Here is a 72,089-nt window from a genome sequence, read left to right on the forward strand (position 1 = left end):
CTTCCAATTAAATCCCGTAAAACCGGAATCTGAAAAGAAACAAAAAATTATTTTCGATGTAATTCTTTCGTTAAATTTCAATAAGGTAAAAGCAACATTTTGAATCTACGCTATTTGCACATTTTAAGAAACGACTAAATACGCTTGCAAAGTAAGACAATTTAAGAGGTCCACCCTAGGCCTGCGAAAATTAAAAGGTCCACTATAGGCCCACCAAACGAGGCTCACTCAGTCTCGCCTCGTGACTCAAAGACCACAACCATCTACCCTTTAGCCCAAAATGATTGAAGTATTTATGTTGGGGAGAAATCCCAAGCAAAAAGAAAAAATAGAAAGAGAAAAGGGAGAGCGAAAAGAGCGAGCCATGAAATACTTAGCCCGTACCTCCCAAAGTACGAAATTTACCCAAGTAAACCAAAGAAGAGAATTGAGTCAACCAATCCAAATCATAAAATTCTACGATGTCTACCCTTTCCAATCCTTATGCTCTTAGACGCATTCGCTCTGGGGTCCCTGTTCAGCTCATCTAACCCATCCATGTTCTCATTGCCATAACCCAAGAAACCATTACCTCGACTCTTGTTCTTGAACTTGTTGTCAACCGCAAACCACGCACGGCCATTGACACGTGCGTCATGCCCATTATTTCCAAAGCCCAAAACCTGTTCTTACACCACCATTAGCATAATGACCATATAACTTGTGTGGATACATACTGTTGATATACCCTTAAGCCGTCCCCATACTACTCATTGACCTTGGTTAATTTAAACTCACGACACTAGTTCGAGGCTGCAAATTGTGAGCCCTAGCTAATATAATCCTCATGCTTGACCAATACCTATACAAATTATCATATCTCATTCAACCCGCCTTTCAAACCGTCTTGAGTCACGAATATAAAAAAAAAAGACAAATGAAAAGTACAAAAAATGTAAATAATACAAAAGCAAACTTTGCGAAACGCCTCTAAAGTTAGTCTAAAAAGGAAAAGAAGCATCTAGCGCACAAAAAAGATCCGCCCAGAAATAATTTTCAGCGCCCACAGCTGGGCGCCGAAATCTTTAGCGCCCCAGCCTGGGCGCTGAATCTCTCTGCTCGCCAAATTTTGTCCAGAAGTGCTCGTCATTTTATCCGCACATGCACGGAAAAATAACGAACACTTGGAGGGGTACAACACGTATTCAGACATACGTACCACCAAAAAATACATGTACTCAAAAAATATATAAAACAAATTTTTGGCTTACGGCAAGGCAGCAGATTTAAATAATAATAAACTTCACTTATTCTACCGTTTCAAATAATATGTTTCCACCTCAGAACATACTCGTTTAAAATCGGCATTCTATGAAACCATTTTCTAGGCTAAGAACTACGCAAGACCTGATTCCAAATTAAATCTATTTAAGGCGGATACGTAGGCAATCCATGATTCGGTCCAACCAATTTGACAAAAATATTAAAGCCTATAGAAAAACAAGAATAAAAAATAGAAGTCCCTTATTGAAATTTAATTACTTGCAATCCAAGTCGAAAGAAAAACTTAACTCAAAAGAAGAATCCGAGTCATCAAGATGCCAAAATTAATGAGCACACATCGAAAAATAATAAGGGCACGTACCCTTGCCAGAAGGAGCACTCACACTCCTAGGCACTTAGCCAAGACTCAAAAGGTCACTCTGCCTCAATTGAATGGGGGCTAACGCAAGCGTCCATGACCTCTAAAGTACTCGACTTGACCCTCTCTAAAACGAACTAACTCACCTAAAGACTTTCTTTCACCACTAGACATAGTCGTTCGCTTAAAGACCTTCTTTCACCACTAGACACAGCCATGATCGCCAACAAGTAGCAAATGCAGTAAGCTTGCAATAAAGAGGATTGTTCTACGGCATCGCCCCATCGTTCATTCGAACTCAGGGCACCCGTTCATGGTAATTCGAATGCTTGCAAATCCCCTTTGAAAAAAAACAAAATAGACATTGTCAATAGGACTTGGCACTTAACCAAGGCTCACCCTACTCAGACATATGACACGGGCATCTAAAATCGAAATCTAAAAACATCCTTAATGGGAAGACATAATAGCAATTGGGGGCTAAAAATTGAAATGAAAGAGCTAGGGAAAGAACTAAACATACCTTGACCTTTTGTACAGACATACACCAAGTAAATCTAAGTCAATTTGACAACGGTTTATATTCCCGCAATTCTGGAAAAGATGGCCCTAAAAGCCTAAAGCATATGCCAAACGAGCACAAGTATATCTTGACGCCTGCACCCTGGCTTCCAGCAAATCCTTAGACTAAATAACCTCCAAGCATAATAATGTAGACACCTACTTTTGTCCCCGTTCCCGCAAGGGAAAGGTTCGATGATGAAAGCATAAAAACTCCACTTGACAACGCATCTCCTATAAAATAAACGAATCTCGATTCCCCATTTCATTTCACCCGAAACCTGCTATTTATGGAAACCAGCTAAAAATAGTAACTGCCGTAAAAGGTAGCGTCTAAAAGTGGCAAATCATAAAAGATAGAAACCTGTCAGAATTAGGTGTTGCACTCCAACATAAATCCTAAATGAGATAGAAAACCGCGAGAATCCTATTCCTAATAGGATTCGGAAATAGGAGTTACGTATTAATTAAAATCCTAACGAACCTAGAGTTCGTAACGGGCCCAGACGCATTCCGTCATAAAATTGATACGTGCTAAAAGACTCGAATTAATCTCAAACTCTACGGATTTTAGGAATCCGAATCTGACTAAACAAAACTGCCCAGACCCTATTTTCAACGCCTGGCTCTGGGTGCCGAAATCTTCGGCGCCCAGGCCTGGGCGCTGAAAATACCTGGATACGTCTCTTTTCCTAATTCTTTATGGATTAGAACTCTGCAATTCTATCTTTCCACGAACTCTTCCCTATAAATAGGCCCCTAGTTTCGACGTGAAAACACAACAACACATAACTATATTCTGAGTATTGACTCTAAACCCCTTAGCCTAAGCCTCTCGCTGTGAAACTGTTCACGCGTTCTGTCGCAATCGATCCATAAATCGAACAGAACGTATCCTGTCCTATAATTGAGATTCGTTAAATAAAAAGGAGAAATAGAAAAGTCAAAGTGGTTAGTTTTCTGAGAACCGTGACGCACCTCTCAAGGGTGCGTCGTAATGTGTCCCTTTTCGATGATTTAACTGCTTTCCTCGCCCTTTTTATGAACTGTTAAACTAACCTAATTTGATTGTTCTATCACGCCTAACAAATATAATATTTTTGGGAAATCGGATTATCATGCTAGGTCCCTTAATGCTATTTAAATCAGATAATCACGATCGAATTAGTATTACATGTTGCATATTGCTAAAATCAACTCAGATTAGTTTAATAGTTAACGCATGTCCCTTCAATTATTTATGCTGAGCTAGTAAGGATATCCTGCCTCTGGAGTTATCGACGAGCGAATTACTCCTCTCGGTAGTTACAGTCCCCCGAACCCTCAATCTCTACCTTGCGGGTGTATATTGAGAGATCTCCACACCAGGGATCACAAGGGAACCTACGGCCGTCGTGGTCAAACATAATTGCACTCCCTTTATGTCACGATAACCGGGTTTTGTCAGTTTTTCTCATTGTCGTTAAAAACTGAATGGCGACTCCTATATTACTAGTCAATTGGGTGTATACTCACTGGAAATCCAATTACACTTGATTGAATAAAAAGAATCGTCACACCCACGAGGGACAAGGTCACGCATTAGCCTCGCGCTTTTTCGACCCCCTCACAAATAACTATTAAACTAATGATCCCAAAACGTTCTAAATTCCAATAAAACACCCCCTTTAAAATTTCCACCAATATAAAATAATTTCAAACGTCCACAAAACATAATCAACGTTCTTAAAATCATAAAAATAATCGCTTTAATCATATATAATCATTCTATTATGATTTTAGAATATTAAATCCTTAAAAATCCATGCTTTAATAATTAAATTCCTTATTTCAATTCAATTACATAATCTGAAAATTAAATTTATTATTTAAACATAGTATATAATCTGAAAATATAATATAATTATAATAACTTATAATTTATATTCAAGGAGCATGAATTAAATTAATAAAACTTCATTAAAACCCTAACTTAAACGCAATTAACAAATCTGAAAATGATTACATTAATTTCAACAACATATAATCTGAAATTTCTAAATACATCATCAAAACTTAATAATTTAAATCATGAAAATTAACATTAATTAATTTATTAAGAGATAAATAATAATTTAAATAAATTAAAGGAGGATAAATAACCAAAATTAAGGGTGAGAGAAGAGTTGGTCGGCGGCGCAGAGGCGGCTGGGCGACAGAACAGAGGCGGCTGGGCGGCAGGACACAGTCAGTGGTGGCTGTTGCAGCAAACAAAGCACGAGTAAGGAGGAGGAATAAACATCGAGGGGAAGAAGAATGAAAGAGAAAGAGAAAGAACGTAGGAGACTACCGTGCACGGCGGCTGTGCGGTGAAGCTTTCGCGGCGGCTGGGCGACGACGAAGGGGTTGGGCGGCGCAGCGAAGCGGTTGGGCGACGACGGTGGTAGTTGCTTGAGAAAACAGAAATTCGTGATTAATTAAGGGAAGAAGAAGAAGGGAAGAAGAAGAAGGGAAGAAGAAAGAAATTAGAGACGAGAGGGAGGAGTTACCAGCGGTGCAGGTCCGGCGACGGAAGAGGGGAGCGCCGTCGTTGGTGGTCCGACGGCTGGGTCGCAGCAAGGACAACGACGTGAAGAAGAGAGGCAAGGTTTTGAGACTTTGAAATTCACGTGAGTTTTGCAAGGGGAGGGTTTTGGTTTTGAGTTTTTACGTGAAATAGAAAAAGTGTTTTCGGGTTTTTTATTTTAGGCTTTTCCCATGTGGGCTAAGATTAGGATTTGGGTTTTAGTGTTTGAGTCAAAATCGAATAGGATTGTTTTTACGAATTCAACGAGTTTTCCTAATTCAAATTATTTTCAACATAAAATTCTAAAATTATTCTTGATTGCAAAAATCGTTAAAATATTTAGAATATATTTAAATAAAATTAAATATACATTAAATACATAAATATAATAAATTTCAAAAATCGTTAAATATTTAGAACGTACTTAAAATAAAATAAATATACGTTAATTATATATTTATTAGTAAAATTCATAAATTCTATTTTAATATAAATAATATACATTAAAATATATTAATAAAATTTATAAATTTACGGGGGATTACACCACTTACTTAAATCTCTCATTTTTCTTCTACAATCTTGACTCAAGGTCATTAATTTCTCTTACCTACTTTTTTTTACTTTTACATATACTACACTTTAAGTTCATTTACAAACAAAATTATTAATTTTAACAAACAAATAAATATGAAATTAAATTAATATTACATATAAATAAAAATGTAATGTATAACCTTAAACATACATATATAGCACAATGAAATAAAATTTATACATAACTGACTATTAATTTATGATTGTTATCATGAAAAATAAATAAATAAATAAATAAATAACATGAAATATTGATTCCATGCATGCATACAGTACATGGAGAAAAATACGAATGCATTAATATTTGCATGCATACAACAAATATAAGCCTAAAATTCCGTATGCAAACTGCTAATATTATGTAAGTGGCAGCTTCATGCGGTCCCACATTTAATTTTAAGGAACTTGACCTAGGGTCACATATGCGACCTGGGTCAAGTTAATAAAATTTTGACCCTTGTACACTGTCAACATTGTAGTCATTTTATCCTGTCAATAATCACTTAACCCAAGCTACATGTCAAGGTTGTGTGTGCTCTAACGTAAGAGCATGAGCTATGGTCAAATAATAACTCTTGTAAATAGTCTTACTTGCCACGTCAAATTATCAAACTATTACTTTTCTAATACTCCCTCCGTCTGGGAATACTTGAACCGGTTTGACCGGCACAAAGTTTAATACAAAGGAAAGCAGTGTAAGTATTTCGGGACGGAGAGAGTAACATTTTTCAATGAAAAACTACAACCTCTTGTAGCCTGGTCTGACTCATATGTGAATTATTTCAATCTTTACTCTAACAATGAGAATGATTTTTGACGGGACAATGAGAGTGTTGATCCCACTTGACTATTACCAAGCTTGAAGCTCCACAAAGCTATAAGGTTTTGCAAAGTTACAACCCTCCCACGTTGGTTGAACTTGTAACTCTAACTATATAGAAATTGCAAGCTGAGACTTATACCCAACCACTGTTGTTGCTCTAAGCAACTAAACATAATATAAAGAAGCCTCTCGTACAACTGATCGGATAGTTGGGGTGAAAATCTTTTATTTATGGTGTGTTTGCATAGAATAATGAGGATGTATGGAATATGGAATAATAAGGATGTAATACAGAGTATGAAACTTTTCTTTAAAGAAAGGTACTCCGTAATACGGAAAATAATAAAGTAGGAGCCCTCTGCTTGAGGGTCACTCATAAGAAATCACTATTGAGAATCATATCGAAAGTAAATGCGGACTATTACAAGCATTTATATAAATAGGGATGTCAAAAAGTGAATTGACCCAAAAAAGCGTCTGAAATCAACCGGCATTCGAATCGAATATATCCGAGAAATAGTGAGATCAAAATCGACCCGAACGGATCCGTTGTTGACCCAAAATCTGATTTAACCATGAATTCAAGACCCGAACATGGATGCTTTTGTTGCAGATTTGAGGGGATATATAATTGTTAAGAAATTTGTGTATCCTATATACGGAGTAGTTCCATTTTCTAGAAAATACTCCCTCGACCAATTCTTTTTTATGTCCACGTAACTAAAATTCACTTTATTAATAATTGGGGGTAAATATGAGTTAATAAAGTGGGTCCATAAAAAATGGGATAGAGAGAAATCAACTGAAAAAACTTTCTCTTTAAAGTATAGAACAATCTTAAAGGTACCCTCTAAAGTGGAATATAGGGCAAACAAAAAGGAAAGGAGGGAGTATACAATTGCTTACTTAATCAGGGAACTCAAATAAACAACTTCATTTTCTTCCGGCTCATAGGAACTTTCAATTTCCATGATGGTGGTGTTTGGTTGTTAGAGGTTTGGTAGAAAATTAGAGGATTGGAGCAATTTAGAGGTTTGGCCTTTCAAAACCTCTAATTGGGGTGTTTGGTTGTTAGAGGTTTGGAATAGCTGATTCTTCTCAAACCGCTAAATCCAAAAAGTAGCTGGGAGCAGCGTTTTTCATTAGAGGATTGTGATTTTAACGTGAATTTACCACATTGTCCTCAACAACCTAGTGTTTTACATTAATTCATTCTACTGCTTTCATTCTCTTTCATTCTCTTACCTACGGTTCAAAATGAAACCTTTCACCTCCATAATAGATCCAAGGTAAGAATCCTTGTAATTTTTTTCTTTCCCAATTTTTTTTCTTATTATTTACTGCCCTTTTCTATTTATTTTGGATTTTTTTCTTGAAATTTTTATTTATTTATTTATTTGCACAAACATGTACAAATTATTTTTGCTAAATATTGTTTAATTATTTTAATGATATATGTAGTGTATTTTATTCCACAAAAATATATTATACATGTATATCTATCATATTAACAATTTGTACTTTTAAGTTAAACAATTCAATATGACAATGTCCTTATTTGTCAAATTACATATTCAAACAGCAAACAGCTAATTACCAAACACTTTTATACAAACTGCTAATCCAATAAGCTAGTCAAAACTGCTAATTCAATCCGCTACAGCTAACCGCTAGCCGCTAATCACCAAACTTTCAATTTCCATGATGTCTCTTTTTATTTGTCCTATTTGCCGTATTATCCCGTCTCTAAAAAATTGTTCTATTACTTAAAATATATTATGTGACCACAATTTTGCTCTCACATAAAATACATTTGGTCCTTTATTTTTATCTTATTAATTCAACTCACTCAACTTTTAATAAAGCACATTTAAAATCCGGAGCAAACAATTAGGGATGGAGAGACTAGAGAGTTTTCAAATTACGCTATCAGTAATTCAGTATAATCACAATTAATGTTACTCCCTCCGTCCCTTAATACTCGCACCGTTTTGACTGAACACGCCTGCCAATACATAACTTTAACCACCAATATACTAGAAATAAAATAAGGTCAAAGTGAATTATATAAATAGTGCAAAAGGTCAAAATTGTGCGAGTATTAAGGGACAGAGGGAGTACTCTGTACGAAGTATACTACTATGGTCCAATCGACAGTTGTACCAGCTAATATTTGTTAGTTTGTCATTTTTTTAGGGAAAATTTGTTAGTTTGTCTTATTGTGAACAAAATGTAGCAAAAAATCTTTTTGTGAACAAAAGGTATTTTAATATGTAAAAGTCTACTCAGCACTTGATTAAGGAGTTATTTGTTGTTGAATTTGAATTTGAGATGAGATCAGAGTTATGCTCGGTTTATTTTGACTTATTTCAGACAAAATAAGTTCAGATAAATTCAATTAATATCAGATTTTTTTTCCATACATTTTCACACACAAATAAATTTATTTTAGAAAAAAAAGTTTTTTTCAGTTAAAATAAGTTAAGCAGATATTACTCCTTCCGTACTTTAATGATTGATGCATTTTCCTTAATCGACCGTATTTAAATGATTGGTACACTTTCTACTTTTGGAATTTTCTCTCCTTATTTTATTATATAATTTTTACACCAAATAACACACTATTGGAGTAATATTTAATCATTCAATCCATACTTACCCCACTTAATTACCCCACCTCCATTATCTTTTACTTCAATTATTTAATCCACACTTGCCGCACTTCTTTCATTTTTTAATAAAATCAATTCACCTTCATTAAACTCCGTGTCAGTCAAAGACACCAATCATTAAAGTACAAGGAAGTATAAGTTCAAACAAAATAAGTCGTATAGAACGGTACACATATATGGGTAAAATAATATACTTCGTAGCACGATTTAAAGTAATATAGGGCGATTTTAGCGTTCCACTTAAAAGAAACCAAAAGTAAAAATTTATGAGGTTTTTAATCAACGTTCACATTTGCTAAAAATGTCTGCGTATTATGGTAAAAGGACGATATTGCCCTTTAAAAGAAAATCAAACCCTCCTCTCCCCCTTCCCGTCTCACCTCCCCTTCACCCCACCCCTCCTCTGACGTGCAATTTTTGTCGACCACCACCCACTGGAGATGTACCCGACCACTGCCTGACCTATTTTTGCGTTGCGCTGCTATACACCCTCCCAAATTAAACGGCCGCCACGATTTTCTCCATTAGCTGCTTTGCGCCGACCATCCTCTGCTAAGGCCTTGCAGCGTCGCCGTTCATTGCAAAAGTAGGAGGATCAGGTTCATAACCCAAGAGGATCATAACGCGGATGTCAAATAGATCGCTGGTACGTGGCTGTTCGCAAAAGAAGCAGAGGAGAGTAGGAGTTTCGTCGCCCAAAAAAGGTAGAGCACCGAACATGCACACCGTACTCGTTGATGCAGAAGAGCAGCGATGCAGAGGAGATGGCACCGCCGAAGAGAGGAGAGACGATGTCACCTCCGTCTCACCCACCACCACCACCACCGCGTCGTTTAGTTAGTTATTATTTACTTTTTAAACAGTGCCTCCCGTGTTTAGCGGTTGCCACCGTGGCCAGGCTGCTCAAGCTTTGCGACATGGCGGTGGCCACTAAACACGGGTGACAACTCCATGGTATGCACCGCAAATCTTGAGCGACACCCCTTCCCATGTTTTCGTTCCCCTTCCCTTGTTATAGTTCCTTTTTTTCCTGATTTTATTATTTTTTATTTTGTGAATTTTGATTTTGTGTTATCTGAGATTTTGATTTGATTTGAATTTCGTTTTGAACTGATTGTTGGGTATATGTCACAAATTTTAATTATTACAAGTAATATTTAATTATTTACTTGGTCTCCAAGGCTTGAAGACCCTTGGCCTCCAAGGATGTAATACTTGGTCTTCAAGGCTTAAAGACCCTTGGCCTGCAAGACCAAGGCTATCTCTTGTAGTATAAATACCACTTATACTCCCCTTGTATCACTTACACACAATATCAAATAAATACACAACACATCACCATCCTCCATAATATAACTTCGAGAGTCATACCATATTCTTGTACCCTTCGGGGTTGTACTCTCATGAGAGTCATACCATAATCTTGTACCCTTCGGGGTTGTACTCTCATACCCTTTTTATATATTGGATAATTAGTGTTCGTCGTTTGTGGGTTGTTTACCTCTTTTGAGGGTTTTTCCCACATTTATTTGTGTGTACCTCTTTTTCTTTATCGTGTCCATATTTTTTCTATTTTCTCAATCTCTCTATTTGCTTCTGCTTGCGCTTCTAACCCCCAACAAGTGGTATCCGAGCTAAAGGTTGTGTTTAGAGCGTTTTCGATCTTTTTTTTAAAGATGTCTTCGGTGACAAAGTTTGATATTGAGAAATTTGATGGCAAGATTATTCACGATACGTCAGTGGAAAGTTTATGGTTGAAGCTTGAGTTATTGTGCACGGTTTCAGCTCAAGGTGGAGTTCTCAAATTCTCCAAAGGTACTCATGACATTATGAAGGCATTAAACATAAAAATCTCTAGGTACTTCAGGGTCCTTCAATCCCTGCTTCATCATACCGAGCTCCAATTTGGCGCTGGCGTCCACATCAAACGAGTTTATGCATGTCACCTTCTACTCCTAAACCCGAAGATCATTCGGGTTTAGCGCGTGACATATTTATTGCCTAATACCCTTCGGGTTCCTACGACGAGTACACACTTATGGAATTTGTGCCAAGATGGAGAATGTTGGGTATATGTCACAAATTTTAATTACTACAAGTAATATTTAATTATTTACTTGGTCTCCAAGGCTTGAAGACCCTTGGCCTCCAAGTATGTAATACTTGGTCTTCAAGGCTTAAAGACCCTTGGCCTCCAAGGTTGTAATACTTGGGCTCCAAGACCAAGGCTATCTCTTGTAGTATAAATACCCCTTATACTCCCCTTGTATCACTAACACACAATATCAAATAAATACACAACACATCACCATACTCCATAATATAACTTCGAGAGTCACACCATATTCTTGTACCCTTCGGGGTTGTACTCCCATGAGAGTCATACCATAATCTTGTACCCTTCGGGGTTGTACTCTCATACCCTTTTTATATATTGGATAATTAGTGTTCGTCGTTTGTGGGTTATTTACCTCTTTTGAGGATTTTTCCCACATTTATTTGTGTGTACCTCTTTTTCTTTATCGTGTCCATCTTTTGTCTATTTTCTCAATCTCTTTATTTTCTTCCGCTTGCGCTTCTAACCCCAACGCTGATATAATCATATTAAAATGAAATTATTATTATTATTATTATCTTTTTTTAGTTTATCGGTTGCAGCTCGAAAGTGGCGACCTCTCGCCATGGTGTGCCACTAGATAATGGCGGCAACGATCATGGCACAACCGCATATCTTGTGCGGCTGCGCCATGGTAGTTGCCGCCATTACCTAGCAACATACCATGGCTGGAGCCTGGAGGCCATCATTTTCGAGAGGCAACATGGTTTTCGAATAATAAAAAAATTAAGATTCACCATCTAAGAGGTTGGTAATGGTGAGGATGGAAGATGAAGGCTCCTGTGAGAAAAGAGAGAAATATTTGGTGTGTCTTTCTCATTCATCAGGAAGCTTGATATACTAATTACAAGCGTAATTCTAGGCTAGAGACTAGGGAAATATTAGAGAATTATTTTACAAGATTATTCTATTGCTAAATATATGCTAACCGTAATTTTCAAAATCTTTGACTAATATATTTACATATATTCTATCACACCCCCGCAGTCGAAGCGGTAGGTTTACGGACGGTTAGACTGTCTCGAAAATCATCGAAAAGTACGCGCGGAAGACCTTTGGTGAAAATGTCCGCTATTTGATAGCGGGATGGAACATGTAAAACACGAACTTCCCCTTTTCTAACCTTTTCCCGGACAAAGTGAATGTCCATTTCAATGTGCTTGGTACGTTGATGTTGCACTGGGTTTCTAGATAAGTAGATAGCACTGACGTTGTCACAGTAAACCAAGGTTGCTTTTTGAATGGGACATTTTAGCTCAAGTAAAAGATTTCGAACCCAACAAGATTCAGAGACAACGTTTGCCACACCTCGGTATTCAGCCTTGGCACTTGACTTGGTTGCCGTTTTGAGGACTAAGAGACCAAGTTGTCACCAAAAAATACACAATAACCGGAGGTGGACCGGCGAGTGTCTGGGCATCCGCCCCAATCTGCATCTGTGTATGCTAGGAGTGAATGCAAAGAGGTTTTATATAAATGTGTGCCAAAATCTAATGTACCTCTAATGTAGCGTATTTTACATGCATGAATAAGCAAACATGTTGAACCGCATACGAGATGTCCGGCCGAGTGAGTGTCAAGTATTGGAGGGCACCTGCCAGACGTCGGTATTTGGTGGGGTCTTCATATGGAATGCCGGAATTTGCACTTAATTTGCCTTTTGTATCAACTGGAGTAGGGCAAGGCTTGCAATGTGACATACCTGCTCGGTCAAGGATATCTTCAGCATAAGAGCTTTGATACATGAATAAACTGTTTTTGTTTCGGGTGACGGCAATACCCAAAAATTAGCTTAACGGACCCAAATCCTTCATTGCAAATTCATTCCCTAACTTAGACATGATGCTAAGTCGGAGTGAGTCTGAAGATGTAGTTAGAATAATATCATCGACATATAAGAGTATGTAGGCAATGTCCTTTCCACAATAATAAATGAATAAAGAATTATCAGAAGTGCTATGTGAAAAGCCAATGGTAGCCACGTATTCAGCAAAACGTTGGTACCACGCCCGTGGGGGTTGTTTTAAGCCATAGAGAGACTTACGTAGAAGGCATACATGGTCGGGCTTGGCCGGATCCCGGAAGCCCAAAGGTTGATGCATATACACTGTTTCATTCAAATTACCATGTAAGAAAGCGTTCTTGACATCAAGTTGATGAATTGGCCAAGATAGAGATAAAGCTAGAGTAAGTACCACCCTGATAGTTGCCGGTTTGACCACCGGACTGAAAGTCTCATCACAATCAATGCCTTCCCGCTGAGACCTGCCATTACCTACAAGTCGGGCTTTATGCCTCTCAAAAGAACCGTCAGATTTCTTTTTATGCCGAAAAATCCATAAAGAACGAATAATATTAGCATTGGATGGACGAGGGACCAACTCCCAAGTCTTACTATCAATTAGAGCATTATATTCATCTTGCATGACATTTTTCCAATTTTGGTCATTTAAAGCATGTACGGGATTCCGAGGGATGGGTGAGATGGAAGTGGTGGTGGCACTCAAGGCATGATCTGTGTATTTTAAGTTTGGTTTGAAAATACCCCGTTGACTTCGCGTAGTCATACGAGAAGGGGGCTGCTGTGGGGGTTGGGTATTGCTGGCGGGTGTTGGGCTCCTTTGATGTGGTGGGCAATACCGAACTAGACTCACGGACTGGTTGGTGGGCCTGGAAACTGGTCGGGTTATATCCATAGAGGATTGTTGGACCGTAGATGAGGGTGCAGGGATTAGGCCATGAGGACGCTGGGCCGACTACAGATTGGGGGGAGATGAGTTCTGTCGCTGCACCAAGGGGGATAGAGGAGGAGTAGTGGGCCGAGGTGAGGGCCCAATGGCCTACTAATGCAACAGGTGAAGTCTTAGTGGTGAGTCAGTTTCTAAAAAATCATAGGTGGATGGGCTTGGGGAATTGATTTTAGAAAATGGGAAATTGGATTCATCAAACTACACATGACGAGCCAAAATTATTTTTCGGCTTGATATATCGTAACACTTGTACCCCCGATGATTGGAGGGATATCCAAGGAAAACACACGGAGTGGACCGTGGTTGAAGTTTATGAATTTGTGTGGAAGGAAATAGGGGAAAACATAGACACCCAAAAACCCGTAGATGAGAATAAGTGGGATTGCGTTGATAAAGAAGATGGGTAGGGGTTTGGTAGTTTAGGATTTTGGTAGGAAGGATATTGTGAATATACGTAGCCATCGCCAAAGCGTGATGCCAATAAGAGGAAGGCATAGAGGCATGGGCAAGCGATGTACGTATAATATTATTGATGGTTTTTATTTTTCTTTCGGCTTTTCCATTTTGAGGAGATGTATGGGGACAAGAGAACCGAAAAACCATCCCATTTTGCTTACAATTTTTTTGAAAAGGGCCCTTATTAAATTCACGACCATTATCACACTGAAAAGATTTTATTTTTCTTTCAAACTGTGTGTGAATATATGTGCGAAAATTCAAAAATGTGTTGTATACCTGTGACTTTTTGGAGATGGGGAAAGTCCATAGGAAGTTTGTAAAATCGTCAAGGAAAAACACATAGTATTTATGGCCTGCGGAACTAGGGACAGGTGATGTCCATAGGTCACTGTGGATAATATCAAAAGGCATATTAGTAGTCGTAGTAGAATCATAAAAAGGCATTTTAACCAATTTCCCCAATGGACAAGAATGACAAACATTGTTCCGAGCCTTATTACATTCAATCAACTTACGACTACGTAAAAAATTAAAAATTACATCTCCCGGGTGGCCCAATCGAGAGTGCCAAAGATGAGGGGAAATGACAGTAAAAGCAGACGGTGCAGAAAGGGAAGTGGCTCGGGAATTTTTGGTGAAGGGATAAAGATCACCCGTACTTTCACATCTCATTAGCTTGTTCCCCGTCCGGAAATCCTTCACAGAAAACCCAAAAGGATCAAACTCCACAGAAACCATATTATCAGTAGTAAATTTACGGACTGAAATTAGGTTTTTAATTAGGTTTGGAGCATGGAGTACATTTTTCAGGTTTAATGATGGTTTTTCATTAATAGGAGTATTCCCGTAACCATGTACCGGAATCATATGACCATTTCCAACAACAATGCCATTAGTTTTTCTCAATTGAAAATAAGACGAGAGAGTACCTGGGGAGTTGGTCATGTGAGATGTAGCGCCCAGTATCCATGTACCAGTTGTTGTCGTCTGGCGGATGAAGAGATAGAGATTGCATTGCTTGTTCCATGTAAGTGGGAACATAAGAAGGTTGAGCAGCAGTGAAGAAAGATTGAGGTGGACGTGCACCCAAGATGTCTGGCTGGCTTGACGGACGTGGCTGCTGCCACCCACTGGTCGGATAAGGGCACGGGGGAGTGGCCCAAGGTTGAGGAGACTACCCCGCCCATGGAGGATAAAACCACGGTTGTGGTTGAGCTGCATTCTGGGAAGAAGGGGCTGACTGATTGCCGCGGTGTCCGCCATTGTTACCGCCACCGCGGTTGTGGTTGGGGTTTCCTCCTCCGCCGCGGTGGTGGTTGTTACGACCGCGGTTGTGATTATTTCGGCCTCGGTTGTTGTTATTGCCACGGTTGTTGTTATTATTTTCAGCATGATTAGGTTGGACATTAATAGCAGGAGAGTTAGCAATAATATTATGAGAGAGAAGTGCAGTATTGGAACCTGATTCACCGGCAAGCTCTTTGACATTATTCTCCTCCTCGAGATCAAGCAGAGAACGGACCGCCTCGAAGGTAGGCAGCGGCACCTTGTTCTGAATATTTATCCGAAAGCACTTCTACTCCTCGGGTAGCCCACGTAGTAGGCGAAGGACCAACCGTTCTTCCGGCACCTTGTGACCCACGTTGGCTAGGCTATCTGCCAAGACTTTGAGACGTGTACAATATGCCTTCACATTTGGAAAATCCACGAGTTTGGTGTTGGTGAATTTTGTATCGAGGGCAAGCGCTCTAGCAGACTTGTTGTCTTGAAAGAGACAGAGGAGGCGGCTCCATGCTTCGGCAGCAGTGTCGTCTTGATCAATGATCGTGTTGAGAAGATCATTCGAAATCGTGCCGTATATCCATTGACGGACAATATCATCGAGTCGATCCCAGAAGGCTTTTGCGGCAGCTTCGTCGGCAACGGATGCTGTAGATGAAACCGGAGTGGTAGGCGGGGGAAGGATGTGGTCAATGACCAAGTTAGCACGACAGTGAAGCTTGAAAAGGGTAGCCCAATTGTTGAACTGAGTTCCTTCATAGTCAAGAACAACAGGGATGCACGATTTTATATTGGTGACGGTGGTTGTAGGATGCAACTTTGTGATGTCAGCCATGGGAGGGGAGATAGAAGGAGATACGAGAGAAAGAAACAGGTAGGGTGTTGGGATAACTAGTCTGATACCATGTGAGAATAGAGAGAAATATTTTGTGTGTCTTTCTCATTCATCAGGAAGTTTGATATACTAATTACAAGCGTAATTCTAGGCTAGAGACTAGGGAAATATTAGGGAATTATTTTACAAGATTATTCTATGGCTAAATATATGCTAACCGTAATTTACAAAATCTTTGACTAATATATTTACATATATTCTATCAGCTCCCGATGATCAAGGTGGTCGGAGCTTCACCGGAGAAGGAAGGGAGAAGTTTGAGGTGAAAAATAAAGAAGTTGGGGCAGAGTTTTATAAGGACACAACCGTCATTTCGCATTCCACATACATTTTAGCAAACTTGGACGTCGAATGATACACAAAACTTACCACAAAAATACTCCAGTTTCAACTATGGGTAGTAGACTAGTAGTATCTGTAGTCTGGTACTCGAAAACACAACCAGAGTGAAAGGTGAATTACAATTAAGGAGCAAGTTGGATATATTTAGAATCTCATTATTATCTCAAAGTGGGCAACCACCCTCTCTCTTTGTTTCTCTCTCTTCTTCCCATTGGAGGCTTTGTCTATGGTGTTTGTGATTTCTCACACTGCACGACATTCGATAATCCTTCTCTTCCTTCCCTCCTCAAAAAAAAAAAAAAAAAAAAAACTGAGCTTTCTTCTTTCCTTTTATGGCGCCCACTTAGGATAGTGGGGGGATCAAAGTCTCCAATCGGTATTTTTCTCAATTTCCTCCTCCTTTTTCTTTCCTCTTTTAATTCATGTTTTCGTCATACATATATTTATTTATTCCTTCTTCCTTCTTCCTTCTTCTAGGGTTGCTCCATTATCTTCCGTCTCTTCTTTATTTGGTAATCAATTTCCTAATTTCATTGGGCTTATGCTTAAATTAGTAATTTGAAATATTTGCCAGAATTCAAACCCCATTAAAGAGTTGTTATTATTAATTTATTGGAGTATTTAGCATTACTATTACTACTCTATGGAGTCCTATAGTATTTATTGCGAACTTGACTTTATAATCCACATTTGAAAGATCTGGTTGATTTTGAATTGAGTTTCATGTAACAAGTTTCAAACTTTGGTTGATTGGGTTTTATGTGAATTTTGAGGTGAGTAAGCTAATTTATTTATTTATGGTTGAAGAAGTGGGTGGGAAAATGGTGAGACAAAGGATCCAGATCAAGAAGATTGATAATGTAACTGCAAGGCAAGTGACTTTCTCAAAGAGAAGAAGAGGATTAATCAAGAAAGCTCATGAACTTTCTACTCTTTGTGATGCTGAAATTGGCCTTATTGTCTTCTCTTCGACTGGCAAGCTCTTTGAGTTCTCCAATTCAAGGTATCTCTCTTTCCTCTCTCAGTCAACCATTGTTTGTTTTGGGGAATAGGATACTGTTCGAGTGTGTTCTTGTCAGTGTCCGTGTTAATTGTTATTAAATATTGACTAGAATGCCTTATTTGTGAATTAATCATGGAAAATGCTGGGGGACTATTTAAATGTTGAAAAGTACACCATACGAATATGATAGATAAGGATTTGAATTAGTTGAGGTATATAGTTATATACTGAAGCTGTGCAAATGCAAGTGCTGTGACTTCTTTTTATTTTCTTTTAGATTTTATTTACGGAGTAGGATTTAGTTAAAATTGCAAGATGCTACCTAGGGTTTTAGAACCCCCCATATCCTATCTTTCTTATTATTGCCTGTTTTTGTTGAATGCTCTCTGGCTTATGGCAAATGCCCACCTCTCGAAATCTACGAAAACCACCTCATTTCATAATACTATTTCGATCTAACAAACAATTTAAATATTTTTGAGGAATTGGGGGTATGATCCTATCATTACATATATTGCCTCAGCCAGTGGTTATAGTACGGATCATTGAAAAATGAAATGAAAATGCATCCTTTTCATTGCAAAGATATTCAAGTTGACAAAAAGGACAATAAATTATTTCTCAGCTTCTAGTTAACAGTCTTGAAAAATTATTTCCCTATGAATCAAATGTTTGCTGACATGACCGTATTGTTTTTACATACGATATAGTACATGAGAGAAGTTATCATAAAGGAAGTTGCTATATGTGCCCAGGGTACCAAATAGTAACATACCCTGGACTCCCATTAGTTGTTTTTATATAAGCAACCCCACATGAAATTTAAAATTTTAGACCAATCCCGTTTTACTTATATATTTTATCAATTTTCAAATTTCACCTCTATTTACATCATATATACCCACTAAAATTACAAATCCTCAATAAAATTAACACTTTAAAAGGCGGCTTAACAACCAATATATCATTCTCCGTTCATTGAACGGGCTGAAAAGATAGTTAACGATTTGAAAGGGAAACTATCTCAATCTCTCTTCTTTTCTTTTTCCGATGATTTGATGTATTTTGAAGAAGGCTATAAATATCTACTTGTGAGTTGTGTAACATGTACGGGTTATGTTAGGGAGCTTCGGTGAGGATGTACTATTATAAGTTAGCATTACAACTTTAAATGGAACATTTTAAGGGTGAAACTGATGGTTAGTCCCTTCTTGTTTGTCTAAAGAGAACCCTCTTTTGCATTGATAGCTAACTGTGGAATATTTTAAGGGTGAAACTGATGTTGTACTTGGAATACTGTTTGAAGGAAGACTAAGAAGTGGAATTCAATTGTGCATGCATCTTATGATTGAATTCGAGCTCAAAATATGCGTTTTGAGCTCTACCTTACAAGGAGATGCTTAAAAACAAAAAAGATATCAAATCCTTTTATTAGCTAATTATGTTCTTAATTTTCAAGAGGAAAATAATTTAAGAACAAGAACAAAATGGAGAGAAGAAACCTTACACTAGGAGAAAAATTGACTCCCTAACAATTGGATCCAAAATTGAAGACTGAATACATAGAACTGAGGGCTCTCTTCCTTGAAGTTCTAATGTGGATATTACTTCTAGAAAAATAGAGGAGCTTTTTGTTTTGGTAAAATGTTATTGTTATAATAAAATTATTAGTCTAAGGGATATAAAGAACTTTTCAGCAGTCTCATCCAAGATTCCAAATGAAGTAACCAAGAAATGCGAATATTTTGTGGTTAACTAGTCTTAGACTAGCTTTAAGTGCATATTTGATACTTCCGTTTTTATTACTCGTAATGTTTGGACTTTTTACATTATTCACATATTTTACTTTGATTATTGTTGATGATTTATATAATAAGATAAAATATCACCATGTGTTTTGGTGTCAATGAGTATTTTATTAGTTTCGTGTCAATGAGTATTTTCAAAATGTCAACTTGCATGTTATTATTTTTGCTTAAAGAGAATTAATAATAACAATGATCAAAGTTGTGCATTGACATGCGTGAAAGTGACTAATGTTGCGAGTCAAAACGAACGGAAGCCTAGCTTTAAGAAATGAAACGGAAAGGAAACAAATAAGATGGAATGTTAATTGTTACCATTATTAGTTTGGTATAGCTAACATTCTAAGAAATTGAATAACTTGTATACGATAATATAAGTGAAAATTCAAGTGAATAGAACGTTACCTTAGTCACATGTTTTCATTCTTCGAAACAATAAACCTCAACTAGTGTGTGATTTTTGTTCAGATTTTTTTTTAGTAAATATGTGTACATATAGATAGTTTCGTCATGAAATTACAGTGGTGACACAAGATTAACGGCCGATCAACAACCTTCCCAGTCTGAAACCCCACATCCGAAAATCAAAACAAAGTCGGATCCTTTTCTTCATCATTAGTTGATTTATTAATCAACCCCGTCAATGTTTTCCCGCTTACTCATTATTACACTGTATTATACCTGAATTATGCCGAGCTTTTTATTTTTGAGGCTTAAGCTAGGAAAGTAATAACTATATATTTATATATTAACTAATCATTTCCTTTTTTCCATTTACTTTTATTCAATTGATTATTTATTGTAAAAAGAATATATGTTTATATGAAAAGATTTAATAGTTGGGTTAAGCTAGTAGGAAGTATAACTATTAACAAATAAGTCAGGTGTTCGATCCTTGTTACATGTCTTTTGGTTGTCAATGACATGTCATGACACTAATTAGTGGTGACGTGACGTAATAAGGAGGGGTATACGTGACACGTATACGTTTTTAAGAACGTATTTTAATATATTAGCATAGATTACTTGGATCACTCATTGAAATCTCAATTCCTCGGAATAACAGCCCTAGGTTGTCTTATAGAGTTCTTGTTTGTCCCAAATTCTCTTGCATGGAAAATTCACACTCTAATAACCGTAAAATCGTTAATATGATCAATATAAGCCAAGTTTAATTGCTTATTGAGTTCTAGTATTACACAAACCTTTCAGTAGTGAGCATGCCAAAGCTCAAAAGAGGTCAATGGCAACAAGAGTTAAATATTTTAGTTACAGTACATAAAACTCTTTGTTCTCTTAAGGTCGAGAAGTATAATATGTAGTGAACTGGATCCTTCCTTTCTTTTGTAAGTTTACTTTGGAGATCATTTTTACTATTTGGTTTCGACTCATGTAACTACCTCTAGATTTATATCTTTTGTATTGAGTAGCATTAATATAATCCTGAAATCAGGTGCTCTATTCTCATTGCATTTTTAGGGACTCCAGATTGGTTGTTAATGAAAAACATTATGCATCTGCTAGCCAATTGCTATGTTGTTTGGTAAAGATCAATGATCTAATTCATTACATTGGTTGTAGGTAGATTGGCTATTATAAAAGGGGTGATAGAGTTATGCCAAAGCTTGAGTATATTGATGTTTGAGGGAGAATATTACAAACACAATAATTAACATAGATGAAAGATCACAGCTAACTATTTATGGTAGTAAATACATTAGAATAAAATCTATATATACTAAATTAAGTTATTCTGATTGCTTGTAAGCAATCAATCAAATATATTCTAAGTCTATAATCAAAGAGATGGTGTCTCCTTGATATTATCCTCAATAAGGGATAAAGGGGTAGTTGGATTTTTACCTTGAGAGTCAATTCTTCATATTGCCAGCCAAAGGGTTTGGTTTAGGTTTAAGAGAAAAGTGGGAAAGGAGGTGATGTGGATCTTAGATGCGTTTTTCACTCGTTTTAGAGAATGTTAACGGTTCTAAACCTAAACCAATGGTATAGGGAATAGTTTTGAGGAGAAACGAATTAGTTTAATAAACAAAAACAAAGCCAATATATATTTACCAAATGACATTCTTACAAATTGCAAATATTCATATACCTTTGAATAATGTAGAAGATAAGTTGTTTTGGAGCCTTGATCCGAGAGAGATTTTTACCAATAAGGGCATGCTTGGATTGAGGATAATATATTAAATGGGTAATAAAAGTCAAACTAAGGTAATTGAAGGTGATGATGAGGGGATGAAGTGGTGGCAATGGAACAAGCTAGTGTTGGCAAGAAGAAAATAAAAAGGAAGGGGGAACAAATACCCTAATCATGGGGGAAATAGTTACCCACCATCCCAGTAAGGTGATTATTTGGGGGAAATAGTCATTTGGGGGTAATTTAATTCCCCCCTTCATCCCTTCTTCTCACAACACCACCACTACCACAACTTCTCATCACAATACTTACCACCACACCACTCTCCTTGCAACCACCTCAATTCACCTTCATTATCTTTTTATTATGATGGTTTGACTTTTATTACCCCCATAATCCATTACACCCAATCCAAGAGTGTCCTAAGTCAGTTGCTTCCCTCATTCAATGTATATCTTCCAACTCAGATCATCGTATGCATTACCGTCGGGTTGGGACCTTAAAAGAGTAAATAACTTCCGTTGGAAATTTCTTTAGGATTTCCTACAAAGGAGAGATTATGGAGAAGTCGAGTCCATGTTCCACTTCCTGCAAAGGAGAGATTATCGAGAAGCGAAGTTCATGCTCCACTTCATTGCCCTTTTTGTGATCACCACCTAGAAGATTATCTCCATACATTTGTTTTTTTGTCACATCTTTCATCCTTTGATGGGTGGCCTAGCAAATATCCATCACCCATATCATCTTTTGCTTCCTACTCCCAAAATATTAAAGATAAGTTACGCATGTGTGCCACTTTTCGACCCTTTTAACCGCCATATCATTTGGTATTTGTCTTACATGTCTAAACAACCTTAGTCAACTCTCCCTCATATTGTTTAATTTGAGTCCGTGTAATTCTTATTTTCTTCCAATTATCTTTTTCCTCAACCGATCTTTTCTGTATGGACACACACCCAACGTAAGCCTCTTATGAATTTGACATTGTTTCACAAGTCACAAGTCTCACAACCCAACATTTTGTACCATTATGTACAACATAACATACGACAACACTATATCTATTAACAACACGCAAGTAATTAAGTAAATGCTACTTTTGATGAGATGTTGATCCATACCCCTCATAGAGGTTTATTTTAAATTAGCTTTAAACTTCCAATGAACGCTGGATTGATATAAACATAATAATTCTATCTAAAACGTAGAAATTTATTACAAAGATCCTATAAAGCAATAGATAAGCAAAATACAAGTAAAGAAAAATTGGATTCTAACACTGAACACCTTTAAATTCCGATAAGGATATAATTGGGATCAACAACTTTCCTTGATTTCCACATCTTGAATGCCTTATCTACTATTTTTTTAATCTCCGCGTACAACCCTGATTGACTTATCAATAGAGATGTCTCTTGTAGCACCCACTTGACTTCCATTGAACAACTCATGAAAATACTCCCTCCATTCTATAATAAAAACTACGAGTAGTTGGTATTATCCTTCACACACTTCCATAGATCTCTTTTTCACCATCCTTGAGTCTAATTTGTCGTAATCTTTATATACTGGCCTTAGCTCTAGTGTCACGCTCAGAGTGCTCTGACACCACATTATGCGGCATTTTCTTGCCTATTGGCGAGAACAACGAGGGTCGATCGAGGCGCTTGTGTGCATAATAGACACAAGTAAGGTCCACGATGGGAATATATTTGTTTTGCGGGACTTTGATGGATTTTGGCTGCTTTAGAGCGATTGGAGGTACATTATCTATAAAAGATTTACAACAAAACCTTAACAATAAAGCAAAGGTAAAATTTGATGAGAAGTAGGAATTTCATTTATTCATACACCTCATAAATGTTTATTTTGAGGGAAGTGAACACTAAATTCATAGTAACATAATGATTCTAACCAAAGCCAATAAACCTATTAGAAAAGTTCTAGAAAATATTAGATAAGCAAAATACAAGTTAATGAAGGTTGGATTCTTACACCTAGCCTCTCAAACAACTTCTCTTGCCTTACCTTTAGCTTCCTTATATTTTACGATAGTTTAAATAAGTTAATGAAACCAAGAACGATGATCTATGTCTACATGAACTACAACGAATAAGGGGGTGTCAACAACAAACTAAATATGATGAAATGAGATATAAACAATCTAACATGTTCTCTTTATTGACAATCTTAACACAAATGGAGAGTTTTATTCAATGAGTACTCTCACGGTATGAGTGTTTTGACACCGGATCGTGTGGCACGCTCTTCCCTATGGGGCGACAAGGGTGCAAGTATGTGCGGAAAGTGTATCTCAAGTCTTTTGGGGCACGAGCGGTGGTTGATTCAAAATGGGCACTTTTGCCTATTGGAGACAAGAGTGAGGGTTGAGGGTCGATCAGGGCGCTTGTGTGCGCACAACAAGCATAAGCAGCACACAAGCGGTGCTGACGACGAGAGTGTATCTGTTTTCGGGAGACTTAGTTAAGTTTAAAAAGTTTAAGAACGAGCGACAACACAATATCTATAAAGGTTTACAACAATTATAGTAATTAAACAAGTCAACAATGTTTGATTAGGGGTATTGGTACATACCCCATCAAACAGGTTTATTTTGAAGTAGCTTTAAACTTCAATTCTAGTGAACGTTGGATTGACAGAAACATAATAATTCTATCTAAAGCCTAGAAAATTACTAGAAAAGTTATAGAAAGCTTTAGATAAGCAAAATACATGTAAAAGAATGTTGGATTCTAACATTCTCCCCCACTTAAGCTATCGATAACCTCGTCGACTTACAAAATTTACAATAAATAAAAGAAAAAGCTCTTATCCTAAATTCTCCAGTCTCTTTGCCATCGTTGGTTGATGGCGGTTGTTGGAGTCTTCTAGAACCTTATTCCCTCTTGGTTGTTGGGTGAGCTTCTGTTGTAGTCTTGTGGAGTGTTTCTTCTTGGAGTTGATACTTCTTATGAATCCACATCTTCTTGCTTCTGGTTTCTTGCTCGGTGCGGCTGGACGCGAGCTTTCATCTTGTATCTTGTTTCTATTGCAAGTTTGTTTTGGGGATGTTGCCTTCTTCTCAGGCTCCATCACTAGCATTATTGTGTCTCTTGTGCGAGGGGGATTTTCGAGATGTTGCCTTCACCTATGGTTTTATCACTCGCATTGTCGAAAGGTATCGGCCCTTCTCTTTTGCATATGGGAGTACCTGTACTAGGGATGAGACAAGTTTTCAGCCAAAAAGTTGTGAGAGGCGTCAGTTTCTACCATTGCTCGAACTTGTTAGGTTATGATACATATGACATTTACATAGATCATGCGGAAACAACCATTAACCCAGGAAACATATTATTTACACATAATCATATAGCATAATTAGATGCATACTCTTTGTTGCGTGCCCTCCCTAGCTGCGCCCGAACCGAACAAGAACAAATCTTTTAGGACTCCAAATGTCGTCCCTCCGTAGATAGTCCACAGCACGTCCGGATCCGCCTTAAGATTGACCAACTAGAATCGCCCTTAAGGTACTCAGAAAATTCGGCACTTTTGAGCAAGATGTGTGTTTGATTTTCTCTCAAAACTCACTTTTGAATACTTAAAAACTTGTGTATAAATTATGACCCCTAGGCCTTTATTTATAGAGTTATGGAAAAGGAATCGTAATCCTAGTAGGATGCGAATTAATTGGAATTAGAATTCTACATGAATTCTACTTAATCAATTTATCCAATAGGAATAGACATTTAATCATACACTGACTCTTGCAGATTCAGGAATCTCGCATGAGCTCAAACTCACACACACACGGCAGCCACAAGGGCTGCCCATGCGCGTGCGAGCAGCAGCCCGCGCAGCACGGCCCACGCATGCGCGGCCTTGTGCGCGCTGGGCTGTGGCGTGCGTGCTTGCTGGGCGATGGCCTGGCTTCGTGCTGGGCCTTCGTCCGGCAGGCCTCGTCCGATGCTAATTCGTACGATACGCTTCCGATTAAATTTCCATTTCCGGAATCTATTTCCGATACGAACAATATTTAATATTTCCGATTCCGGAATTAATTCCCGTTTCGAACAAATATTTAATATTTCCGTTTCCGGAATTATTTTCCGATTCCGGTAATATTTCCGATTCTGACAATATTTCCGTTTCCGGCAATATTTCCGATTCTGGTAATATTTCCATTTCCAATAATATTTTCCGATACGTACCATGTTTCCGTTTCCGGCAACATCTACGACTTGGATAATATTCATATTTCCGATACGATCCATATTTCCGTTTCCGGCAATATCATCGTTTCCGGAGTATTCATTTCTTGCCTGTGACGATCTTAGCTCCCACTGAAACCAAGATCCGTCGGTTCCGAATATTCATAGATGGAGTATTTAATGCCATTAAATACTTGATCCGTTTACGTACTATTTGTGTGACCCTACGGGTTCAGTCAAGAGTAAGCTGTGGATTAATATCATTAATTCCACTTGAACTGAAGCGGCCTCTAGCTAGGCATTCAGCTCACTTGATCTCACTGAATTATTAACTTGTTAATTAATACTGAACCGCATTTATTAGACTTAACATTGAATGCATACTTGGACCAAGGGCATTATTTCCTTCAGTCTCCCACTTGTCCTTAGGGACAAGTGTGCATTTCCTAATTCCTTTGTCGCTCGATGCTTGCTCTTGAACATAAGGTAAGAGTTGTCATCCTTATTATGTCCAGAGGTGTTCCTCGGTTTCAGAGTTCAACTGATCAAATAAACAGATAATCATAGCCTATGATTCATCCGAGCACGGCCATGCATTTCACAGTTTCTAGCTCTCCGAGTGGCCTTGTACAACTTTTAAGCATCTCATCCCGATTTATGGGAGGACAATCCCAATCTTGCGATCTTGAGATTAGACTTCGTTTGATAGGTGATTACCTGAGCGTTGCCTTTATAGCCTCCTTTTACGGTGCGACGGTTGGTCAACGTCAAAGCAACCAGTTCTCAAACAAGTAATCTCAAATCACTCAGGTATTGAGGATTTAGTGTCTAATAATTTAATGAAATTTACTTATGACAGACTTTCATCTCTTACAGTAAAGTTTCATAGGTCTTGTCCGATACTAGTCTTCCCAAAGTAAGTATCTATGCAAATGATTATGACATTGCCATGTCCACATAGTTCAAGAAACAGAACTACTAGTCATCTTGCATTCTAATCGTCTAACGTTTTCTATGCGTCCAATTTTATAGAAAACTCCGACTAGGGACCATTTTCAACCTTTGACATTCAAGTTCACTTGATAGACATTTCTTAGTCACAGGACTGGTCCTGACAGTCTATCTTGAATATATCGTCAAGTTGAAGGGACTCATCATTTAATAAACCACAAATTAAATGGAAAAATGAATTCCTTTCATTTATTGTGAATGATTAACCAATAATGTTTTACAAAGATTTAAACTCTAAAACTTTAAAACATTAAACAGAGACATCAAAGCCATTCTCCAATATGCTTGATTCCCATAGCTGCAGTGTGCGAGTTGTGCTTCGCTTGCGGCAGAGGTTTAGTTAATGGATCTGATATGTTGTCATCAGTTCCAATTTTGCTTATCTCGACTTCTTTTCTTTCAACGAACTCTCGTAGAAGGTGAAATCTACGAAGTACATGCTTGACTCTCTGGTGGTGTCTAGGCTCTTTTGCCTGTGCAATAGCTCCGTTATTATCACAATACAGGGCTATTGGTCCTTTAATGGAGGGGACTACACCAAGTTCTCCTATGAACTTCCTTAGCCATATAGCTTCCTTTGCTGCTTCATGTGCAGCAATGTACTCCGCTTCAGTTGTAGAATCCGCAATGGTGCTTTGCTTAGCACTTTTCCAGCTTACTGCTCCTCCGTTGAGGCAGAAGACAAACCCAGACTGTGATCTGAAATCATCTTTGTCGGTTTGGAAACTTGCGTCCGTATAGCCTTTAACAATTAATTCATCATCTCCACCATAGACCAGGAAGTCATCTTTGTGCCTTTTCAGGTACTTCAGAATATTCTTGGCAGCAGTCCAATGCGCCTCTCCTGGGTCTGACTGGTATCTGCTCGTAGCACTGAGTGCGTACGCAACATCCGGGCGTGTACATATCATAGCATACATTATTGAACCAATCAATGATGCATATGGAATCCCATTCATTCGTCTACGCTCATCAAGTGTTTTTGGGCACTGAGTCTTGCTTAGAGTCATTCCATGAGACATGGGTAGGTAGCCTCGCTTGGAGTCCGCCATCTTGAACCTATCAAGCACCTTATTGATATAAGTGCTTTGACTAAGTCCAATCATCTTTTTAGATCTATCTCTGTAAATCTTGATGCCCAATATGTACTGTGCTTCCCCTAGATCCTTCATCGAAAAACATTTTCCAAGCCAAATCTTGACAGAGTTCAACATAGGAATGTCATTTCCGATAAGCAATATGTCGTCGACATATAATACTAGGAAAGCAATTTTGCTCCCACTGACCTTCTTGTATACACAAGATTCGTCCGCGTTCTTGATGAAACCAAAGTCACTGACTGCTTCATCAAAACGTATATTCCAGCTCCTGGATGCCTGCTTCAATCCGTAGATTGATTTCTTTAGCTTGCATACCTTTTTAGCATTCTTTGGATCCTCAAAACCTTCAGGCTGTGTCATAAACACAGTTTCTGTTAAAACGCCGTTTAAGAAAGCAGTTTTGACATCCATCTGCCATATTTCGTAATCGTAATATGCAGCGATTGCTAACATTATTCGAATAGACTTTAGCATTGCAACTGGTGAAAAGGTTTCATCGTAATCCACACCGTGGACTTGCCTGTAACCTTTCGCAACCAATCTAGCTTTGAAAACTTCAAGTTTCCCATCCTTGTCCTTTTTCAGTTTGAAAACCCATTTGCTTCCAATGGCTTGGTAGCCATCTGGCAAATCGACCAAATCCCATACTTGGTTTTCAGACATGGAGTCTAATTCAGATTGCATGGCTTCTTGCCATTGCTTGGAGCTAGGGCTCGTCATAGCTTGCTTGTAAGTCGCAGGTTCATCACTTTCAAGTAATAGAACGTCATAGCTCTCGTTCGTCAAAATACCTAAGTACCTTTCCGGTTGAGATCTATATCTTTGCGATCTACGCGGGGTAACATTTCTAGATTGACCATGATTCTCACCAGATTCTTCTAAAGGTCTCTGAGTTTCATCCTGAATGTCATCTTGAGCATTCTCTAGAGTTTGTTGTTCGACTCGAATTTCTTCGAGGTCTACTTTTCTCCCACTTGTCATTTTGGAAATGTGATTCTTCTCCAAAAAGACACCATCTCGAGCAACAAACACTTTGTTCTCAGATGTATTGTAGAAGTAATACCCCTTTGTTTCCTTTGGATAGCCCACAAGGATACATTTGTCAGATTTTGGATGAAGTTTGTCTGAAATTAATCGTTTGACGTATACTTCACATCCCCAAATCTTAAGAAAAGACACATTTGGAGGCTTTCCAAACCATAATTCGTATGGAGTCTTTTCGACAGCTTTAGACGGAGCTCTATTTATAGTGAGTGCAGCTGTATTTAGTGCATGTCCCCAAAATTCTAATGGAAGTTCGGCCTGACCCATCATTGACCTGACCATGTCTAGCAAGGTTCTGTTCCTCCGTTCTGACACACCGTTCCATTGTGGTGTTCCAGGAGGAGTCAATTCTGATAGAATTCCACATTCTTTCAGATGGTCATCAAATTCATAGCTCAGATATTCACCGCCTCTATCAGACCGCAGTGCCTTGATCTTCTTGCCTAATTGATTCTCTACTTCACTCTGAAATTCCTTGAATTTGTCAAAGGATTCAGACTTATGCTTCATTAGGTAGACATAACCATACCTACTGAAGTCATCAGTGAAAGTGATAAAGTAGCTGAAACCACCTCTAGCATTTGTACTCATTGGTCCACATACATCTGTATGGATTAAACCCAATAGTTCATTTGCTCTTTCTCCAACTTTAGAGAAAGGTTGCTTTGTCATTTTGCCAAGTAAACATGATTCGCATTTACCATAATCCTCTAAGTCAAATGGTTCTAGAATTCCTTCTCTTTGAAGTCTTTCTAAGCGTTTCAAGTTTATATGGCCTAATCGACAATGCCACAGATAGGTGAGATCTGAATCATCCTTTTTGGCCTTTTTGGTATTTATGTTATATACTTGTTTGTCGTGATCTAATAAATAAAGTCCATTGACTAATCTAGCAGATCCATAAAACATCTCTTTAAAATAAAACGAACAACTATTGTCTTTTATTATAAAGGAAAATCCCTTAGCATCTAAGCAAGAAACTGAAATGATGTTTTTGGTAAGACTTGGAACATGGAAACATTCTTCCAGTTCCAAAACTAGCCCGGAGGGCAACGACAAATAGTAAGTTCCTACGGCTAATGCAGCAATCCGTGCTCCATTTCCCACTCGTAGGTCGACTTCACCCTTGCTTAACTTTCTACTTCTTCTTAGTCCCTGTGGATTGGAACATAAGTGTGAGCCACAACCTGTATCTAATACCCAAGAAGTTGAATTAGCAAGTATACAGTCTATAACGAAAATACCTGAAGATGGAACGACTGTTCCGTTCTTCTGATCTTCCTTTAGCTTTGGACATTCTCTTTTGTAATGGCCTATTCCATCACAATAAAGACAGCTTGATGTGGACTTGTCCTGCTTTGATTTAGCATTGCCCTTGGACTTTCCACCTTTCTTGAATGGTCTCTTTCTAGCCTTGAGTAAATCTTTGGCTTCACAGTCCAGTACTATTTCAGCCTTTCTGACAAGGTGAATAAATTCTGCAACTGTTTCTTCTCTTGGTTCACTTAGGTATTGTTGCTTGAAGCGACCAAACCCACTGTGTAGTGAATTGAGCAAGACAGAGACTGCCATCCTTTCGCTTATTGGTGTTCCTAGTAGACTTAGGCGATCAAAATATGAACACATAAGATCCACATGGAACCTCAGTGGGACGCCTACCCTCTGTTTAGTGCGAAGGAGCTGAACATGTGTTTCTTGGACCTCCATCCTATAACACCTGTTGGGAGAACTAACCTTTAGCCCAGACATTGATTCAATCAACTCATGGACGTTCAGGTCCCTGTCCTCCGTACTTCCACGACAGATATCCCTCAGATTCTTGATGAGCGTAAAAGGTTCATAGGCTACAAACCTTCTAGCCCAATCATCAGAGATATTGTTCAGCATGAGACTCATAACCTTTTTGAGATCCGCATCCCAGGCGTAAAATCTCTCAGGGGTCATGTCTCTGGCATAGTAGCTTGGCATGGGATGTGATAGTACATACTCAAGTCCATTGAGTTTGACTATTTCAACTAGCTTAGCTTCCCATTCAAGAAAATTTGTCAGGTTCAGCTTGACCATAAGCTCAGAACCCATGATGATGTTTTGATTGTTGTTTGCCATATTAAAACTACAATTGAAAAGAATAAACAAATAAATAACCATTCACAGTTTCTCTTAATAAACTTAAATTCTAGCATACATGCATAATTCAATGTTTATTAAGCATTTTATTCAAGTTATGTGTTCCGGCAGGTGTGAATAAAATGATTCCAAGATCCTAAAATCATTGAAGAACTAAGCACAGTTTGTCGACTTAATCCTAGAACATCTTAGGTAAGCAAAAGCCTTTTGCTAATAGTCTAGAAACTATTCTTGGTTGATAGGTACGTCTAAGAACTTATTAGGTAAACCTATCGAATTTGCCACGACATAAAAGGACTCCTTACTTATATCGTTGAGTTTCACCAAAACTAACATGTACTCACAATTATTTGTGTACCTTGCCCCTTTAGGACCAATAAGTAACACCTCGCTGAGCGAAAACTATTACTAGATTGATGTAAAGGATATCCAAGCAAGTGTATATTTTGGCATGGCACCTTTTAACTCAATTTTTAAGTTTGGAACTTAAGGCTCTTACTATGTTGGTTAGATTTTAAGTGAACTAAAATCCTTAATCATGCAACATAATCAAGCTTATGATCTCATGCATTTTAAGACATATTTAAAGCAATAAATAACTTAAAACATGCATAAGATATTTGTGATCTAGTATGGCCCGACTTCATCTTGAAGCTTTGACTTCAAAGTCCGTCTTGAAAATCTCCGTGGGAGGCACCATTTTCTTCAAATAGGATAAGTTATAACTAATTACAACTATTTGATGGTACGCAGACCATATTTGAATTGAAAAACAACTTTGGTACTTTAGACCAATTACATTCAAATTAATGGTACGCAGTGTTAGGTTATGATACATATGACATTTACATAGATCATGCGGAAAAACCATTAACCCAGGAAACATATTATTTACACATAATCATATAGCATAATTAGATGCATACTCTTTGTTGCGTGCCTTCCCTAGCTGCGCCCGAACCGAACAAGAACAAGTCTTTTAGGACTCCAAGTGTCGTCCCTCCGTAGAAAGTCCACAGCACGTCCGGATCCGCCTTAAGATTGACCAACTAGAATCGCCCTTAAGGTACTCAGAAAATTCGGCACTTTTGAGCAAGATGTGTGTTTGATTTTCTCTCAAAAACTCACTTTTGAATACTTAAAAACTTGTGTATAAATTATGACCCCTAGGCCTTTATTTATAGAGTTATGGAAAAGGAATCGTAATCCTAGTAGGATGCGAATTAATTGGAATTAGAATTCTACATGAATTCTACTTAATCAATTTATCCAATAGGAATAGACATTTAATCATACACTGACTCTTGCAGATTCAGGAATCTCGCATGAGCTCAAACTCACACACACACGGCAGCCACAAGGGCTGCCCATGCGCGTGCGAGCAGCAGCCCGCGCAGCACGGCCCACGCATGCGCGGCCTTGTGCGCGCTGGGCTGTGGCGTGCGTGCTTGCTGGGCGATGGCCTGGCTTCGTGCTGGGCCTTCGTCCGGCAGGCCTCGTCCGATGCTAATTCGTACGATACGCTTCCGATTAAATTTCCATTTCCGGAATCTATTTCCGATACGAACAATATTTAATATTTCCGATTCCGGAATTAATTTCCGTTTCGAACAAATATTTAATATTTCCGTTTCCGGAATTATTTTCTGATTCCGGTAATATTTCCGATTCTGACAATATTTCCGTTTCCGGCAATATTTCCGATTCTGGTAATATTTCCATTTCCAATAATATTTTCCGATACGTACCATGTTTCCGTTTCCGGCAACATCTACGACTTGGATAATATTCATATTTCCGATACGATCCATATTTCCGTTTCCGGCAATATCATCGTTTCCGGAGTATTCATTTCTTGCCTGTGACGATCTTAGCTCCCACTGAAACCAAGATCCGTCGGTTCCGAATATTCATAGATGGAGTATTTAATGCCATTAAATACTTGATCCGTTTACGTACTATTTGTGTGACCCTACGGGTTCAGTCAAGAGTAAGCTGTGGATTAATATCATTAATTCCACTTGAACTGAAGCGGCCTCTAGCTAGGCATTCAGCTCACTTGATCTCACTGAATTATTAACTTGTTAATTAATACTGAACCGCATTTATTAGACTTAACATTGAATGCATACTTGGACCAAGGGCATTATTTCCTTCAGTCTCCCACTTGTCCTTAGGGACAAGTGTGCATTTCCTAATTCCTTTGTCGCTCGATGCTTGCTCTTGAACATAAGGTAAGAGTTGTCATCCTTATTATGTCCAGAGGTGTTCCTCGGTTTCAGAGTTCAACTGATCAAATAAACAGATAATCATAGCCTATGATTCATCCGAGCACGGCCATGCATTTCACAGTTTCTAGCTCTCCGAGTGGCCTTGTACAACTTTTAAGCATCTCATCCCGATTTATGGGAGGACAATCCCAATCTTGCGATCTTGAGATTAGACTTCGTTTGATAGGTGATTACCTGAGCGTTGCCTTTATAGCCTCCTTTTACGGTGCGACGGTTGGTCAACGTCAAAGCAACCAGTTCTCAAACAAGTAATCTCAAATCACTCAGGTATTGAGGATTTAGTGTCTAATAATTTAATGAAATTTACTTATGACAGACTTTCATCTCTTACAGTAAAGTTTCATAGGTCTTGTCCGATACTAGTCTTCCCAAAGTAAGTATCTATGCAAATGATTATGACATTGCCATGTCCACATAGTTCAAGAAACAGAACTACTAGTCATCTTGCATTCTAATCGTCTAACGTTTTCTATGCGTCCAATTTTATAGAAAACTCCGACTAGGGACCATTTTCAACCTTTGACATTCAAGTTCACTTGATAGACATTTCTTAGTCACAGGACTGGTCCTGACAGTCTATCTTGAATATATCGTCAAGTTGAAGGGACTCATCATTTAATAAACCACAAATTAAATGGAAAAATGAATTCCTTTCATTTATTGTGAATGATTAACCAATAATGTTTTACAAAGATTTAAACTCTAAAACTTTAAAACATTAAACAGAGACATCAAAGCCATTCTCCAATATGCTTGATTCCCATAGCTGCAGTGTGCGAGTTGTGCTTCGCTTGCGGCAGAGGTTTAGTTAATGGATCTGATATGTTGTCATCAGTTCCAATTTTGCTTATCTCGACTTCTTTTCTTTCAACGAACTCTCGTAGAAGGTGAAATCTACGAAGTACATGCTTGACTCTCTGGTGGTGTCTAGGCTCTTTTGCCTGTGCAATAGCTCCGTTATTATCACAATACAGGGCTATTGGTCCTTTAATGGAGGGGACTACACCAAGTTCTCCTATGAACTTCCTTAGCCATATAGCTTCCTTTGCTGCTTCATGTGCAGCAATGTACTCCGCTTCAGTTGTAGAATCCGCAATGGTGCTTTGCTTAGCACTTTTCCAGCTTACTGCTCCTCCGTTGAGGCAGAAGACAAACCCAGACTGTGATCTGAAATCATCTTTGTCGGTTTGGAAACTTGCGTCCGTATAGCCTTTAACAATTAATTCATCATCTCCACCATAGACCAGGAAGTCATCTTTGTGCCTTTTCAGGTACTTCAGAATATTCTTGGCAGCAGTCCAATGCGCCTCTCCTGGGTCTGACTGGTATCTGCTCGTAGCACTGAGTGCGTACGCAACATCCGGGCGTGTACATATCATAGCATACATTATTGAACCAATCAATGATGCATATGGAATCCCATTCATTCGTCTACGCTCATCAAGTGTTTTTGGGCACTGAGTCTTGCTTAGAGTCATTCCATGAGACATGGGTAGGTAGCCTCGCTTGGAGTCCGCCATCTTGAACCTATCAAGCACCTTATTGATATAAGTGCTTTGACTAAGTCCAATCATCTTTTTAGATCTATCTCTGTAAATCTTGATGCCCAATATGTACTGTGCTTCCCCTAGATCCTTCATCGAAAAACATTTTCCAAGCCAAATCTTGACAGAGTTCAACATAGGAATGTCATTTCCGATAAGCAATATGTCGTCGACATATAATACTAGGAAAGCAATTTTGCTCCCACTGACCTTCTTGTATACACAAGATTCGTCCGCGTTCTTGATGAAACCAAAGTCACTGACTGCTTCATCAAAACGTATATTCCAGCTCCTGGATGCCTGCTTCAATCCGTAGATTGATTTCTTTAGCTTGCATACCTTTTTAGCATTCTTTGGATCCTCAAAACCTTCAGGCTGTGTCATAAACACAGTTTCTGTTAAAACGCCGTTTAAGAAAGCAGTTTTGACATCCATCTGCCATATTTCGTAATCGTAATATGCAGCGATTGCTAACATTATTCGAATAGACTTTAGCATTGCAACTGGTGAAAAGGTTTCATCGTAATCCATACCGTGGACTTGCCTGTAACCTTTCGCAACCAATCTAGCTTTGAAAACTTCAAGTTTCCCATCCTTGTCCTTTTTCAGTTTGAAAACCCATTTGCTTCCAATGGCTTGGTAGCCATCTGGCAAATCGACCAAATCCCATACTTGGTTTTCAGACATGGAGTCTAATTCAGATTGCATGGCTTCTTGCCATTGCTTGGAGCTAGGGCTCGTCATAGCTTGCTTGTAAGTCGCAGGTTCATCACTTTCAAGTAATAGAACGTCATAGCTCTCGTTCGTCAAAATACCTAAGTACCTTTCCGGTTGAGATCTATATCTTTGCGATCTACGCGGGGTAACATTTCTAGATTGACCATGATTCTCACCAGATTCTTCTAAAGGTCTCTGAGTTTCATCCTGAATGTCATCTTGAGCATTCTCTAGAGTTTGTTGTTCGACTCGAATTTCTTCGAGGTCTACTTTTCTCCCACTTGTCATTTTGGAAATATGATCCTTCTCCAAAAAGACACCATCTCGAGCAACAAACACTTTGTTCTCAGATGTATTGTAGAAGTAATACCCCTTTGTTTCCTTTGGATAGCCCACAAGGATACATTTGTCAGATTTTGGATGAAGTTTGTCTGAAATTAATCGTTTGACGTATACTTCACATCCCCAAATCTTAAGAAAAGACACATTTGGAGGCTTTCCAAACCATAATTCGTATGGAGTCTTTTCGACAGCTTTAGACGGAGCTCTATTTATAGTGAGTGCAGCTGTATTTAGTGCATGTCCCCAAAATTCTAATGGAAGTTCGGCCTGACCCATCATTGACCTGACCATGTCTAGCAAGGTTCTGTTCCTCCGTTCTGACACACCGTTCCATTGTGGTGTTCCAGGAGGAGTCAATTCTGATAGAATTCCACATTCTTTCAGATGGTCATCAAATTCATAGCTCAGATATTCACCGCCTCTATCAGACCGCAGTGCCTTGATCTTCTTGCCTAATTGATTCTCTACTTCACTCTGAAATTCCTTGAATTTGTCAAAGGATTCAGACTTATGCTTCATTAGGTAGACATAACCATACCTACTGAAGTCATCAGTGAAAGTGATAAAGTAGCTGAAACCACCTCTAGCATTTGTACTCATTGGTCCACATACATCTGTATGGATTAAACCCAATAGTTCATTTGCTCTTTCTCCGACTTTAGAGAAAGGTTGCTTTGTCATTTTGCCAAGTAAACATGATTCGCATTTACCATAATCCTCTAAGTCAAATGGTTCTAGAATTCCTTCCTTTTGAAGTCTTTCTAAGCGTTTCAAGTTTATATGGCCTAATCGACAATGCCACAGATAGGTGAGATCTGAATCATTCTTTTTGGCCCTTTTGGTATTTATGTTATATACTTGTTTGTCGTGATCTAATAAATAAAGTCCATTGACTAATCTAGCAGATCCATAAAACATCTCTTTAAAATAAAACGAACAACTATTGTCTTTTATTATAAAGGAAAATCCCTTAGCATCTAAGCAAGAAACTGAAATGATGTTTTTAGTAAGACTTGGAACATGGAAACATTCTTCCAGTTCCAAAACTAGCCCGGAGGGCAACGACAAATAGTAAGTTCCTACGGCTAATGCAGCAATCCGTGCTCCATTTCCCACTCGTAGGTCGACTTCTCCCTTGCTTAACTTTCTACTTCTTCTTAGTCCCTGTGGATTGGAACATAAGTGTGAGCCACAACCAGTATCTAATACCCAAGAAGTTGAATTAGCAAGTATACAGTCTATAACGAAAATACCTGAAGATGGAACGACTGTTCCGTTCTTCTGATCTTCCTTTAGCTTCAAGCAATCTCTCTTCCAATGCCCCTTCTTCTTGCAGTAGAAGCATTCGGATTCAGAAGTGGGTTGACTGACCTTTCTCTTTGCAGATTTGGCGCCAGTTTGCTTAGTTGGGCTGGCCTTGTTGCCACCTTTCTTAGCATTCCTCTTCTTTCCAGATTTCTTGAACTTGCCCCCACGCACCATAAGCACATCCTGCTTATCACTTTTGAGCGTCTTTTCAGCGGTCTTCAGCATACCGTGAAGCTCAGTGAGCGTTTTGTCCAGACTATTCATACTGTAGTTCAGTTTGAACTGATCATACCCGCTATGAAGAGAATGGAGGATGGTGTCTATAGCCATTTCCTGAGAAAATTGCTGATCCAGCCGACTCATATTCTCAATGAGTCCAATCATTTTGAGAACATGTGGACTTACGGGCTCGCCTTTCTTAAGCTTGGTCTCAAGAATTTGCCTATGAGTCTCGAATCTTTCGACTCGAGCCAGATCTTGGAACATGTTCTTCAACTCACTGATGATTGTGAAAGCATCTGAGTTGATGAACGTTTTCTGCAGATCCGCACTCATAGTGGCGAGCATTAGACATTTCACATCCTTGTTGGCATCAATCCAACGATTGAGGGCTGCCTGAGTGATCCCGTCGCCTGGAGCTTCGGGCATCGCCTCATCTAGGACATACTCCTTTTCTTCCTGCATAAGAACTATTTGCAAGTTCCTTTGCCAGTCAAGGAAGTTTTTCCCGTTCAACTTCTCCTTTTCGAGAATTGATCGAATGTTGAATGAATTGTTGTTTGCCATATTAAAAACTACAATTGAAAAGAATAAACAAATAAATAACCATTCACAGTTTCTCTTAATAAACTTAAATTCTAGCATACATGCATAATTCAATGTTTATTAAGCATTTTATTCAAGTTATGTGTTCCGGCAGGTGTGAATAAAATGATTCCAAGATCCTAAAATCATTGAAGAACTAAGCACAGTTTGTCGACTTAATCCTAGAACATCTTAGGTAAGCAAAAGCCTTTTGCTAATAGTCTAAAAACTATTCTTGGTTGATAGGTACGTCTAAGAACTTATTAGGTAAACCTATCGAATTTGCCACGACATAAAAGGACTCCTTACTTATATCGTTGAGTTTCACCAAAACTAACATGTACTCACAATTATTTGTGTACCTTGCCCCTTTAGGACCAATAAGTAACACCTCGCTGAGCGAAAACTATTACTAGATTGATGTAAAGGATATCCAAGCAAGTGTATATTTTGGCATGGCACCTTTTAACTCAATTTTTAAGTTTGGAACTTAAGGCTCTTACTATGTTGGTTAGATTTTAAGTGAACTAAAATCCTTAATCATGCAACATAATCAAGCTTTTGATCTCATGCATTTTAAGACATATTTAAAGCAATAAATAACTTAAAACATGCATAAGATATTTGTGATCTAGTATGGCCCGACTTCATCTTGAAGCTTTGACTTCAAAGTCCGTCTTGAAAATCTCCGTGGGAGGCACCATTTTCTTCAAATAGGATAAGTTATAACTAATTACAACTATTTGATGGTACGCAGACCATATTTGAATTGAAAAACAACTTTGGTACTTTAGACCAATTACATTCAAATTAATGGTACGCAGACCATATTTTCTATCCTATTTGGGCCATACTAGTCACTTCATAACCTGCAAAACAGTACATATACAATATATACCATTCACCCATTCATTATCATGAATGGCCCACATAGCTGGTTAGTTAAAACACATTATGCATCACGTAAACATTTGCAGCAATTAATCAAGGTCACCAATAATCTACCAATTATTCAGTCCTTATTAATTCTAATCGAGTTGTTTTAACCTTAAGGATTTGTAGACCTAATCAAGAGTTTATGACTAAAAAGTGCTCCCACTCAAACCAATAAATTCATATGCTTTACTAATTTTAAACATAAAATTGTATTTCTAGTCTAACCGGAAACATACAAATTTAATTAAAATTTAAAGCTCATATAAATTTATAATTGAATCCAAAATTTAATTTAATTTCAGTCGCATTTAAATTAATTCATGATTTTAATTTTAGTAAAATAATTAGAATAAATTCCAATTATTATAATTATAATATTCAAAATTAAAATCCAAGAAATTAATTCAAATTATTAATTTTAAAATTAATTAAAATTACGTGAACTGAAATTTTCAAATTAAACATTCAAAACGATCTAATCGAAACGCAAACACCCTACGCGTTGCACGCCCATGGGCCGTACGCACACAGCCATTGCTGGCCATGTGCGCGCAGCCCATGCGCTCGTTGCATAGCTGCTGCTGTCCCATACGCAAGCCTCCGCACAGCGCCCACCGCACGCGAGCTATCGCTCGCAGCGCGCGCGCGTTACCGCGCTCGCTGGTGCGCGAGATCGCTCGCTGGTGCGCGCGAGCCATCGCTCGCTGGGGCGCTGCATCGCTCGCTGGTGCGCGCGAGCCATCGCTCGCTGGCGCGCGAGATCGCTCGCTGCGCGCGCGCGAGCCATCGCTCGCTGGTGCGCGCGAGTGATGCTGTGCGCAGCGCTCGTGGCACGCGAGCTTGCGCTCGCTGCGCACGAGGCTGCGCGCTGTTATGCGAGGCAGCGCGCGCTGTGGCGCAGCTCGCTTGCTGCCCACACGCGACTGCCTTGGCTCGCCCCTCGCCCATGCCCATCCGTTCATTGCTCGTGGCACACGACACAAGGCAGGGCTGCTGCCTTGCGCTCGTGCACTACGCCCTTGCTCATTGCATTCGTGCCGCACGGGCGACGAGCTCCCTTGCTCGTCGTCGCATGCCCGCATTATACAACACCCCTTAAGGGTAACACGAAGCGTCCATTGCTTCGTGCGTGCAAGTTATTTGAACGAATCGCATAAAAATTTAAAATTTATATTTAAAATTAATGACAAATTAATAAATATTATTAATTTCATAATTTTAGGGCGAAAAAATCGAAAATTTATTATCCAATTGATTTCCGATTGTTATGGATTCAAGTCTAGGTCATAAAAATTTAAAATTTATCGTAAATTTACAATTTTTATGGTGGTTTTTAATCATAGGTTTCTAATTAAATTACAATTAATTATGAAAATCAAATTAATTCTAAATTATTCTAATTTTCAACAAATTAATCATAATTACAAATTAGATTGCATAATTAACAAGACTAGGCATTCAAACTTGTTAAACATATGCAGTAGGTCAATCAAAAATTCAAGATTTATCAACAGGAATCGCAAATATTTAATTTAACATCTTAAATTTACGAAATTTTGCATCCGAAAAACTAAAACCTTCGAAAAGTCATAGTTAGGCTTCGAATTTGAGAATTCTGGGTTCGGCAGAAAAATACTATTTTTGTCAAAATTTTAGAATGCCTTTTACATGCGGAATTGACACAAAAATCACTCAATTCGGATGAGTAATGAAGAAACTGCCGAAAAACTGCGTACATATAATTAAATAAACGCAATTTGCAATTAATTAACAATTACGAAAATTAATCACCCCTTTTAATTCTTGCAAATTTGTAATATTTAACCATGTTCATGCAATTTAGATTATGAAAATAATAAGGGGCTCGTGATACCACTGTTAGGTTATGATACATATGACATTTACATAGATCATGCGGAAAAACCATTAACCCAGGAAACATATTATTTACACATAATCATATAGCATAATTAGATGCATACTCTTTGTTGCGTGCCTTCCCTAGCTGCGCCCGAACCGAACAAGAACAAGTCTTTTAGGACTCCAAGTGTCGTCCCTCCGTAGAAAGTCCACAGCACGTCCGGATCCGCCTTAAGATTGACCAACTAGAATCGCCCTTAAGGTACTCAGAAAATTCGGCACTTTTGAGCAAGATGTGTGTTTGATTTTCTCTCAAAAACTCACTTTTGAATACTTAAAAACTTGTGTATAAATTATGACCCCTAGGCCTTTATTTATAGAGTTATGGAAAAGGAATCGTAATCCTAGTAGGATGCGAATTAATTGGAATTAGAATTCTACATGAATTCTACTTAATCAATTTATCCAATAGGAATAGACATTTAATCATACACTGACTCTTGCAGATTCAGGAATCTCGCATGAGCTCAAACTCACACACACACGGCAGCCACAAGGGCTGCCCATGCGCGTGCGAGCAGCAGCCCGCGCAGCACGGCCCACGCATGCGCGGCCTTGTGCGCGCTGGGCTGTGGCGTGCGTGCTTGCTGGGCGATGGCCTGGCTTCGTGCTGGGCCTTCGTCCGGCAGGCCTCGTCCGATGCTAATTCGTACGATACGCTTCCGATTAAATTTCCATTTCCGGAATCTATTTCCGATACGAACAATATTTAATATTTCCGATTCCGGAATTAATTTCCGTTTCGAACAAATATTTAATATTTCCGTTTCCGGAATTATTTTCTGATTCCGGTAATATTTCCGATTCTGACAATATTTCCGTTTCCGGCAATATTTCCGATTCTGGTAATATTTCCATTTCCAATAATATTTTCCGATACGTACCATGTTTCCGTTTCCGGCAACATCTACGACTTGGATAATATTCATATTTCCGATACGATCCATATTTCCGTTTCCGGCAATATCATCGTTTCCGGAGTATTCATTTCTTGCCTGTGACGATCTTAGCTCCCACTGAAACCAAGATCCGTCGGTTCCGAATATTCATAGATGGAGTATTTAATGCCATTAAATACTTGATCCGTTTACGTACTATTTGTGTGACCCTACGGGTTCAGTCAAGAGTAAGCTGTGGATTAATATCATTAATTCCACTTGAACTGAAGCGGCCTCTAGCTAGGCATTCAGCTCACTTGATCTCACTGAATTATTAACTTGTTAATTAATACTGAACCGCATTTATTAGACTTAACATTGAATGCATACTTGGACCAAGGGCATTATTTCCTTCACGCAGACCATATTTTCTATCCTATTTGGGCCATACTAGTCACTTCATAACCTGCAAAACAGTACATATACAATATATACCATTCACCCATTCATTATCATGAATGGCCCACATAGCTGGTTAGTTAAACACATTATGCATCACGTAAACATTTGCAGCAATTAATCAAGGGCACCAATAATCTACCAATTATTCAGTCCTTATTAATTCTAATCGAGTTGTTTTAACCTTAAGGATTTGTAGACCTAATCAAGAGTTTATGACTAAAAAGTGCTCCCACTCAAACCAATAAATTCATATGCTTTACTAATTTTAAACATAAAATTGTATTTCTAGTCTAACCGGAAACATACAAATTTAATTAAAATTTAAAGCTCATATAAATTTATAATTGAATCCAAAATTTAATTTAATTTCAGTCGCATTTAAATTAATTCATGATTTTAATTTTAGTAAAATAATTAGAATAAATTCCAATTATTATAATTATAATATTCAAAATTAAAATCCAAGAAATTAATTCAAATTATTAATTTTAAAATTAATTAAAATTACGTGAACTGAAATTTTCAAATTAAACATTCAAAACGATCTAATCGAAACGCAAACACCCTACGCGTTGCACGCCCATGGGCTGTACGCACACAGCCATTGCTGGCCATGTGCGCGCAGCCCATGCGCTCGTTGCATAGCTGCTGCTGTCCCATACGCAAGCCTCCGCACAGCGCCCACCGCACGCGAGCTATCGCTCGCAGCGCGCGCGCGTTACCGCGCTCGCTGGTGCGCGAGATCGCTCGCTGGTGCGCGCGAGCCATCGCTCGCTGGGGCGCTGCATCGCTCGCTGGTGCGCGCGAGCCATCGCTCGCTGGCGCGCGAGATCGCGCGCTGGTGCGCGCGAGCCATCGCTCGCTGGCGCGCGAGATCGCTCGCTGGTGCGCGCGCGAGCCATCGCTCGCTGGCGCGCGAGATCGCTCGCTGGTGCGCGCGAGTGATGCTGTGCGCAGCGCTCGTGGCACGCGAGCTTGCGCTCGCTGCGCACGAGGCTGCGCGCTGTTATGCGAGGCAGCGCGCGCTGTGGCGCAGCTCGCTTGCTGCCCACACGCGACTGCCTTGGCTCGCCCCTCGCCCATGCCCATACGTTCATTGCTCGTGGCACACGACACAAGGCAGGGCTGCTGCCTTGCGCTCGTGCACTACGCCCTTGCTCATTGCATTCGTGCCGCACGGGCGACGAGCTCCCTTGCTCGTCGTCGCATGCCCGCATTATACAACACCCCTTAAGGGTAACATGAAGCGTCCATTGCTTCGTGCGTGCAAGTTATTTGAACGAATCGCATAAAAATTTAAAATTTATATTTAAAATTAATGACAAATTAATAAATATTATTAATTTCATAATTTTAGGGCGAAAAATCGAAAATTTATTATCCAATTGATTTCCGATTGTTATGGATTCAAGTCTAGGTCATAAAAATTTAAAATTTATCGTAAATTTACAATTTTTATGGTGGTTTTTAATCATAGGTTTCTAATTAAATTACAATTAATTATGAAAATCAAATTAATTCTAAATTATTCTAATTTTCAACAAATTAATCATAATTACAAATTAGATTGCATAATTAACAAGACTAGGCATTCAAACTTGTTAAACATATGCAGTAGGTCAATCAAAAATTCAAGATTTATCAACAGGAATCGCAAATATTTAATTTAACATCTTAAATTTACGAAATTTTGCATCCGAAAAACTAAAACCTTCGAAAAGTCATAGTTAGGCTTCGAATTTGAGAATTCTGGGTTCGGCAGAAAAATACTGTTTTTGTCAAAATTTTAGAATGCCTTTTACATACGGAATTGACACAAAAATCACTCAATTCGGATGAGTAATGAAGAAACTGCCGAAAAACTGCGTACATATAATTAAATAAACGCAATTTGCAATTAATTAACAATTACGAAAATTAATCACCCCTTTTAATTCTTGCAAATTTGTAATATTTAACCATGTTCATGCAATTTAGATTATGAAAATAATAAGGGGCTCGTGATACCACTGTTAGGTTATGATACATATGACATTTACATAGATCATGCGGAAACAACCATTAACCCAGGAAACATATTATTTACACATAATCATATAGCATAATTAGATGCATACTCTTTGTTGCGTGCCCTCCCTAGCTGCGCCCGAACCGAACAAGAACAAGTCTTTTAGGACTCCAAATGTCGTCCCTCCGTAGATAGTCCACAGCACGTCCGGATCCGCCTTAAGATTGACCAACTAGAATCGCCCTTAAGGTACTCAGAAAATTCGGCACTTTTGAGCAAGATGTGTGTTTGATTTTCTCTCAAAACTCACTTTTGAATACTTAAAAACTTGTGTATAAATTATGACCCCTAGGCCTTTATTTATAGAGTTATGGAAAAGGAATCGTAATCCTAGTAGGATGCGAATTAATTGGAATTAGAATTCTACATGAATTCTACTTAATCAATTTATCCAATAGGAATAGACATTTAATCATACACTGACTCTTGCAGATTCAGGAATCTCGCATGAGCTCAAACTCACACACACACGGCAGCCACAAGGGCTGCCCATGCGCGTGCGAGCAGCAGCCCGCGCAGCACGGCCCACGCATGCGCGGCCTTGTGCGCGCTGGGCTGTGGCGTGCGTGCTTGCTGGGCGATGGCCTGGCTTCGTGCTGGGCCTTCGTCCGGCAGGCCTCGTCCGATGCTAATTCGTACGATACGCTTCCGATTAAATTTCCATTTCCGGAATCTATTTCCGATACGAACAATATTTAATATTTCCGATTCCGGAATTAATTCCCGTTTCGAACAAATATTTAATATTTCCGTTTCCGGAATTATTTTCTGATTCCGGTAATATTTCCGATTCTGACAATATTTCCGTTTCCGGCAATATTTCCGATTCTGGTAATATTTCCATTTCCAATAATATTTTCCGATACGTACCATGTTTCCGTTTCCGGCAACATCTACGACTTGGATAATATTCATATTTCCGATACGATCCATATTTCCGTTTCCGGCAATATCATCGTTTCCGGAGTATTCATTTCTTGCCTGTGACGATCTTAGCTCCCACTGAAACCAAGATCCGTCGGTTCCGAATATTCATAGATGGAGTATTTAATGCCATTAAATACTTGATCCGTTTACGTACTATTTGTGTGACCCTACGGGTTCAGTCAAGAGTAAGCTGTGGATTAATATCATTAATTCCACTTGAACTGAAGCGGCCTCTAGCTAGGCATTCAGCTCACTTGATCTCACTGAATTATTAACTTGTTAATTAATACTGAACCGCATTTATTAGACTTAACATTGAATGCATACTTGGACCAAGGGCATTATTTCCTTCAGAACTTTCCTCCCATTCACTGAGAGGTCCTCATACATCAAGTTTGTTGAGCCCTCTCCTGTCTTTAGGCCTTCTTTCCCCATTGCGTACATCATATAGACGACACCCATCCTCCGGAGCTCTTCGTCGTAGCTGCATTCTTCTTTTTTGGTCTATTTCGGGGCTTCTTCCACTGACATGTCCGACAACTTTCTCTGGAGGTTGTCGATATCCCCTTTGTGCTTGCACTTCCACCAATTGTGTGGACCTCGACATAGCAAATAATTTTACCTACTAAATTTTTCCAAGGACGTGTCGACTCAATTCTCTTATTGATTGAGAAGGTGACTTCTAAGATTTCTGCGAGTCCCCCCTACCCCCCCATTTCCTTTCTTGAATCCCCAGACCGAGCTGGACAACACCCTTGAGTCGTTTCTCGCACTCTTAGGTGAGCTTGGAGTCGGGCCTTCCAAGCTTGTAGGCGTCCCCGTGATTCTTCTCCTGAGCGATGACCCTTTCCCGCGGAGTAGTCCATTAGTCGCTCTGCAGCAGTCATGGCTAGAGGTGTGCACAAGTCCAAAATCGGACAGGAATTAGTTAGACCGACATACTGAAATTTTGAGTTTTCATAGACCAAGGACCGAACCGAAATTATTCCGGTCAATCCGGTCCGGTCCTATTTAGACCACCATTTATTTTTATGCTATCGAGGTTAGACAATCAGTGACCCGTGTACTTGTGTTTTACATATAAAAGTGGCATGTATATATAGCTTTCCCTATATATGATATGTTGTCACCTTCATCTTATATCACTTTGCTACATTTTTCATCCCATCATCATTAATATACACCATCGTCACTCATCAAATCGATAGATTAAACAAAAACTAAGTTAGTTGTAATTCTACCAGAAGCCAAAAGTAAAACAATGTGTACTGTCGCAATTTTCTAGTTACTCCATATAACTAAAGCCTATTAGATTAACTAGACAAAGGAGATACTAAATAATTTTTTCCAACAAAGTTAGGTTGTCTTATATATTTTAAACCTTATTTTTTATTTTTTTTACCAAAAAACCAGGTCACTGATCTGGACCAAATTTTTTCGGGTTTTACCTGAATTGGAAAATCGAAATCATGAATTTTAAGGAACATAATTGTTTTATCCGGTCCAGTCCCATTACAGTTTGAATCTGGTCCAAATTATGGTTCGGACCGGACCTTGCACACCCCTATTCATGGCAGTCGAGGGGGTGTCAACCTTCGCCCTCAGAGCCTCATGTTGCGCCCATTAATTCTATCAACCTGTGAACAAAGTTGAACAACCGATCTTTCTTATTCATGTCTCGGGTATCCAACATGCAAGCCGAGTATTCTTTCACATAGTCACAAATGAAGCCCTTGTGGCGGAGCTCCTACAACTTCATTCGTGCGGTGAGCTCGGTGTTCTCACGGTAAAACTGTTCTTTGAGTTCCTTCTTGAATCCTTCCATGTGTTTATCTTGATCTTTCCAGCTTCTATGCCAGTGTGCTTTCTTTGCACCATAGCCTTGCGTCATCTGACAAGTGCATGGTCGCGATATCCACGTTTAGATAGTTGCTGAGCGGACAGATTTTGAAGTATTGTTCCACGTCGAAGAGAAAATTAGCAACCTCCTTCTAGTTTCTAACGTCGTTGTAGTATCGAGGCTTTAGAGGTTTGATTTTCATCGCACCACCTCCACCAAAGTATCTCCTTGCAGCGCGTATCAGGGTCGCGCACTCGTCCAGTGCTTTATCAACTTTCCCCTAAACAAAGCTAAGTTGTTCATGAAACACCTATTTCTCTTGCATGAGCTCGTCGACTGGATTGTCGAGTTTATCGATTTCTATTGCTTGGCCAATTACAATTTCCTCGAGTCGGTTCCAACTTTTTGACTTGCCCTCTAGCCTAAATAGTCTTTCTTCAATTGGTTCCATTTTGGGTTGCTTACTCGGGTCTCTTGATACCTGGGTTTGAACCTTGGCTCTGATACCAACTATCACGATCCGAGTGTTTTGGCACCGGATCGTGCGACACGCTCTTGCCTATGTGGTGGCAAGGGCGTAAGCTTTGTGCGAAAAGTGTATTTCAAGATTTTTGGGCACGAGCGGTGCTTGATTCAGAATGGGAACTCTTGACTATTTGTCAAAAAGAGTGAGGGTCGAGGGTCGATTGAGGCGCTTGTGTGCGTATAACAGGCACAAGCGTGGCTGACAACGAGAGTGTATCTGTATTAGTGAGACTTTGTTGAGTTTAAAAAGTTATAAGGACGAGCGAAACAATATCTATAAAGGCTTACAAAAACAATCTAGAGGGGTATTGGTCCGTTTACATTAGCACTTGTCACCATCTTGATAAGATTGTGATTGTAACATAACTCAAATATATTGCTCTTAATTTGCCTATCAAGGATGACACAGGTGATTCAACGACATATGCTACATGCAGACAACCTCAACAGGCTAGAGGAATCATCACTTCAGATTGAGGTAAGCTGTTCTCTATCTTATGTCACTTCAGTTTGCTACATAGGTATGATTTCTTAATTAAGTCATACCATTTTGCATGAAACAACGAGGAACTTCTCTTCTAGATGCAAGTGATGCTTGGAAGTAGGATGTTTCATGGATGTCAATACTACATTAGGTTTATCAACTTCTTTGCTTCTTCGCAACCATGATTTTGTGGAGATTTTACTTGCCTTTGTGTGTCTTGCAATTTTTTACTCTAAAATTCAGCGCGATTTAAGTAGAGTACATAGACTTTTTATGTGTTCAAATTGATACAAACTCTGGGAAAATTAACAAAATAAAATAAAATGCTTCAAGGTATTGGATCTTAGAAACCCTAGATCTTGTTGGAATTATAAATGTTGAACACTTGAACTAAGTCAGTAGAACTACAATTTTGAAATGATACATTGATATTGATGCAACATTTCCTGTGTTTGTACTTTGTAGGCTGAGGATAGTTTGCGTGATATACTAAGCAAAGAGCTCGAGGACAAGACTCGAGACTTAAGGTAAAGTAATTAAGCTTTGTATATACTGTTCTCTACTAAGCTGTATATGCAAAAAGATGAGTTATCCATGTTAACATGTAAGCTATGACAGCCAAATTAATGGCGAAGAGCTTGAAGCATTGGGCCTTGATGAGCTAATGAAACTAGAAAGACAAGTTGAAAGGGGTCAAACCAAAATTCGCCGAGCAAAGGTTGTGTACTTTTACTTGAAATTAATTGCATTAATCATGTATACATAAATTCATTAACAAGTGTTTTTTGCTTCAACTTTGTGAACATGTTTAGGGTGAAAAACTTCGGAAAGAGATAGTCACCCTCAAGGGAAAGGTACTCCTTTCAAATCAATCTTCCTTTCTTGTACATGCACTGATTCCTTAGTTGGTGCTGATGTATATATTGGAATATGAATATGATAATAGGAGATTCAAACGGCGAAAGAAAATGAAATGTTGAAGGAACAGGTCGGTAGAAGTGATCTCAAACTTGTTTTTTTTACAAATATAATTGAGTAAAGTTTATGAATTATTTACGAAGTATAACAGTTGCGTTGGTGAATACTACGTACAGATGAAAGATGTATCTAAAGAACGTTTATCGCTGCTGAATTTGGCAAAAACTGCGGAATCTGATGCCAGCGTCCCCTCAATAGCTCCAATTCAATGGCTGCCAAAACATGATAATTCAATCTCTAATACTTTTCTTACATTGGGGTGAGTGTACTGTGTGCTACCGTTTCTTTCTGATAAGTCTTTCTCCTTCCATTTCTGACAGATCTTCATCTTGTTAATGCAGCCCTCCTGTACAGACTACTGAGTGAAGATTCGTCAACCTATTATTGCAATAAAGCTAAGGAGTAGATGAATGCATATTTATATAAAAGCCATATACTTGGTATCAGATAAGGATAAAGCTATGTAAAACCCTAATTTAGACGATGCCCCTATAATATTATGCAAACAAAGCAGGAAGCAGAAGATGAACTTGTTCAACTTTTTGTATAGTAATTGTTTTTTTGGTACGAAAATTTAAGTAGTTACTCTCATCTTAGGTGTTGGCAACTCTATGGCATTTGTTTGCATCACTTGTTGTGGCTAATTTCTAGCATATTGTACCAATTGGGCCTTTTCAATACGCTTTTCGGTAAATAGGAAATAGTATTTGGGCCAACTGTTTTGGACGATTTTTTTATTCACAGAAAATTAATCGGAATGTTAATAGGAAGTGTTACCAATTTAGTTTCGTACTATGTAATCATTTTGTTGCTTTTTTTATTAAAAAACATTCATGACGTGCTTTTTCTAAAATAACTCTACAAGGTAGAGTTTGAGCATATCAACCATTGAATGAAAAATCAATGGTTCATATATTATCTTTTTAAAAGTTTCCCTATTTTTTTCTGATCAATATGAGCAATCTATCTATACCTAGTATTTAAAAAGAAACACCATAGATTATTAGAAGCCATGTGACATCTCATTATTAGAAGCCATATGGCATCTCTCCTTTCATCCATTATTTTGTTTTGTTTTTTTCCAATTCTTTTTATTGTTTCTATGGTTTACAACTTCTAATGCATCTTCCACTCCATTTTCCTTATTCAACATCAAGTTATTAATAGTCTAATATACTCATTAGTCTCTTCCACTTCACCCCTTTAACATCAAATATTTATTCAACATATAATTTTTATATTTTTCCAACCTTCAAATTACACCTCTATTTAATTCATATATTACCAAAAATCAGAAGTACTCACTAATTAAAACTTCAAAAGACATCTGAACAACCACTATACAACCGCCCGTTTTATGAACGGGCTCAAAAGCTAGTTGATTTTAAAATGTATGGTTTAGATAAAACTCTAGAGGATCCGGACTCCTATACTATCATACAGGTCGTATAATTTTTTTAATTATAATTTTAACTAAACAGAAGTCATTCCCTTCATATTTTTTCAAGAGCTAGATGTTGACTGGAATAAAAATTAATAAGATAGTGAAGTGATTTTCATATAATTAATAATGATGCAAGTGGTGGATGTAGGGTTGTCAATGGATCGGGTGGAGCTCAACCCGTCTCCATCCGTTGAAGATTCATCCTCATTCGAAACATCTATCACTTGATTTACCTTCATCCATATCCAATCCATATATTATTCACGGGTGAATTGGGTGGATTAGGTGAGTACCGGGTCAACAAGGTAGGCATCTAATCCATATAATTAGTAATCAAATCCAAAACAAAATTATAGCGCTTGATCATCTTATTGCTGGAATACAAAAATTATAGATGCATGACTATAGAGAAAGTTATTACATTGATGATTTAGATTTTAGATACATAAAAATTTACCTGCTTCAATTAATAGTTAGCAGATAATAGTGCCTAGTTGTTGATTCACCAAAAGGAGAGATTTTACAAAAAAAAAAAATTATCATATTGCTAAATTATAATAAATAACTCATGTTTATCTTATGGAATTTTGCTTGGAGTATAGTAATAGATTATAGATCGGAGTACTCACAGTAGTTGCTAGTGTTAGGAAAGAAATGAGTAATTTTTTAACAGGCACTTGCATAGCAAAGTTAAACTAAGGGTGTGTTCTCTTTAACTTATAAGACCTGAACTTATCTGAAATTACCTGAATTTATAGGAACTTATCTGAACATAGGACCTTAATTAACTTATAGGACCTTATTAGAACTTATATGACCTTAAACTTATAGGACCTTATACGACCTTATTGGAACTTATAGGACTTTATACGACCTTATATGACCTTATTGGACCTATATGACCTTATAAGACCTTATAAGATCTTATTAAACCTTATTAGACTTTATTTAAAGTTTATATTACTAAACTTTTAACCATTAGAATATTGAAAATAATTATCCAAAATTTATACTCTGATGATTGAAACAATCAATTGATAAGATATATAAGTATCATTGTTATTAAGAAAAAAAATTATGTTACCTCTAAATATTTAGAGGTGCTGTTAAAAACGTTGTAATTACTACTACGTACATGTTATTTGTTGTATGTCTCACCAAAAAGATAGTCAATTAATTTGTGATGTACACGTAATATTTAAAAGTAAGTTTTTTCCTTAATTTATATTGATAATATTTAATAATAACATATTAATAATACTTACAAATAATTGATAATTATTAACTTCAATTAGTGATCACAAAGAATTTTAATATAATAACATAAATATGATGTATTTAATATTACAACGCAAATAATCATAATATTACATAATCTATTTAAGACCTTATTGGAACTTATACGACCTTATTGGAACTTATACGATCTTATTGGAAATTATATGAACTTATTGAAACTTATATGACCTTATTGAAACTTATTGAATCTTATAAGACCTTATTGAAACTTATTGTAACCTATCTGAACTTACTGAAACTTATCTGAACTTATAGGACCTGAAAATAAGATCCTATAAGTTGAAGAGAACAAGGCCTAAAAGGTTTTTTATTTAAAAATAAAACGGATGGATGGATAGGTCGGATGATGGGTTGGATGCTCCTCCACCCGATTATTACCCGATCCGTCACCCGACCCATACATCATCTGTTAAAAATCCGAGTTTTTTATGGCTTTCGTTCATATATTTGGATCGGGTGGATGTTATCCATCGAATTCAGATGAAATTGCAAGTCCTAGGTGGATGTGTTAATTTATTTATTGTAAGGGTGAGATTATCCATCAGACTCACCCCCAATCTTCGGATTCTGCCACATCATCTTTCTACTAACTTTTTTTTTTCCAGACTCATACAAGACTCTTCTTATTTTTACACATTATCCCCAGACTCGCCCCAGACTCAACTAAATTCCTAAAAGTAGATAATTAAATGAGATAAAGTATGATGAAGTGGTATAATTTGATTTGGTTGGAGAAAAGGTGAAATTTTAAGTGAGTATTGGATTTTCAAACTCACTTCAAGACTTGTTGTAGTCTTTTACCACATTATTCCAAGACTTAAATTCGAAACTCACCTTAAAACTTGGGATTGACTCATCCTAAATAGTTTTTAGTTTGTAAATTCTTTATTGTGAATACTCCCTCTGTTTCTGAAACTTTTTCCCATTTTCTTTGGGCACACTTACCAATGCACATTTTGTATCATTTATATCTTGGCAATTTGCCAAAATAGACCTTTTATAAACCAAATTTTACAAGAAATGACCTTATATAATTTTTTTGTGATCGAAATCACACCCTTAATGTGATTTTTTTTTTTTTTGTAAAACACAACCAAAGACAAGTTTCCCGCATTGACTGAGATTTTTCGGTCATTGACTGAGCTTTTCAGAACATTGATTTGCACATGAGCAACACGTGTGTCTTTATTTTGCTAACCACACCCAATTAAAAACTCGGATGTGTAGCTTTGTTAGTATTTGATGGATTTGGGAGGAGAGAGAATTTGGAACTATGAGGGTTAGCAAAATAAAGCTCAGAGGTCCAGGTTTTTAATTGGGTGTAGCAAAATAAAGCCACAGGTGTTGCTGACGTGCGAGTCGATGGCCGGAAAAGCTCAGTCAATGTCGGAAAGCTGCCTTTTGTTGTCTTTTGCAAAAAAAATTACATTAAAGTGTGATTTCACAAAAAAAATAAAATTATACGAAATATAAGGTCATTTCTCGCAAAAATTAGGGTTATGAAATGTCTTTTTTTTGCAAATTTGTCTAATATCTTTAATTATATGTCAGTAAAAATTATAAAATTTTGACATTGTGAAATTACTTATTAAGACAAATCAAATAAGACCTTACATGACTATATTTATTCTAATATATTGGAATAGATTTTGAAGATTTTCTTCCATTATGAATAGTATCACGATTCCAAATGGGGAGAACAAAACGGGACGGAGGGATTGGTCGATAATGGTGAATAATTTATTGTGAGAAAAGATGATGTGAGACATGTGTAGGGATCATGATTCATGGAGTTAAGTACACATATGGGTACTCACCTTTTAAGTTTTTCACCGACCTGGAATAGTATCCCAAGTTTCGGCTATGTCTAGTCGTATTTGTTCTTGTTTTTTTCTTTGTCTTTTTTGTGCTCTTTAGCTTTTTTATTTTTTTTTTATTTTTAATTCTTCTTCTTTATAATTAGAAATATCCAATTCTGGGTTTTTTCCCATATAATTTTTAAAAATACGTTTAATTAATCTGGAAAAACGACCGATATTTTTTCCTGTTATCAATAAAGGCAATAGAATGTATTTTCTAAGAATTGATTGAGTTAGTAATATCAAACTTCTTAGTGAAAGTAAAGGTGCATTGCCGATTTCTTGACAAAACAAGAAATTGGTTATTGCTCCTTTACTAGTACTAGTTATAAATAGTTCAGTTATAAGTAAATTTGAATAAGGGGCGGATGTAGCCAAGTGGATTAAGGCAAAAGCATCAGTAACGGTTGGACGATAGTAAAAAGTCATCGCAAACCCTTCGATTATGACCTATAACTCTTTTTTTCACCGTTTAGGACCTACTATTCACTTTCCGGTCAATATTAACCTAGGTGAACTAAAGGTTAGTCCCTTTGGTTAAAATATTAGTCCCCTTGGTTAAAATACACGTGGCAACTATTGATCTTCTTTCATATATTAAACAATTCAAGCCCATTGGCCAATGAGAATTATCCTTTTTTTCCAAAAAAACTACCATTAAACCCAAAAATAAATAAATATAAAAAACGTCTTTTGTTCTTAAATTCCCATGTCAAGGCATCTCAAAAGAGAGGGACTTTCCACTCCAATCTCTAGAATAGAATGTCTATTTATCTGTTTTAAAAAGAAGATTATAATCGAAAAATCACAATTTTAGATAAAATGTTTATGTTTCAATATTTTGTCAAACCTTCTCTTGCTATAACTGGTGTTTTTTCTTTTTCTTAAAAAAATAATGAATTGTTCGATTTTTTTATTTGCATTTTATCTATATTTGAATGAAAAAAATTATGGGCTATTTAAAAACTTTGTGATTCAAGGTAATTTTGGTTTTTTTTTCATAAAATAATGTCATGAAACTATTATCGAGCTTCAAGGAACTACGAATTACGGAGTAAAACTTAGGTTGTTGAATTAATGATGCAAGATATTCAGAGACCGTGACTATAAATTTACTGTTAGTTTAGATGAACAACATAAGAGAGGGGTGAATTAGTGTTTGTAGATGTTGGATCTACTTTTTCGCGGAATTAAAAACATTAAGAGATTGCAAGAGAGATTTTAGCGTGGAAACCTCTCTACCCTAATAGAGAGGAAAAACCACGGCCCCGTAGGGACTTAAACCCTTTTACTAATTAGGAAAATCACAGTTCCCTAAACTCAACTCCCTTATGAACAGTCCCTCAACCGTTCCTTCTCAATGATCTCTCTAGAGATCTTCTCTCTCAACTCTTCAGCTCGACTCAAGCTGATTCTCTCAATTACAAGGTTCACTCAAACCCCTTCCCAACTCTCAAGTATAAAAGATAGAATAACAAATAGAATCTGAAATTCTGCTGGAGCAGGAACTACGTATGTGGAACAGGAACTGACGGTACTGACGTGGGTTATAATGTAGATTTAACTTAAGCCCGTAACACCACTAAGTCAGACAATTTTCCTAGACTTATGAATGCAGTATATATAGTGATGCATGTTACCTATTAACCCTAGAAGATATATTTTATGTTTATCTTTTATTTAGGAATCCTAGACCTAATAGAACTCTATCATGATAGACTTTTATCCTAAGACTCTAACAAACATATGATCGAATAATAACTCTTTATGCAGTATATATATTAATGAAAACTCTATCTAAACGACACTCCTTTCCTATCATGACTCTTAAATAAGATAAACATTATTTAACCATTAACTAATGCAATCCTAATTACTATCAAACACATAATCCTAACTATACTAAAACTCCTTAGTACATGACTTAGTATTATTATGTTTAGACTTCTATTAGGACACAAACTCTAAGGTAACGTGATCTAAATACTATACTCATGCAATCCTAATATACTACGTGCAGACTAGGACCAGTACCCTCGTCATTGACATTGTTCCACGTACGTTGTTCCACCAGCTCCGAACTTTCAGTTTCTAAAACAAATCTATTAAGCACACTAATGCTACTAGATTTTCTTCTCTTCTCTTTCTCTGTACTTGTACTCTTAATTCTCCTCGAGTCCAAGTTCCTCTTCTCTTGGATTCTCTAACTCGTGAATCCTCGTTATTCCTGTAAGTCTTTGGGTCTTCTTCAAAGTCTTACCTACACACGTCATTTATCATTTATTTGCATGCATAATAAACCACGTTAGATATTGAGTCAAGTATGATAAATATGCATAAATCATATATTATAATATTTGCTTAACTAAAATACACATAGGATAATATGGAATATAATATACTAGTGGATAAATACTATTCCTATCCTAATATGAACTTAATATTTACGGCAAGTATTATGTGACTCAAACACCTAAAATACATTGAATCTAGACAGTCCTATATTATGCATAATACAAATTATAAAAAGCTTAAACTCTAAACATTTAATCTTTCCTAACATGCTTATGCAAACTAAAACTCTTAGACTCCTACATCGTCTACAATGCACCATAATATATGATAAATGAGACCAGCTATGATATGCATTCCTAGAAGACTCCTAACGCATATATAACTATATGAAGAGTCCTAATCACACACAACTATATGTACTTATGATAGGATATCATAAGAGGCCTAAACCAATGCAAAGTCCTACGTCTAATAAACAACTTATCCCAATATGGACTCTAAATTACACATGCATATAACGAACATATTAGGATGCAAATATGAAAGAACTATATGCACTCCTAAACTCTATTGATGCACGCATGCGTATCTCGTACAGGTGACTGGGAACAGGAACAGTCAGACAACTAGGAACTCTGTTAAACTATTTCTGATCTCTTTCTTGTTGTTCCTGTTGGACCATATAAAGTATCATTTCGTTCCTCCTTTGTCACTTACCACATGAAGTTTACCAATGTAAATGCTAATTTACATATAAACAACATGTATAACGTAGCCATCTCCGTTCTCGTCAACAATAACTTATCATTGCTCATGTCCCTTGTCTCTTGGTTTAATCATAGCTTGTTCTTCCTATGCACATCTTAGCACACATGTTAATTAGATAATCATCATTAGTTTACAATCATCAAAACCTCATTACTCAACATTTACTATACAAAAAGATTGACCAGATTCAAGTGGATGTTTGATGAACACCGATTAATTAATTTTGGTGTTTGATGAACACCAATTAATAGATTTTGATGTTCGATGAAAAATCATAGCAAGGCAAGCCGAGTTTATAGACTAAGGATTGTATACCGTCATATTTTATTTAATATGGGAGGATTTTTCTTTATTTATTTTCTATTTTCTATTTTTTTATATTCATGTTGTGGTTAACGGTGAGTTAGTCTTGAGTTAACTTATCGGAAAATTGATTTGAGATCCTAAAATGTGAAAAAAAAAGTGTAGGTCCTAAAGGGTGAAAAATGTTAAAAGGGGAGTCCCCATTCTTTATCTTAACTCATGATTTATGAGTAAGAGAGAAATAATAAACAACGGGGCCTTGGATAGTGAATATAATATGTTAATGCAGAAGTTACTAAAAAGGGAAATGTAACTCCTAAAAAATTACGGCCGAAAAAGGTATGAGCTTGGGTTTATTGCAAAATAGAGTTACTTGGGTTTGTTGCAAAATAGTTTGAGCTTCTAAGAAAATACTTCTTTTGTTCGGTTTTAGTTACAACTTTTACCGTTCATTGCAATTTTTGCAATGCAGATGGATAGATAGTAAATTACATTAATGTCCTATTTATTGAATATAGATAAAGGTAGTTTGGTAAAATCAAGTGGTAAAGTTATTATAAATAGAAGGGTTACAACTAGAAAGAAACGTAACAAAACGTTAAAACTAAAAAAGAACAGAGAGGAAGAAGTAGTTGATACTAACTGCTCCGTATTTGAGAATAGTGAGTTGAAAGCCACGGTTAGATGATGGTTGTTGACATGTTGATTTGTGAAGCAGTACTAGAGTTGACTGATTACAATTATTCAAAATGGTCCTTGGTAATGAATGAGAGATCTAAACTCGTATTAGTCGCCTTCGTCTAGATGGTACTTGGTAGTACAATGTTAACTGTTACCACTTACCACTTACCACTACCAGCGGACCAGCCTAGTGAGCTTTTTTCTTCAGAAGTAGCTTTCGCGTTCCTAAAACGTAGCTCAGTTTTTTCTTCCCAATTGAAGTCATTTTCGCGCTGATCAGTTTGAAAGAATTGCAGGAATAGAGGCTTTTCATGGGACCTTTCAAAATGGGACGTACTTAGGGGAGTTAGGGGTGTCAATTCGGACAAATGGATCCAGTTTTTGTTGGGTTAAAACATATTCATTTTGCTACCGAGTCGGGTTGAAAATTTAACTGATCGGTTCGGTTCGGGTTGGTAGGCATCACGAGTACATATCGGGTCGGAGTATGATCGGACTGGGTCATAACAGGTTCGGTTCATATCGAGTCAGGTCAGTTCGGGTTGGAAGAAAACGGGTTTAGCGGGTTGTGACATGTTCATATCATATCGGGCCGGGTCAATACGGATTCAAATTGTAAACAATATCAGGTTATTACTAAAATCACAATTTTCAATACGTTTATAAATTATAATATGAATGTCTTAATTAGGAGACAATTACGGTAACTAACTTTTGAAAGTAATACAAATTTAAGACCGATAGAGTTAATAAGTGAGTATATTGTATATTACTTAGTTTAATCATCGATGACGAGGAACTAATATACTTCCTCCGTTCTTATTTACATGACACAATTGGATTTTGGACACTATTCACACAAGCTCATTTGACTTTCTGTTGTGATTTATACTTAAAAAAGGTATAGTCGGGTGGGGTCTTATTAGATTCGTCTGAATAAATACTTTTGAAATATCAACTTTTTATAATATTTTCTTATCCATAATTGAAATTATTATTGTTTGAAATCGTGCATCGGCAAATGCGCCTAAATAATTATGTCATTTCAAAAGAACAGAGGAAGTATAATTTATCCCTTCGTATTCATGAAATATTTATTGATGAATTAATAACTAATAACGTAGTAATTAAAATCGATGATGATGAACTAATACCTAATAAATTTGTAAAGTTTGTAAATACAAGTTTATCATATATTCATATGGTTTAAACAGCAACGAGACTAACATGTTCAACAACGAAACGAGACAAACAAGTTCAGTTGTTAATAAATTAAGTCGAATTAGTTAAAACAACATAGTTTTACGATTAGTTCGTACGTTGGTTATAACTTATAAGCTTATAACGTATTAAATTAGATCAATTAAGTTTAGTAATTATAATCGATTAATCAGTTAAATATGAGTCAATACAAGAGTGCAAGACCTAATAAAATAATACTCCCTTCGTTCTTGAATGTTAGTCCCTTTTGGAACATAAGACAATCCAACTTAAGTACACTTGTCACATGAATCTCAATGGAACCTAACCCATGTGGGTAGGAGAGATAAACAATTAAGGGGTATAATGGGAAAAAATATTTATTTAGGAGTAAACAAGTGGGTCATTTGGAGAATTACAAGGGTATAATGGTGATAAATGTTGGACAAATAAGAAAATATACTAAAATGGACTAACAAATAAAAACAAATCAATACAGAAATAATACTAACAATCAAGAACGGAGGGAGTACAAATTTATAAGTTTTTATAACATTTTCAAGAATTTAGGAATATCACATTCTACATTTGATTACTTTAATAAGCTAATGTATAACTGATGAATTGATTATAATAACTAGTTTAAATTAAACTAAACATCTACAAAACTATGACTATATAAGGATATAAATCTTTCATCTCTCGACATTAATTTATAAAAATGTTCTAGTACATAGTTCAACTTTTAATCTAAACGTGTTACGGTTGTAAATAGTTCGGGGTAGACGGGTTGTAAATTGTTTGGATTAAACGGGTTGTAAATGGGTTACGGGTTATAAATGGTACGAGTTGAAACAATTCGGGTTGTAAACAGTCCGGGTTGAAACAGTTCGGGTTGTTAATGACAAGGGTTGTAAACGGTCCGGATTAAAAGGGTTTTTCTCTGGTTGAAACGGTTTGGATTGTAACAATTCTGGCCATTAATGGTTTTCGGGTCCATTCGGTTAGGGTAGAATGGACCGGGTTGCAGCAAGACGGTTTGTTATCGGTTTTCGAATCTTAATCGAGTTAATAATTTTGAGTTAGTTCATGTTCGGGTTGAATATAATCGGATCGGATCGGATTTCGGGTTCCAGCTTACAGGTTATTAACATTACCGCTTCTAAATGATCGGATTAATTAACCCAACGGGTTCAACGATTCGGGTTGAGAAGTAACAGCTCTAGATGTACTACATTATATTGGATTGACTACTCTTAACTGACAACACTGTATTACGGTGTAGTACCTTTCTTTAACTACTACTTGATGCAAAATACTCCATATGTTCCTGAATAAAGAGTATATGCAATAGTTTGACTGATATATTTGTCAAGGCACTAGTTTGACTGTAATTATACGCAACTATATACTCCGTATGTTACTAAAAACTATAATAAAAAATAATATTTGAAAAATGTATATTAAGACTAATTTTCCAACAACATATTACAAAATAATATTTGATTTTTATATATTAGTAAGAACATGTGGTCAAAGTTAATCTATATTATTAGAGCAGAGTGATGGGGAATGTGAGGGATCCAAAACCTCAATCCTCACCTCTCATGCAAAGTTATTTAAGGAAATTCAGGTAATTAAAAAATAATAATAATAATCAGCAAAAGTCTTCACACATAATTAATTAGAAGACTAAATTAGAAATAAGAATAATTAAGATATTAGGCAGGAAATAATACGGAAACAATTTAAAAATACACTTTCAAATTTCGTCATAAATATTAGGTACAAAATGAAAACATTATTGTTATTAATTTGACCAAGTAAGCTCTTTTATTTTGTACGCAATACTCTTTATAACTAATCCAAAATAACTTACACATCTCTTTTATGGTTAATGACATAGCCTAAACATTAGACGGCCTTTTATGGTTAATGTATTATTTATGATCAAATTTTTATCAGAGTACATCTATGAAAATTATCAGAAGACGATATTACTTCCACCTTGTGCCAGGTAATGAGGTGCAAGTGACTTTGTTTGACAATATCATTGATAAATATGAACATCGTGAAAGAAGGAAAAGTGCATTTTATTGTCAATTTGGAGATAATGCCATTAAATACAAGTTATAAATATGTTTCAGATACTTATAGATTGAATTTTGGCGAGAAAGCTGAGATCTTGGGGGTAGTTGACGATGTTGAAGATATACCACGATAAACTTCAGATTGAAAGACTTTGGTAGCGTGTCACAGTACTTTAATAAGAAAAATCCACCACACATTGGTATGTACTCTTTATTGAATTTAAATAAGATTATAGTTTAAAGCCTTTTAATAATATAGAATTGGATTAGCATCAAATTAATTAAAAAACATGTCTACAATGTGGAGCCTACTTTATCAAATTAAAAAATTTGTGTACGTTAGTGGGTTCATCCTCTCAAGTTGTCAAACAGAGACGATAAATTCATTAAGTTCGTGCATTTGCATAGGATTTTGTCTAATTCGACTAATTTCTAATCACTAACTGGTGAACCAGTCGTCGGATAATGGTTCCATATTTATTGGTTTGGAAAATTACAAGCAGACCATTTAGTTAATTTTAATAATATAGATGTGATGCATTAGTACGAAAAATTATTATCACATTGTTGACCTACTAGTAATGAATGTTTTGGCATTGCCACACAATAAACATTTAACATTGTCGATTAAGAGATTTGTTATACTTTTTATAGATACCTGTGCAATAGCACGGGCACAGACTAGTGTATGAATAGTAGGGGTGTTCATTACCGAGTACCCGGATTTTCGGGTAGTGATTTTGTCGGCCCATGTCCCGACCTGGCATAATCAAGTACCCGCTAAACAGGTACCCGGTTATCCCGGATCGGATCATAGAGTACCCAGTTTCTTTATAAAAAAAACCCATACTCTTGTACATAATCATGTAAGCCTCGTAAATAATAATGTAGCATAATTTAGGCCCTGTAAATAACTAAATAATCATGTAGCATAGAATACTTAGAATTGGGCCATAGTTTCACAAAGCAATAGCTTACCGCTAGACCAGAATACTTAAAATTCCAAGCATACATAAAAATTAAAATTCAAAGCAGTAGCTACACTATATGCTAAATTCAAAGCAGTACGTAGCTAAATTCAAGCGAAAGTAGGGCAAAGCACTGAGAGAGAGAGAGCCAGAGAGGGGACTCTTAAAACTGACCGGCGGATGTGATGTGGTGTGGCCGACCGAAGGTGAGCCACTGAGCGAGAGAGGGGGTGAGCCGTGAGCGGGTGAGACCTAGGCCTGGTTATCGGGCTGGGCGGGTCAGGGTCGGTGCGGGTCAAAAGAGGGTCGGGTATTGAAAGGGTCATTTTTAGAGGGTCGATAATAGGCGGGTCAAAAGTGGGTCGCGGGTCAATAGCGGGTCATTATTGGGCGGGTCAATAAACGAGCAATGAAAAATGAAAAACAAAAGAGCCATGTGCAAGTACAAGTAAATACGAAGCTATGCATGTAATTTTTTGTATCATTACTATTTTTATTTTCAAAATAATTGTAGTATAAGTTTGACCCTATAATGACCCTGTCCAATAAAGGCCCTGTCCAATAAGAGCCCTGCCCAATAAAAGCCCTATTAACTTGACCCTAACCCTATATCCATTGGACTACCCTGTCCAATAACCAGGTCTAGTGAGACCGTGAGAGTGAGGAGAGTAGGGCATAGAAACCGGCCGGTGGACGAGATCAGTTTGTGTGGGAGATCAGTTTGTGTGGGTGGAGTGGGGGACAGTGAAGTGTAATGAAACCCTAATTACTTAATTAGGATTTTGGGTTTTGGGCTGTATTTAAAACGCGATTTTTTTTTGTTTAACGGGTATTCGGGTACCCGTTTAGGCAAAACAGCGGCACATGCCCCGATCGGGTACCCGATACTTTTACCGGGTCGGGTACCCGACCCATTTATTTTTTTAAAAACAGCAAATTACCCGATTTATTTGTATCGGGTCAGTGGGTCGGGTATTTTTAAACAGCCCTAATGAATAGTACAAACATTCAAACTGTTACAAACATTCATAAACCCCCTTCATTCTCTTTTTTAAATGTATCACTTGTGTGTGAAAACATAAAATTTATCTATTCTAGTAAGACAATAATGGGGACCCTGATGAAGATATCAGCTCTGTTTGACAATTGGCTGTTAGGTGTTGAATGTTGGCTGTTTTAGTTGGCTGGTTTAAATGGTTGTTTAAGCTGGCTGCTTTTGTTGGCTGTTTGACTATTGATTGTTTACTAAGATGTTGGGTAAATTTAGTTGTTGGTTGTTGGTTGTAGCTATGTAAATGACATTTAAGGACATTTTGTGGTTGTTGTTCATATTTTTAATAAGTGTTATGTACGGAATAATAGGTAATAATTAATGAATATTACACAAATTATTAATTATAAGTAAATTAGTCATTATAGTATTATTGTTACCATTTAATAATTAATATTTACTAATTATTAATATTTAAAAATTACTCACTCCATTTCTAAATATTGTATCCATTTGGAATCTTGGGGGATTTTTAAGAAAAATAGAATCTTGGTTTGTATGGGTATAAGTGTAATGATTGGGTGTAAGAGAAATGATTGTGTGTAAGAATGTGTAAGAGATTCTTTTTTAAAGAATAAAGTAAGGAGAGAGAAAATATTAAAGAATTATGGAAAAAGAGATATTTTCAATTAATTAATCAAAAATCTGATTGAAGTGGGGACCAAAGTACATGAGTTGGATTTATTTCATCCAATGAGAGTTAAGCAACAAAATAAAAAACGGAGGGAAGACTTCCCAAATTGGGAAAGTCCACTTCCCTTTTTACACTTCCCTCCAAAAACAGAATTTCAGCCAAAAGTTTTCCCTCCAAACTTTCTACATTTACCACACACCCTTTATAAATAGGGGTCAATTTCTACCAAAAAACCCTCATAAATTCCAACTGTTTTCATATCAGTTACAACAACAAAAAACCAAAGGCAATAAATGCACTATAATTAATCAGCAAGGGGACATTAATGGCTTCAGATCAATAGGAGGACGAGTTCCTCGGTTTTTCCGATGATGAAGGAGACGGCACGAACTCTGATTCAGATTATGATGATGATGAGGCAACCCAAAATGCTGAAAGTGAAGTAAATGCTCATCAAATTGGGGACTTTGAGCATAATCAACAATTGCCAGATCTTAATGAAGTGGGACAAGAATATGCACAAGAATGTGAAGTGGGACCACAGCATACATCAGGTATATCAGATAACCACTCAGTTCCATTTTTTTTTGATTTGAACATGCCAACACAACAAGAGTTCCCACCATCTCCAATTCATCAAACAGAAAAGAGCAAAATCATCATAAGCCTAGAACCCCAAGGATTAACAACGAATTAAGGTTGGAAATCTTGTTGTTCCTTCTCTTAAGAAAAGAAAAGCATTCAGATGAACTCATTCATGGGACAAATAGGCAGGCTGTTATAAAGTTTGGTTACACAAGGAAGACAATTAGACTAATATGGCAGAGAGCATTGGCACATAAGGCAGCCATGGATTCGTATTTCTATGATAGCAAATATCACAACTGTGGGAGGAAGAGAATTCAAGTAACATATAAGTCTATAGCCTCCATAGGCATGGGGGATAGAACAACCATTATTGATCTTGCAAGGATGCTCAATTTGAGTCCCACGATAGTTTGGAGAATGGTGAAAAGAAAACAGATAAAACCACATTCAAGTCCCTTGAATCCAGGCATTTCAGAAGAATGCAAGATGGCAAGGATGAAGTGGGTACTTGGTCTCTTAATGGACTACTCAATACCAAATGATCCCACATAGCATGTATGATTTCATTCACATCGATGAGAAATGGTTCTATCTTACACAAAAAAGTCAAAGAGTTTATTTAGCAAACAATGAACCATTTCCACACAGGAAGGGAAAATCAAGAACTAAGATTCCAAAGTTCATGTTCATGGCAGCAGTAGCAAGGCCAAGGTGGGGACAAGATTGGCAGTGTGAGTGGGATGAGAAACTTGGTATATTTTCATTCACGGATGCAGTGGCAGCAAGGAGAACATCCAAAAACAGAGTGCAGGGGACAATTGAGACTAAACCAATCAAGTCAGTGAATCAGATTGCAACTAGGGCCATGCTAATCAACTACCTAATCCCAGCAATTAAAGAGAAATGGCCACCACATGAGGGGGAAAAGGTGATATACATCATTCAAGACAATGCAAAGGCACACATTTTGCAAAATGATCAAGAATGGCAGCAACATTACAAGCAAGATGGCTTTACATTGATATTGACTCAGCAGCCAGCAAACAGTCCAGATTGTAACATATTTGACTTGGAGTTCTTTAGGTCAATTCAATCACTAATGCACAAAAAGATGCCTAAAACAGTTGAAGATTTAAGTGGTGATGTGACTGAGGCATATAATGAACTGCATGCAAAGACTTTATCTAATGTGTGGATGTCACTTCAATATGTTGGAAATGAAATTTTGAAACACAAGGGGGACAACAACTACCAACTCCCACACAACAAGAAAAAGATTTTAGAAGATGAGGGGAATCTGCCAGAACAAGTTAAGGCCCCAAGGTGGGCCGTGAATGAATGCAAACAACTTGTTGATGAATGGAGAGCAAATCAGTGAAGTATAGAGCAAGAACGAGAGATTACTTTTTGTGTTTTGGGAACATGTTTTAAAAGTTACAAGAACAAACAGAATGTCACTTTTGTAAGCTTGAATGAAAGCATCACATGTATTTAAAACATTTTGGAAGCAACATATCAACTGGAAGAATGAATGAATCAATTTATTGTTGTTAATCTTTAGTTTTTGTTCATCATACTCACATATTTGTACTTATTCATGTACATGGCATAATCACATATGATTTCAGGATAAGTCAAAATCATAAGGGAACATGTACATGGAAGCAATAACATGGCAGCAATGCACAAGGCAACATGAACAAGACAACATGAACAAGGCAACAATAACTAGGCAGCAATGCACAAGGCAACAATAACTAGGTAATCACAATCATAGTTTAGTTTTTGTTCATCATAATCACAATCATGTTTATTATTTCTAGTTGTAATTGAAACACAAAACATCAATTGAATCAGTCAGCCATTCCTTAAACCATGAAGGGGACATCTTTATGTTTTCAAGGCAACACATGAATTCATTTTCAAGCCAAGGCAAAGCATGGGGACATGTTGTTCTCAGTTTGTATTTGTTCATCATCATTGAATCCTATACTTTAATATCCTCCACCCAAATGGAGTGAATGACTAACACAAACAGAAATGGGAAAGGAAAGTCACTCCATTTGACAGAGGATACTAAAAGTTTAGGAAACTCAAGACATGCAAAATCACAACTTCGAACACATCGGCTTCAAAATGGAAAGAATGCATATCACATCATTTTCAGATGGAAAATCTTCCCACTTTGAAACCGATGCGTCAAAAGATGTAATATTCGAGTTACTAAACCATTTCATCATTGAACAACTCAAAAAAAACAAGGCATGAGCAAGGCAGCAAAGGCAAGGTAGTTACTTACAACATACTTAGAAAGTCATATGCAAAATCACTTCTCTAAACACGTCGGCATCTAAGTGGAAAGAATGCATATCACATCATTTTCAGATGGAAAATCTTCCCACCTAGATACCGATGCGTCAACAAAAGTAAATTTCGATATGCTTAAACCAATTCATCATTGAACAAAGCATCAAGAACAAGGCATCAAGTACATAGAAGCAAGTACACACAACCATCTCAGAATGTCCCCAAGCATCCCTCACACAAACCCCATCCACCAACACTTAGCTCCTGAGAAGCATTATTCATGCTAATGGCGCATGAGTGTTAATGGAATATAGGGTTTGAGTGTCAGCAAATGAAGACTCATCATAGATGACTCAAAACAAATAACAAGGCAGCAATGGACAAGGCACAACAATCTCAGTTAGGTTGATTTACAGCATATATGGACAAGGAGTATGTTTCTAAATTTTAACAACCTCATCACCCTTTCACAAAAGGGATTACATGATCACTTCTTCGTTTGTGAAATGAAATTTATCCCCTTTTGTAAAAGGGGACGAGGGAATATGTTAGAAACCAAAATCTAAGATAATCAACAATTACATCACATATCACAATGATCAAACTCACACATGGGACATTATCAAACATTAGGGTTTCAATCTCAGAGTTGTTGAATAGCATCATTGATCTATTGTATCAATATTTTCTCAACTTTAACATCCTTTTGCCTAACGGAATGATTGATATTCACTACTGATCATGTGAAATGACAATCACTCCATTAGACAAAAGGAGTTAAAGGACAAGTATTGAAACATAAATCTCAGGATATCAACCTTTAACATCATTGATTGTCATTAACACCACAATCAAACATGTTGTTTAAGTGTCATGGTGGTCCTTCCAAAGGGAATTGACAAATTGTGAACTATCGCATTGGATATTTAACAATAAGTCAATCCCCTTTGAAGGACCACCTAACTAACAAAAGTGAAACATGCATGACATCAAAATTCATCTCAGATGTCCCCAAGCATCATTGAAACAAATTCAACCTACACACACTTAGCGCCTGAGAAGCATCATCACTGATACTAATGGCAGCACGAGTGAGTGTAGGTAACTTGAATTGTTTCTCAGCATATGAAAGACTCATCATCGATGTAACATAACAAAGGTACTTAAGGGGACAACTAACCTCTAAGTAAACAAGACATGAATTGCCTTTCCGGTCTAATGCCAGTTTATATGTGACGGAATCAATTGAATTGTTTCCAAGGACATTTAAACTGGCAAAAGATCAAAAAGCCAAAACAAACCATGCTCATTTTGGTCTCAGATGTCCCCAAGCTTCATTGAAGCACACCATGTTCACAAACCATTAGCACACAAAAGCCTCAAACAACCTAAGGCTGGATGCTAATGGCGCACTGTGGTTTATGAAACATGGATAGTTTCTCAGCACTGAAAGACTCATCACATACCTCATTCAAACCCTAACATCACAGACCAAACATTCAGGAAAGGCAAACAATAAGAGGGGACTTTAATGAAACTGTTTTTTTCCAATCACATGTTAAAATTTTATTCATAAACCCATCCCATATGCTTTCACCCCTCTCAAGGCAACACTAATCAACCAGCAAACATATCACAGTTGACAATCAACAAACAGATCACAGTTGTTAACCAACAAACAGATCAGTGGGTACATAAGGTTTTATACCAATATCACAACAATTTTTAACAGGCAACATTTTTAAAATCAGCAAGCACACAAGGCAACATTCATCAATCTACAAGGCAACATGTTTCAAGCAACAAGGCAATAATAGAGGACATGAATACACTCCAAACCCTATAACATCATCAACAAAACAACAACATCCCTTGCCAACAACAGATCACAGTTGTTGGCTACTCCCCCTTATGTCTCCACAGCTAACCAGCAATCCAAATATAATTAAAAGAGGGTTTATAGAAGACACACTTATCTCTAAGCATCATCAACACCCTTAGGTGGCTTTTTTTTTTATTTCATCTTCCTTCACGTTTGGGGACGAAACCAAACATTGCCCATCAGAAACCTCTGGACCAGCAGTTGTGTTCTAACACTCACCCACATAGTGTAGGTCGAATGAATCAGACTGATTGGGTTCCTTGCAATCAAGAGGGGACATAAATTATGTTTAATATATTTCAGATCATCACAAACATTCATGGGATTTATTATTTAAACTGAACAAGATCATCATAAAAAGATCAAGTCACAAGATCATCATACGAATACCATCATACATGTCTGAACAGAACAACATCACCAAAGAACTGAAGGAAATAATGCCCTTGGTCCAAGTATGCATTCTATGTTAAGTCTAATAAATGCGGTTCAGTATTAATTAACAAGTTAATAATTCAGTGAGATCAAGTGAGCTGAATGCCTAGCTAGAGGCCGCTTCAGTTCAAGTGGAATTAATGATATTAATCCACAGCTTACTCTTGACTGAACCCGTAGGGTCACACAAATAGTACGTAAACGGATCAAGTATTTAATGGCATTAAATACTCTATCTATGGATATTCGGAATCGACGGATCTTGGTTTCAGTGGGAGCTGAGATCGTCACAAGCAAGAAATGAATACTCCGGAAACGATGATATTGCCGGAAACGGAAATATGGATCGTATCGGAAATATAAATATTATCCAAGTCGTAGATGTTGCCGGAAACGGAAACATGGTACGTATCGGAAAATATTATCGGAAATGGAAATATTGCCGGAATCGGAAATATTGCCGGAAACGGAAATATTGCCTGAAACGGAAATATTATCGGAATCGGAAAATAATTCCGGAAACGGAAATATTAAATATTTGTTCGAAACGGAAATTAATTCCGGAATCGGAAATATTAAATATTGTTCGTATCGGAAATGAATTCCGGAACCGGGAATTTAATCGGAAGCGTATCGTACGAATAAGCATCGGACGAGGCCTGCCGGACGAGGGCCCAGCACGAAGCCAGGCCATCGCCCAGCAAGCCAAGCGCGCCACACGAACAGCCAAGGCCACGTCAGGCCCAGTGCAAGGCCAGGCCCAGCAGGCCATGGCAGCGCGCGCAGCAATGGGCTGCGAGCTGTGCTGCTGCTCGCGTGGGCTTGCGGCTCGCGTGGGCCGAGCGGCCGTGTGGGCTGTGCGCGGGCATGGCCTGCACGCTCGTGGGTCATGCTCGTGTAGAGTTTGTGTTCACATACGAAACCTAAATTGTGTAGGATTTGTTTGATGATTAAATTCCTAATCCTAAAAGGATAAAATTAATTAGTTAGAGTCCTACTAGGATTCTAGTTTAACTAATTAGTATCCTAATAGGATTCCAGTTCCTTTTCCATACCTCTATAAATAAGGGCCTAGGGTCATTATTTGCAGGCACGATTGAAGTATTCAAAGGGTAAATTTTTGAAAGAAAAATCAGCCATACACTTGCAAACACATTGCCGAAATTCCTAGTAACCTTAAGGGCGATTCTAGTTGGTCTAACTTGAGGCGGATCCGGATGTACTGTGGACTATCTACGGAGGGACGACATTTGGAGTCCTAAAGACTTGTTCTTGTTCGGTTCAGGCGCAACTAGGGAAGGCACGCTGCAACATGTATGCATCTATTCTATGCTAAATGATTATGTGTAAATAATATGCTTTCCTGGCTTTATGGTTTTTCCGCATGATTTATGAATTGTCATATGTATCATAACCTAACAAGAACAACCACAGGATTCAACATGCAATTTAAAGAACATGCAACATGCAACTGAACTAGATCAACTTAACAAGATCAAAGAACAACATCATCAAATTAGTCATGGAATTGAACATCCAAATCAACCAAAGCAGACCAACATTCATGGTATTTAACATGCAATTTAAAAAAGTCTAAATTGCATAAACATGGTTAAATATTACAAATTTGCAAGAATTAAAAAGGGGTGATTAATTTTCGTAATTGTTAATTAATTGCAAATTGCGTTTATTTAATTATACGTACGCAGTTTTTCGGCAGTTTCTTCGTTACTCATCCAAATCGAGTGATTTTTGTGTCAATTCCGCATGTAAAAGGCATTCTAAAATTTTGACAAAAATAGTCTTTTTCGGCCGAACCCAGAATTCTCAAATTCGAAGCCTAACTATGACTTTTCGGAGGTTTTAGTTTTTCGAATGCAAAATTTCGTAAATTTAAGATGTTAAATTAAACATTTGCGATTCTTGTTGATAAATCTTGAATTTTTGATTGACCTACTGTATATGTTTAACAAGTTTGAATGCCTAGCCTTGTTAATTATGCAATCTAATGTGTAATTATGATTAATTTGTTGAAAATTGGAATAATTTAGAATTAATTTGATTTTCATAATTAGTTATAATTTAATTAGATACCTATGATTAAAAACCACCATAAAAATTGTAAATTTATGTTAAATTTTAAAATTTTTTATGACCTGGACTAGAATCCATGTTAATCGGAAATCAATTAAATAATAAATTTTCGATTTTTCGCCCTAAAATTATGAAATTAATATTATTTATTAATTTGTCATTAATTTTGAATATAAATTTTTAATTTTTTATGCGATTCGCTCATATAACTTGCACGCACAAAGCAATGGACGCTACGTGTTACCCTTAAGAAATGTTGTATAGTGCGGGCATGCGACGACGAGCAAGGGAGCTCGTCGCCCATGCGGTACGAATGCAGCGAGCAAGGGCATGGTGCACGAGCACAAGGCAGCAGCCCTGCCTTGTGTCGTGGGCTGTGAGCAATGGGCGCATGGGCAAGGGCGAGAGCAAGGCACGAGCAGTCGCGTGAGGGCAGCAAGCGTGTTGCGCCACAGCGCGCACTACCTCGCGCAAGCATGCGGAGCCTCGCGCGCAGCGAGCGCTAGTGTGCGTGCGACGAGAGCTGCGCCCAACGATGGCGTGCAGCGTGCTTGTTGCGACGTGCGACGAGCGCTGCGCCCAGCGATGGCGTGCAGCGTGCTTGTTGCGACGTGCGACGAGCGCTGCACCCAGCGATGGGCTGCGGCAGCATGCTTGTTGCGTCGAGCGCTGGCGCGCGCATCGAGCACTGGCTCGCGTGTTCGATTGATGCCTTGCGATGGGGAGCAGCAGCGATGCGACGCAGCGCATGGGCTGCGCGCACATGGCCAGCGATGGCTGTGTGCGTGTGGCCCATGGGCGTGCGTGTGGCCCATGGGCGTGCGTTGCGTGGGGTTGTTGCGTTGCGATTAGATCGTTTTGAAATTTTAATTTGAAATTTTCAGTTTACGTAATTTTAATTAATTTTAAAATTAATAATTTAAATTATTTTCTTGGATTTTAATTTTGAATATTGTAATTATATTAAATTTTATTTATTCTAATTATTTTACTAAAATTAAAATCATGAATTAATTTAAATACGACTGAAATTAAATTAAATTTATGGA

General features: G+C 37.5%; 2 protein-coding genes across 7 annotated transcripts; both read left to right on the plus strand.

Moving 5' to 3' along the window:
• Positions 1–16,819: 16,819 nt before the first annotated feature.
• On the plus strand, positions 16,820–49,858 carry LOC110786534 (MADS-box protein AGL24). Of its 6 annotated transcripts, none has more exons than XM_021991095.2 (10): positions 16,820–17,038; positions 17,140–17,174; positions 17,470–17,665; positions 48,080–48,158; positions 48,630–48,691; positions 48,783–48,882; positions 48,977–49,018; positions 49,111–49,152; positions 49,259–49,401; positions 49,484–49,858. In XM_021991095.2, the coding sequence occupies exons 3-10, from the start codon at positions 17,484–17,486 to the stop codon at positions 49,506–49,508; spliced, it is 675 nt and encodes a 224-aa protein (XP_021846787.1). In that variant the 5' UTR covers positions 16,820–17,038; positions 17,140–17,174; positions 17,470–17,483; the 3' UTR covers positions 49,509–49,858. The 6 variants fall into 6 exon arrangements, with proteins under 6 accessions (XP_021846787.1, XP_021846788.1, XP_021846784.2 ...); XM_021991096.2 differs by having other exon boundaries at positions 17,473–17,665; XM_021991092.2 differs by lacking the exon at positions 17,140–17,174.
• A 15,017-nt stretch (positions 49,859–64,875) lies between these two features.
• Positions 64,876–65,700, plus strand: LOC110786479 (uncharacterized). Its single transcript, XM_021991036.2, has one exon. The coding sequence runs from the start codon at positions 64,876–64,878 to the stop codon at positions 65,698–65,700; it is 825 nt and encodes a 274-aa protein (XP_021846728.2).
• Positions 65,701–72,089: the final 6,389 nt, after the last annotated feature.

Source organism: Spinacia oleracea, chromosome 4 (genome assembly GCF_020520425.1).
Source record: "Spinacia oleracea cultivar Varoflay chromosome 4, BTI_SOV_V1, whole genome shotgun sequence".
NCBI lineage: Eukaryota > Viridiplantae > Streptophyta > Magnoliopsida > Caryophyllales > Amaranthaceae > Spinacia > Spinacia oleracea.

What these genes read in the sequence shown, in the direction of transcription:
- LOC110786534 (XM_021991095.2), top strand. Translation starts at nt 17,484, where the DNA reads ATGGTGAGACAAAGGATCCAGATCAAGAAGATTGATAATGTAACTGCA. An exon ending in TTTGAGTTCTCCAATTCAAG is followed by an intron (nt 17,666 to 48,079) that starts GTATCTCTCTTT and finishes TTGCCTATCAAG; the next exon opens with GATGACACAGGTGATTCAAC. An exon ending in TAGTCACCCTCAAGGGAAAG is followed by an intron (nt 49,019 to 49,110) that starts GTACTCCTTTCA and finishes ATATGATAATAG; the next exon opens with GAGATTCAAACGGCGAAAGA.
- LOC110786479 (XM_021991036.2), top strand. Translation starts at nt 64,876, where the DNA reads ATGTATGATTTCATTCACATCGATGAGAAATGGTTCTATCTTACACAA.